Genomic DNA, 72089 nt, shown 5'->3' with positions numbered 1-72089 from the left:
GCCTGACCAAAGAGGTATGTCACCTTGTTTGGTACTGCTTTCACTCAAAAGCTTGTGAATATTTTTAAAGAACTTGCCTTCAATAAAATGAAAATGGTTGTATGATTTGAATTTTCCCAACTTTGATACCAGGACTTTGCAGATGTTTGCCGGAGGGAAGAGGTTGATGGTGAAGAGAGAGATGTGGATCGTGTCTCAGGCTTGGGAAGTTCCAGGTAATTAGTTTTTCTTAAGAACATTGTAAACTTTGGGATATAACAACCTATATTACAAAGCAACCACAAAACATGCGTTCATTTCCACATGAGAATATGTGGAAATCAACATGTAAAAGGCCCCTTCATGGAAAGTGTTCTCTCCTACATAATGTCAGAAGGAAGAACATCCGTCACGTTTTAGGGTTTCAGTTTATTAAGGTCCTGGTTTTGAACATTTGTACGGTTAGCTTGTTTGTTTTCGAGCAAACAACATATTGGTAGGACAAACGATTCTTCCTTTCACTATGTTCTATTTTCGTTCTGGTAAAACTCATTACATTGTTCCTCTTGACATTCAAGTGTGTGCAAGAGCGGCTTTCATCTTAATTGCACTGTGATTGTAAAGTGTTCTTCAATAAACAAGTGTTTCCATCTACAGCGCAGGGTCAAGGAAAATGGTGCTCTCCCAAAAGGAAAAGGAGGCAGCTAAACTAGGCTTGCCTGTTTTTACGGTAAGTTCTTCTCACTGACAAAGGTCACTGAACATTTTAAGACTCAGTAAGATACAGATGTTTATAATGTAAGTGCAAAGCAGTTCGATGGATGGAAACGCAGTCCTTTTGAATATCTTTTGCGAGTAGTGAAGAAGAACTTTAATAGTTGAGAGTTTAAGGAGAGAGAGAATATTTCATTGGATCTACAACTTGATGCAGAGATTTAAGAAATGCTTTCTTTACAGCACTGCAAAACAGAAGGTCGTCCAGAAACCTCAACAACAAAGACATCTCAGAGTGTAGAAAAAGAGGATGTGGAACAACGGTGAGCATGCATTATATTAGTTGGCACCTTTTTATATAACTTACTGAAAACCTATATATTTCAAAACACAAAATGTGACCCCGTTTGGCTCCGTAGGCACGAGAGCAAAAAGAAAAAGAAAGAGAAAAAGAGCAAAAAGGAGAAAAAGAAAAAGGAAAAAAAGAAGAAAAGGCAAAGAAGAGACTCGTCTTCGTCGGAGTCAGATGATGACAAAAAGAGGTCGGTTCATTTCTCCATACAGATCTGTTGGGTATTAGCCGTCACCTGTAGCCTGAGTGTGGACACGATAACAAACTCTACAAAGTGTGGCTTGAAACATGTTTCTATTATCGTGTATTTGGAAGAACTTTCTCTATTTCCAAACTTTTAATGAGGAACAATGTGTTTTATTTTGTTAAGTTTTACAGCACATTTTACTGTGTCCTGTATAGCAGCCAAATATGCAAACGTAGACTTGCTATGAAACAAAAGCTTTCGTCTGCCAGCACTAGAGGGCACTAAGGCACTGTCCTGCACACATCATCTTGACGCTTTACCTTTTACATTTGGGGTGCATGTCTCACAAGACATTCATCCTGTAAATCAGGTATGGAGGACGAGGTGGTACATACCAGATTGATTAATGTAATTTATGTGCTGGTGAGAGAGGAATTGTAACATAACATTAACATAAATTGTAACATTAACACATGATGGTAAGAGTAGAGAATTAATGATCCAAGTTTATAATACATGATGGCTAGTTATATTCACATACAGCTGTCATTGGGTGTTTTCTGTAGATTCCACTATAAAGCCCATCTCTTCCCCCCCCCCCCCCAGGCTCACATTTTACCCGGTTCACTACAAACCAATCATTGATTGTTTGTTTCCTTTTACTCTTCAGGCACAGAAAGGACCACCATCATCATAATCCATCATACCACAGTCAGAGTGGAGCCATACCCCATGACAGCCATTCAAGGGGGGGAGCAAAGGCCGAGCGACAGCCCTCCTACCCCCATCATCGACAGCAGCGGCATGACACAGACTCCTCTGATGGGGGGTCTCCTGTCCCCCGTAACCCTGTCAGCCACAAGAAGGCCCCTGCTGGTGTCACACAAAGCCACAGGCGGCGCCACGACACAGACTCGGACGACTAATGTCCCCCCCCCCCCCCCAATCCAAAGATGCAGAACGCGGACAGAATGCTCTACAGCAGCTTGACTGTCCCTGAAGACCTCATTTACCCTGAGCAGCCAAACGGACTGTGGATGGAGACAGGTCCATGTGTCTTACTCACAGGCTTTGACCTCGTGTTTTAACTTCTTCACCCAATCAGTTGGTCATCGTGGGACACTGGTGTGTTCTGGGTTGTATTTGACAACAATTTTTTATTTTCTTTCTTTTTTAACCCATTTTATGTGATTAAACCACCAAATATTACATTTTCTATAGGTTGTGATTTTTCTTTTCATCTCATTAATGCAAAATACAATGCAAGATAAAGACGATCTTGTACCATGTCTGGCCCTGGTAGCTGTAACTGCTTTGGAAATCTTAGAGATTGAATTGAGAACATTGTGGCTGCAAACAGAACAATATATATATTCCATCTTTTCTTGTGTGCCGTAAGGTTTTTTCCTGAAAATCACTTTCCTGACATGTGTTTACGACAGCTTAAGTAAAAGATGTAAATAACGGATACAGATTCAATTATCATTCATGATAGACATTTCTATTTTTAGGGATCATACATCTGACAGCTTTTTCTGCATAGCTGAAACTTTTGAAGGTTGTGGCATCAGCACATTAATGTTTGTATCATTAACATTAGCGTTACAGAGAAAATATTTAGGCTTTTTAAATGTACATTACAGCCTCTTGCAAATGTAAACCTACATTTGAAAAGAGTCAAACAAGTGTGTTTCTTTCACTGTTTTTACTTGATGCTCCTTGACGCCTCTTTCGTCCTTGCACGTCACCCATCCCACTGTGCCTCTTGCACTACTCAGCAGCTCCGGGCCTTTTCTTTTCTCAATCATGCTAGCGCTCCTTAATCCCTCACCGTTCTAGGTTCAGCTCCCTGACTGGCGCGATACCATTGGAATGCTCTCCACTGGTCATAATAGAGTGTAGTGTTTGCATTTGCCTTGAATTGGTCTGAAAGAGGGTATTCTGCTGACTGGCACCTGGGGGGGTGCACTAAAAAAGAGCAAGGCATTCATAAAGAAGAGTGCAAAAAACCAGGCTGGTCCTTTTATATGGCAGAGTACCGTTAGACTGCCACACACAAACCAAGCTGACGGAGCAGCAGGAGAGGAGGCCACACAAAGCAGCCCGACTCCAACTCCCTCCCCTTCCACCACCACCATACTTTCCTGCCATGTTTTATAGGCTTGGCTGCATTAACCATAGCAGCCTAATCAACCTGCAAGAATGCTGTCCTAGATTGCCACCCCTACACAATGTGCTCTCCACATTACTGCTTTAACCCAAACATTGGGTGGTTTACATCACCCTAGGGCATCACATTTCTCCCAGGGTCAAAGGGTGACGGCCCCATCAGGTTGCTATGACTCCAGATTCTTGGATTTGTTGTTAAACTTTTAGTATTACTGTTCTGTTAGGACTGAAACTAAATTTGTTTTATTTACCAATTTTTTAAGATTAACTGTCAATAAAATGTCACATAATTCTGAAAGCTGCGCATCAAAAGTTACTTCTTCAAATGTAATTCCTTTTTTCAAAATGTCATTAACATAAAAGTAGCACACACACACACTGACAATAGGCCTTAATCACAGAAGACATTTTGACTTGGCACAGGTGTAAATAATTAAATTAATAATTTCTGAATTCCATTTAGCTGCTTTGATTCCAGGTTCCTGGTATTGTGCATGCTTGCTCACTTAGAGCGGCGCCATCATTAGTCTCATTAGTAACACCTGTGCTTTTCCTACTATGACAGGTCAAAAATGTCTGCTGTGAGACCTATTGAGAAGCTGGAGACAGAATATTTGGCAACTTCCAAACAAAACACCAGAAGGTCGTGAGTTTAATACCAGGCTGCCACCATTGTACCCCTGAGCAAGAAACTTAACCCCGAGTTGCTCCAGGGGGACTTGTCCCTGTACTTAGTTCACTGCAAGTCGCTCTAGATAAGAGCGTCTGCTAAATGACCTGTAATGTAGTTTAATGAGAAAAGCTACATTACGCACCTTAACATTCAGCTGTTTTATTGCATAGTGTGAGAATGAAAATCAGATGCAGAAACCTGTTTTATCACTTTAATTACAGTGCTTTTTTCCTCACAAAACAAAAGATTTACATAAAAAACAGAAACTTAAGTAAGAGATTAACATAGTTTTCAAATATTTAGGCAGTTATAAATCAAAAAAAAAAAGTTTGATGCACCCTCAAGACAAAGTAACACCCACACCTTTTTAGAAAAGAAGCTTGAAAATAAAAGGCAACATGTGTCTTGGACAAGAAGGCATATGTATGGCTTCCGGTTTATCCCAAGCACAATGTGCTGCAAAGAAAAGAAATACTGGCACTACGTTAAACATGTAGCTGAAACTGATTTTGTATTGCCATCAAAACGCCATTTCCCGGATTTGATAACTCTGGAAAAAAAAGGCATGACTTGCTAGAGCCTTTAGTGAAGACAGTAGGGCCATTGTGTGCAACTCCTTTAGTTATAATTACCTATCACACTGCACACGAGTTACAGTATAGGGCTGTTGAAATAAGTACTCAGTAGGGTAATAGATCCTGTGCAGCCTAATGATGTAAACACCCAGTGAATATGCATGTCCCGTAAGACCAACAGACCACATCATGCAGTTTTGCTGACAAGTATATTGCAAAGGCAGCACATGATAAACCTGAGACTCAGAAATACAAAAACCCAATGCTGACTCAACAGACTGCCTTTTAAACAACCATGAAGCAGGTAGATGTGAGACCGCTGCCGCATTTCTCAATTCAAGCCAACATACTGTATAACAAAGGCTGGTAAGTGTTCACAGACAGGAGTTATCAACTTGGACAAAGTGATGTCCGCACAGAGTACAAATAGTAAATGCCAGTGTTTACTAAATGGTCATTTGGGGGCTGGTGCATGTAGTTACTGTTTGACGTAACCACAGTAGCTGCAAGTAGTGCATCAGTGTTTAATTCAGTTTTTTAAAAATTAAAAGCCCCTCATGGATCCCTCACTACAGTACATGTGACCACCATAACAAGTCATCAGATTGCATTGAGGTCCCGGGCCAACGTGCTGGTAAATTCTTATTCCTCGCCTCCCTTTTTCTTATTCAATGCACACACGGCTGCCCAACAGCCAGAAAGAGAAATAACCACGGTAGGATTTGTAAGAGTGCAATAAGCTGCCCCATTACCAAATATATTTACAGTTACATAAAATAAAATAATAAAACCTGACAGCTTTACAAGAATAGATGTCCCCAACCTGAGGTGAGGGCAGCTTCCAGTACTTTTTTTGGAGAGGGTAACTCAGTTTTGCAACACCTTAAGAGTAGAGAGAAAGGTCAGAGATTGGGTGGAGTAGATTAGTTGTGGATAGCAGATCATTATTAATGGTTCTTGAGCTGACTAGACAACCAATCCAGTCCTTCGTAGAGGCCATCCCCAGAGGTGGCACAGGTCGCCTGGATGTACCAGTTTCTGTTGCGTAGGCTGTGAAGACCCAACTTGTCTGTGAGTTCTGCTGCATTCATAGCATTTGGAAGGTCCTACAAACAATAAACAGTGAGAAAACATTAGAAGCCAACCCTGTGAATACAACAGGAAAAACTTCCAGGAAACTGGTTATGATATACACCTGCTTATATCAAAGATTTTTGCAAGTATAACTTACTTGTTTGTTGGCAAACACTAATAGCACGGCATCACGCAGCTCGTCCTCTGTCAACATTCTCGTGAGCTCTTCTTGAGCCTCCTGACTTCGCTCTCTGTCGTTGCTGTCCACAACAAAGATGAGACCTTGAACAAGAGCAAATGGGGAACAAATTAATGTTTGTGTGTGTTTGTATCTATTAAATACAAAGAGGTGGAAATTGAGTGAGGAACTATTACAAAAGTGACTGATTTAAAGTGAACAGATGTCATTAAGGTTTTGACATAACTAAACGTACCCTGTGTGTTCTGGAAGTAATGACGCCACAGCGGTCGAATTTTGTCTTGACCACCGACATCCCATACTGTGAAACTGATGTTCTTGTACTCTACGGTCTCTACATTAAAACCTGAATGGAAAACACACAACAAATAATCACATTAAAAACAAACATGGAAGTTCTCATTTAAGAGTAATACAGGCACACAACACATGTTAACATCACTATTTTACAATGTCTGACTTGCCTATTGTGGGAATAGTAGTCACAATCTCTCCAAGTTTCAGCTTGTACAAAATAGTTGTCTTTCCAGCAGCATCCAGACCCACCATGAGTATCCTCATCTCTTTCTTCCCGAAAAAAGAAAAGAGGTTTGTAAACATATTCCCCATGGTGACTGGCGATGGGAACCTACTTTGGCAAAAAAAAACAACCTGAAGAAAAAAACAGAACAATTGTTGAAATTAGGGCAGCATGAAAGACTATAGTTAATCAAACAGGAATGGCAGAGAGCATAAACGATTAGTCAATTAATCAATTAGTTGTTGGATTTTTTTTAATTTTTAACTACAACAATTTTGATATTTGTTTATGTAATTATCTCAAGCAAATTGCCAAACATTAGTTCCAGCTTCACAAATACGAGGAGTCAGTTCTTATATTTGTCTTGTGTGATTTAAATCAAATCTCTCAGGGTTGGTGGTTGACCAAAACAAGCGTTTTGAAGACATCATCTTGGCTTGGCCATTTTATAGACCAAATAATTAATGATGGGCAGATGAGTCGTAATTGTAATCATGAAAGGCCTGGATCCACAGAGGTTAAAGTAAGCAAATGCTCGCAGTCCCACATGCTGCATATTTTTTTCTCCCGACATTCAAACTGCAGTTAATATATCCTACTGAAGATAAGATTAACATCTGCCGTCATCGGGAATTCAATATCTCCTTGCTCAATTGGGGCTGTTTTCAACATTTATTTTTTTGCGTTTAACAAAAAAATGGGTCCCAGATATCCGAACCATATAATATTTCAGAAGAATCACGAAAATAAATGTGATTATGACATAATCAGGCTGTAACGTAACGGAGTGCTGAGATCACAAATGGGGGTAGCCCTTAGTAGCAACTAGCCATGATCCTGTACCAGTAAATGTGTTTTCTTCACGATTTAGACTATGCTAGGAACCCAGTATTTCTGCAAATGAAGACCCAAGGCGGCTAAGTGGAGTACTTTGAACTGTAACGTTAGCTTGCCGGGATGTAATGCTAAAAGTTGCCCAACCGACCTACGTAAACAAACAACGTTATCTAGCTACGGTCCGATGCTAATACTCGTCCGACTAGTTTATTGACTACTATTCAGCATGCTACGATTCTTGTTTCATTTTTGTCATTCCAACTTAATACAGAAGATATGTGGACAAGAACATAAGAACAAAACAGGGGAAAGTCAGATTAGTTTATTAAGATAAGTTAGCTAGCAAAATCGGTAAGTTAGCTCTTAGCAACTAGTCACATTTTTCCTCTCGGCGTCCTGAATCATTTATTGTAACCACGGTCACAAAGACGATTTAGCTCAAAAAACGCATGGCTTTTGGTATGATTAACGTTACATTCTGCGAAAACAGCAATACATTGGCTTCATTAAAGTCTCTCACACACTTACACAGTTGATATGTTTCCTTCCTTCTTCAAGGCGTTTCCTTCCTCAGGAAAATGGCGACACTTTGACACGTCAGAGGTTCCGTTCCAGCAAGACTTCCGTGATCATCGGGCCACGAGACGTCGCCCCTTGTGGCGGAGGGTAGCATTACACGCTCTGCTGATATTGTTTGTTTGTGTGTTTTATTCAACAACTTGTACATGTCACACATTTTGACAATAAGAAACACAGCAAAATCTATACATTCAAACTAGCTAGGGGGGGTAAACTGATATTGTTTAATGACATTGTTTAATATCAGTTTAAGATAAGAAAGACTTGTCATCCATCTACAATGGAGGATTTAAGAATCTAATGATGATTTAGTTTATTGTGCATAAGGTGGCTTTCCTGCTGTATACAGGGCATCAATTGTACTCTGTTGTTTACATGTTATTTTGTCTGCTGTACAATGTATGGGGCTAATTGTCAAATCAAGTCAAGTTTGTTTATTGAGCACATTTAAAAACAACAAACATTGACCAAAGTACTTTACAAAAGACATAAAAAATATTTTATGTACATATTAAATGAGTAAAGCATAGAATATCTTGATACAATTATATTTGAAGATCCAATTATTAGTGGCAAACTATTCCACAATTTAAGGCCAACAACTGAAAATGCTCGGTCACTTTGGTTTTTAACTTGCGTGAGAGAAGGGAGAGCAGTGATTGGTCATCAGATCTAGAGATGTAACCAGGTGCCAGTGCTTTTAAATCAAGTCAAATAATCTTAAAATCTATTTTGTACTTCACTGCTGGGTTTTACTTTAATCCCAAAAAATAAATACTTCATTAATACATAGAATACAAATGTTTATTCATATACAATTGGAATCTAAAGGCCCTGTCACACATATCCGTATGACAGAAACGTATGCCGGCGCATACGAAATATCGGCAATAGGTTGATATAAATTAAGGGTAAATTGATCGTTTGAAGGACGCAGACGACACGCCGACCACGCCAGACATACGACCCTGTCACACAGTTCCATGTATGGCAGAAACATGCCGCCGTATATGAAAAGTAGCTCAAAATGTGTCAGAGTCCAAATACGTCCAACTTTTCCACAGCGGTGTTGTAGCTGACGTATACATAACGTAATACATAACAAATTATTATACGCATGTCAAACATTGATAGCGTATCACTTACTTATTTAAAACTGTATCAGAGCCTCTGGCCAACGGAGCTGGAAAAGTGCCATCCTGGTTCACGTCATGCTGATGCTGGAGAACGGCTAACATGCTGAACGCTAGCTGTACTGTAGAAACACGTTTAATAAGTTACTCCGTCGTCAGGCATCATCTTAACATAGGGTAGGAATAGGGTATCCACTCGTTATCAATACATTGGCTGTAGGGTTCACCGTCAGCCGACGTACCCTATATCTAACGTTCCTCTAACGTAGTCACGTAGGTATTTACGTACTATATTTACGTAGGTAAGTATTCACGTACGTATTCCGTATTCACGTATGTCTAACGTAACTTATGTGTAACGTCTGCATATCTTATGAAGCACACGTCGGGTACGTCCAGTAATTTTGAACATGCTCAAAACATCAGCGTTCAACAACGCACCCCAGCGTAACACAGGGAGCTCTTAACGAACACTACTTATACCTTATATCAACGTAAACCAGCGTGTTGCCCATATTTTGTTTACGCCATATTTTTGTATATCTTATGCATTCGTTAGCTATTCGTCTGATACATTTTGTATAAGTAAGTGATGCACTATCAATAGTTTAGACATGCATATCTGTATATGTTCACTTTTCCAATCCGATGAAAAGTTGGACGTATTTGGACTCTGACAAATTTTCATATACGCCGGCGTATGTTTCTGCCATACGGATGTGTGTGACAGGGCTTTTACATTGTCAGTCACTAATTATCTGTTTATCGGTCAGTTACAGATGCTTGACAGGAGTCTATGTTATAGACCCTAGTTGATTCTCTTACAAGTATAATACGATGTGTTATAGTGTGTATTAAACCTAATTAAACCTATTTAAATAAAGAGTTACTGATAAGGGGTAAAGTGTAATATTATTGAACTTTTTGAGCAAATTTCGTAAACCCTAATACGCAATATTGTCATTTTAATTATAAACAATATATCATAGTAATATTTTGTAATTCAAGAAGTACATCTAGTTTATGTTTACACATAAAAATAACAGTATAATGCCACATATGATAACATTTATAGTCCAAGCTCCTTTGCAACACTTGCAATTAAACAACAAACAAATAAATACATTTAAATTTAAATAAGTATATGGAGAGATATTATGTACACAGCCACATCTAAAATCTAAAACTTCTAAAATGTGGTTGGCGCACAATTAAATCGGATTATATGCATCTGAGGTCTAATGTGGCCGGGTATGAAACCGCATGGAAACTTTTCATTGTGTGAAATGATCATTATGTCTTGAGTATTAATTTTGCGAGACTCAAGAGGATGCTTATAGAGACAAAATCTTTTAGTGCCAAAAGAGCATCCTGGTGATGACCTTTGGTCTGTCATACTGTACTGTTCAAATTACTCTAAATCTAAAGAGGTATTTGTTTTCAAACTCTGCTACTTCCAACTGCTTTTGATCTACGACCAGGTCATTAAGGAACAGTCTAACCATGTTATTGTTAGGATGGTTGAATTTTAACCAGGGTCAACTATGCCTGCTACCCCCAGCAGAGGGGGCAGCAGGAGGGTAGAAGGGCAGAAGAGAGCAGCAGGAGGGGAGAAGGGTCTATAGTTGGTGATGGACCACACAGTGAAGGCTCATAATGCTGTCTCACTCTGCCTCCATAATTTGTGGTTTTGCTCTGCCAAGTGCCTCAGAGATCGCTCTCAGCATATTTTCACAGCAACTGCTGTCTTTCTTTATGTGTGTGTGGAAGGTGTTTACTGAGTAGCAATTGTTTAGATTCTTGTAGGTTCTCACATTTAACTCAGTTTTCAATATCAGTGTTACTGTCAAACAGAAAAGTTTCAAATCCTGATTTACTATCACAAATACGTCAGCGTTCATAAAACTTTCTCTCTCCCTTTATTTTTTGTTTTCTTCTGCAGATATAGTTTGAACCCAAATAACTTGTTTTTTATAATTTTTCAACATTTAGGCAAGTAGTTCTTAGAGCTCAACAGTCATACAACAAATTGTTTCAATTTTAGAAAATTCAGAGCACAATTTCATGTACGTTATCAGCTAACGTACATGAAATTGTGCTCTGGATCTCAATTATAGATAATAATTGGGTTTAATCGAAGTTAAATCTGTTAATTTCTCATTCTTCAAAGTTGTGGTGTGTCACAGCCTTCCATTTCAACATAGACAGCACTCCTCTAAACCTATAGGCAATACAACTGTGAAAAACTGGCAACAAATTAGACATCAGGACTTCTCTGCCCCCAGCTACACTTATTTGTAACAACCAATTCTTTCAACCAGCCAAGGTTGATTTGCAGATATGCATTGTATGCAGTAAAGTCAGGTTTAGCCTCATTTAGTCCAAGGTACTTCAATTCTCAAAGTACTAATTTATCCAAAACTCTCTGATATTTGTGACTGATGCTCTCATCCACTGGACTCACATGTTCTGGTCATACCTGAGCTTGGAGGTCTTCTTCTGATTTTGTATCAGAGATATTGGAACTCACTCTGGACCCATCACCTCAGATTTCTTTCTTTGCTACGTTGGTATCTCTGAGTGCGGTGTTAGAATGACTGCTAAACAAAGTAATGTAATCTCCTTTGCCCTTGAATTGGTCGTTTTCCTTTTAAGGAAAAATCACTCACCCCCCTCAAACACGCCCTGGCGCCGGGACTTTCTGTCGTTTCTGAAATGGAAAGATGCAATTTGCTCTGTGTCTCAAATGAAATGTTTTAGAAACAATGGTAGCCTCTCATCTCTCACTTCGAGACAATGCAATCTATCCCCGTGGACTACAGAAGTATTTCTAAAATGGGGGTACTTCTACCCCTAGAGGTACTTTGGAGTACTCCAGAGGTTACTTTAGATTTATGTTTTAAATATTAATTAAAAAAATATTACTTATGCATAATTCCTATAATATTAGTTTCTAATAAGCAAAAAATGAATCTATATAATATGTGCAGATTGTTAAAAAACGATATTATATATTAATTATCTTTAGCAAATACATTTTCTAAAATTGTGAAATCTAATGCCATGTCAAGATGCTCCTATTTATCGTATTAGAAAAAAGGTTGTTCACCTGTTGCATAGCTGTTTCGCATCTTTCCTTTAAGGTGATTGACTTTCCTTTTAGGTTGTAACAGTATCAATTGGACCAATAACCACCATACTGCATAAATGACAACATAAACATAAACAGCACAGAACAAGGGCTTCAATTCTGCACTGTTCTCTGATTCCTCAACGCAAAATACAACTCAGACTACAAAAAATTACTTTAAAAAATACAGTTAAACTAGACAAGAAGTAAACTGTGGCTATGAACTGTTGTTTGATTTAGTGATCCTCCATACAGCAACACAAGTCAAACCCCCCCCCATGCTCCTCTTTGCACAGAGTCAGCGCACAGGTGCAGGTGTTGAGGTGTGACAACAGAGATCAAGGCAAACACGTGCAATGAAAGTTGTTAAAAAAAAAATCTTATAACACCTGTAATTTCTGCTGTAGCCAATTCACATATCTGGACTCTGAGGTAATCCGTTTGCTGAAATATTATACCCGAGGGCTGAAAACCTCCTCAGACGAGTTGTCATTGTTGTCTTTTAACGCATACATTTTGAATTCAAAGAGATGTATGAGGTACAAGATGTACGAATATCTCCAATAGCAGCTAACCTTTCTTTTAATTTTACGAGATTTTTAACTAAAATTCAAAGAAAGCAGAATTTATTGGGTTGACATGATGATAATATGCATTTATAACGTACCATGTAGTGAGCCGAAAGTACAGTTAAGATCCTAGGGTCGTGTTTAATCCGCCTTTCCATGCTCCACAGGCACAAACACAGCGGAAATATCCATTTGAAGGGCTCTCCTCCTTTCTCCTTTTCGCCTTCATATCAGACTAGTTACTGACAGTTGTGATGTGTGGACAGAGGACTAGAAATAGGTCAGTAGGGGGTGTATATATTACCCCCCCACAGCACACACACAAACACACAAACAAATTCTGATGGCCCTGCTTGTGAAAACGCTTTGACAACTTACTTCCGCCAATGCACGCGTGCACTCGCTCTCTCTCTTTTCTAATTCCCTTCTTTATTTGTGTCAAATGTGCCCCCAGAACACCTATCCCGACCTGGGGGCCACAACTGCAGAGGGGACATCTACAGTAGGACTCTGGAGAGTTCAAAGTAGCTCCTTTTTAACAAGAAAATTATGTTTTTGGTGAATTTCTTGGCATTGTTGTCTTTTAACGCATACATTTTGAATTCAAAGAGATGTATGAGGTACAAGATGTACGAATATCTCCAATAGCAGCTAACCTTTCTTTTAATTTCAAGAGATTTTTAACTAAAATTCAAAGAAAGCAGAATTTATTGGGTTGACATGATGCGCTACATCATCACCTGAAAGGAGTTATCCAAGTCGCTGAGTCAGTCATGCCCAAATCAATGTACATTTATGGTTGATCTGGCAGAGAGTGGCTTCCAGTCAGTTTATGAATGGAAAAGGGCTGCCAAGGAGCCAAACAGGCTTCCCAGTAGGAAGTGGGTAAGGATCTCTGTTGGGGCCTTACTCCCCTCTGAGATGAAGCTTTGCAAGGATAAAAACGCTCAGTAAGGGGCTTGGGAACGCTGATCTAGTGTGTGTGCATGCATGTGTGTGTGTGTGTGTGTGTGTGTGTGTGTGTGTGTGTGTGTGTGTGTGTGTGTGTGTGTGTGTGTGTGTGTGTGTGTGTGACAGAGACAGAGACAGAGACAGAGACAGAGACAGAGAATGTGTGTGTAAGCATAAGAGAACAGTTTTATCTGCAGTTTTGTGAGCCTTCACATTCTTAAATACAAAATGAATTTTGATCTGGATTTTGTGTATGGTGTGGGGTTTCAATAATCATAATCATGACAATAGAAGCACATTATGAAACGGCCCACAGGCAACCAATAGACTGCTGTGTGAATTGTACAAAGGAGCTGGTTTGGGCTGGAACTCGGATGGACAGGCATGGGATGCCTCCCTCTGCGTCTCATGTCCTGGATTATAGGTCGGGCAAAATCCCAAAGGAGGTGTGAAGCAGGAAACAAACCAAACATTATTACAACGACCAGCATCGTTGCCATGAGAGGATCCATGCTGGCTTCATCCATTGGCAACAAGTGCCACTGGGCACCCTACCCCACGCCTCTCACAGTAGGGGGCGCTACAGAGAGAGACAGGCTAGGGCAAAAGGATAAATGTGCAGCAGTGTCGGCTGCCAATCACCTTTGTATGGTGATTGTCGGCAGCCTGAAAAGGTCGTTAAGGGGATTTACATAACATTTTGCACTCCGCCCCGGGTACATGCGGAAATATTCGATTCCATATTGAGTCATTACCGCATGAAAATGGCTCTCATGTATTTTGACAGCACAGTTTATGGAAACAAAGGCAATGAGGTGATCTAGTGGAATGGCAATGAAGAGAAATACAATGTATATCCGACCATACGTTTCGGTAAGACATTCACAATTGAAGATGGTGGTAAACCGCGGCATGCCACAAATGATTTTTGACTGTGTTTTGATTGAAATTTGATAATTGTTCTAATGTATATAATAAGTCATCCAAATGTTGGTTTTCAGTTCCATTGTGACCCTTTAACTCCTTGAATGACCTCTGGTCTAGTATATGTGGGAGCCATTGGTATCGATGGGAGATGTCCTGGGACATCCGTGACAGATGGTTGAGACAAGCGCTTCAAGGACGCACTTCCTCAGAAAGGACATGGGGGCCTCTTGCGTGGGTGTGGGGGGTGTATTAAGAATGGGAATCGCTGGCTTGCAGGAAGTGGGTGTACTGGCAAGGTGTAAGGGTACACGTTGAACGCGACATCCATGCCAGGGAACTGGATTTCCTTCTAAAGGATGACTTGGTTCGACGTGAGGTTACCATGGTCCATTTCTTCAAAGTCTCAGCACCCTTTAAATGACCCACATTTAAGGACATTTCACCACCTTCTATGAACTCAAAGGACATTTTGACTGGTGTAATATTTGAGGCTACGTCTACTCTTTGAAACTTGCTTCAAGCATCCACAAGGGCTATGACGAGCCATTGCAAGATGAAACAACAGTGAGGATAAAGATATTTCTTTGAAAGACTTTTTTGTTTCCCTCAGTGGGTTGGTTTGAAGTTGATTCATGTTTGCTATGTAAACAGGTTTTTAAGGGTTGTCCCACCCCTGTTCCCTGTTTTAAATCCAGCTATATCCCATTGGAGGAGGCATCAAAGATTTAAGTGTGAACCTGTTGCACCCTGGGGTAGATAATTGGTTGGAATGTACAGCATGTTGAAGCAGGGCCTTGAGGACCAACCAGCACCAACCAAAACCTGTGGCATCAAAACCAGGTAGGTGTCCAGATTTGGCGTATGGGACTTTTCACTTGTCATGTTGATGCAAAATGATTTGTAACACGGTCTCATCTTATTATCCAACATTCAGGCATCCGTGACATTGACAGGTGGATTGTAAGTGGCCCTTTGGGCCCTTTAGAGAGGCCTCATGGTGACAGGCCTAACATGCTCCCAAGGTGGTCCAGGTATGGTGTTTTGTATTGCTACTGACAACTGATCTCTTTTGGTTATGTAAGCCCCTGAAATATAATCTGTAAGTGATTGAATAATGAATTCTGATGCATTTTGAACATTGCATACAAGTGTGTGCACCAAGGGCCAAAACATATAATGATAATTAAAACAATTGATAGTTCCTCATTAATATTGTGATGTTTGGTTTACTCCAAATATGTCAATATAGATATTCAACATGTAAGCAGTGTTGTCAACCTATCATTTTGCTGGTCATTGTTTTGATAGGGAGGGTCCTATTTGTGTGTGTGTGTGTGTGTGTGTGTGTGTGTGTGTGTGTGTGTGTGTGTGTGTGTGTGTGTGTGTGTGTGTGTGTTTGGTGTGTGTGTGTTGCTCGATGGCGCACCTGTCTGCCTTGAGGCTGGAAAAGCTACAGCCTCTCATTTCTGGCTGGAACTCGTGTGGTAATGCATTAAAGGGCTTGTCATTGTACTTTATTGAAGGCCTCTGACAAGCTATTTGACACCCCTGACAGGGTCAGAGGTGTCAACCTGCTCAGACTGACAGGGAGATGGACACATAAGGGCACAGGCAAATTAGGTTGCTACCCGAGTCAATTGCAGGTTGTAGCCCTAGGGCACTTTGCTGCTGAGCCAATAAAGCTTGGATGTAGTCACGTTTGATGCATAGGCTGAAAACACAAGACATGTAAATCTCTTTTCAACATTTAGACCGCTCTTAACTCATCTTTGCATTCTGTACTTTTCTTTGTTGTGATATTGTCCTTATGATATCTTTGTGTTTGGTTTTTTATTGAAGGCAGAAAAAACCTCTGGAGAGCTATTTTACATTACTACTACTAGGTGAAGGGAAATGGTCAGTTGCATGTGATGTTGTATGGAAACGTACATGTGGGAAACAAACTGGAACTGGTTATACATCTGAATAAAGGGACTATAGGCACATTATGTCACAATAATTAAATAATATTGGGAGTACACTTGCATGTAAAGATGTTTAGAACTATAGGCTTGTAAGGGCCACAAAACGGCAAACAATTTAGCTGAAACTGCACAGGATGGAAATAATGGCACAATGAATTCTAAAGTCTCAAATCCTTGTTAAGACCCTCCATCTTTCAAACTAAACTGGATCACACCAAGAATCTCCTATCCCTTTATCCTGTTTAGATCCTCTAATCCCTCAGCCATTTTCCATTCTTTCTCTTTTTCTCATTTCAAATGGCAACTGTTTGGTTGTCCGGCATTGGAACGTGGAGAATTTGTCCTCTGAGTGAAAGGAGAGAAACTATATTGAAGAAAGGAAGAACAGCTTGACAGAGCCGAGAATGCTACGGATCTCTTTAAGTCCCATAATGAGATGTTTTCTCTGCTCGGAGCTTGTATTGACATGGAGACTAATGATTTCCACAAAGTAATAGATTGAGAGAGTAATGCGCAGGGGTGGGAAAGACAACACAAAGTGATTTAAGTCGTAGAGTAGCCAAGATGCTCAGTGCCTCTCTTTGTATGGGATGTGAAGAGCCTAAATTACATCACTTTTCTGGAGCAGACACACACAGAAGCAGTTGTGCAGAGTTTGCATGTACCTTTATAACAAATGTGGAACTAATGAAGTATACATTTCAAAGAAAACACGTATCTCTTGATGACTGGAAAATAGATTTAATACAGAAACATAGTTTTATTCAATAAAGATCTGCACACAAGAGGAAAAGATGACCGGACTTGTATGAAACTTTCCTGCGGTCTGAGACCTTCCAATTAGGTACTAATGTTATCTATATTAACCCTTCGCCCCTTCCCTGACTTAGCTTTATTGAGGGAAGGGCAAGGGGGTTGGGGTTGCCTCAATAAAAACAGCACTAAAAAGCAATTACAGTGCTGTGAAGAATGGGACTTGTCAGTAATTTGCTGTCTAAAACCGAGGAGATTGCAGGTCTGGGGCCGATTGGAATTCTGAGCCTGGAGTGCAGTGTGGGAAAAGCAGTGGGAAGGCAAGCACCACCCTTTGTGAGGTAATTACTGGAACTACCAGAGGCCAGCGCCAGTCCCTGCTAATGATAACCCCGCTCCTCTCCACTGCTAGTCACCTTGTAATTGACACACCCAATCTCACTCACTCAGTACATGTCCACAATAATGCGGATCAATTTGGACGTCCATCTTTTTTTTTTTCCCCTCCTCCTTTTTCGCTTTCCAATTACACTAAGCTGATGTTTTTTGATCACAAATAGAACTTTAAAAAAGGTGGATTCATTTGAAAATAAAAACAAGTCTGTGAGTATGTAGATTAAGGTAATATTTTATTCAAGCATTTAGCAATGTGGTTTATATTAAACCAAATTCTTCCAAATTCACAAAGTTCCAAAGTTGTTTTGCCGGTGGAGCTGCTGTATGTAAAGATGTGTGGAACCAAATAGGAATGGGGTAGGAAAATAGAGAGGGCGTTTGAGGGTGTTTTGCATTAATTAATTTACATTCAGGTTATGTTACTTGCAGAGTTGTTTTCATTTTTCCACCACTGCTAGCTATGACATGTCTTTCTGAAACTAAATCATTAAAAAATCAGATCTGTTAATCAAGAGATGCCTCAACCAAATTACATTTTTAACAAAATAAACTAATAAAGCTTATATGATAATCGCAAGAATAAGTTACTTTACTTTGGTTATTATGAATCGTTCACACATAGTTCCTCGTAAATTACGATGCACATATTAGAAGATGTGTCAAGGCCGGACATCTTATGATTTTCAGTGAGGAGTTGTCAAGTGCCGGTGTTCTTGTAATGTAGTTCAAATTCAACACGTTTGCGAGACAAGTAAAGCATTGGCGTTAATGCTAAGTCGTAAAACAAGTTGCAGATTCAAATATGCCATCAAGGAGTGATCAGTTCGCTCGCTCCATGTGAAAGTGCCTTTTGTCGGACGAACAAAGACATATCACTATTTTATACTTCATGACAATACCTACAGTATATTTTGGCTATGCTGACACACACAAAAAAACACTCTCTGAGAAGATTGAGGGATTCTTTTCATTGCTGCTAAACATAAACACTTCGACCCTGTTTAGGGTTACATGATGACAAAATAGCCGACACTCTCCTCAATCAAACAAAACATCTACCTTTTTATTTTATTCTATCCACTCTGGGAATCTGTACTTCTGGGTGTAATATAAATATTTAGTGGTGATTTTCAGCCTGGTTCTTATAGTCCCTTATTCTGCAAAGACATTTTTAAAATGTTTTATTGATTTCTTAACTGCAGAGCTTTATTAGCCATACTTTTCACATGCGCAATTCCAAAAGTGTTCAGTTTTCAGCTTTGGCTGTACTGAAAACTGAAGATGTGGAGAGGCCCACATGCACTAAATCCCAGCTAGGGCCCTAAAAAGTCTCAGACAGGCCCTGTCTACAGGTAAACCTACTCTAAGTTACTCTACCTTAGACCCCCACCAGAGAGATGAGAGAAAGAACAAATGAATATTACTGAAACTGCTTTTAGAAATGCATACATGCTCATCCTACCTGCTAAACCGCTTTGAGCTACAGAGAGGTGAAAAGGTGACTAATGAGTGATCATGTCTGCCACCTCCTCCCGACTACAACCTAGGCCTGCATTGATCTGGAGGATGACCCCTTGTCAACCTCCAGGCTCTGCACCCCACCACCACCACCACCACTTCTAGACCACATCTTACAGCAGCATACCCGAACACAGTGGGCTCCCCTGAAAAACTCTTCCTCAAACTGAATAGTCAGAGCATGACCGGGGGTAATCTAATGCACACGCATGCATGCGCAAACACACACCTGTAGACTGTGTAGTGCATTAGTATGTCTCCCATATCACCCCCCGCCCGATCCTCGCCTTGTTATCTCCCCCAGTTTGACTAATGTTCTCTTCTAAGTACAGAGGTGGCAAAAGTCCTTTGTTGGCTTCAACAATACAAACAGGCACTTCAAACGGGAATAAGGCTGCTTTACAGGTGGCACATCTCTTCTGATGATGGCTGTCCTCTTTAGAAATCTTGCAGATAACCCATCATCCTCATTCATGGCAGGTGACATACTTCACACGTTCCCCTCCCTTGTCGTAAAAGAGAAAATGTAATGCCATGATTGCTACAGATGTTAAGATGTTTCAACACAGCCATTGGAGAATGGTTTGAGTGGATAGAGTTATCTGTAGAATATTATTTTGTCTACTGTGTCTAATGTTTATCTAAAAGTGGGCAAGAAAGCGATTAGTATTGTGTGATAAACAACACATTGGTGGATCTTAAGTTAGAATTTAATGGCTGAAGTGTTGGATAAAGGTGTGAGTGCTGTCAGGATCTATTTATTTAGAAAAGAGAAGTGAGGATTATTACTTAGAGGACCATCTAAAACCAGGATACATAAAGTCATTTAGAGGGGGATTAGCTTGTATTATTTTTATTTGGGAGTTAAATACAGTAATAACATGTGTCAGCTTCTCAAATTAGACTGTGGCAGTATACCAGACTGTTTTATTCACACAAGAAAAAGAATTGTACTTTTAATAATCCTCCGATCTGAATGGTCTGATGTGTTAAATGTGTTAAAGATGAACTGGATCCAAGGGAGTGATCTAATTTTGCACAGAAGAACACATAGACATCAAGAGACTGGCTTCAAAGTCAGTTACATAATGAAATGCCCACTCACTGTACTTCTCTGTAGTTCAGTTTTGGCCCATCACCTTTGGTGTGTTTGACCTAAAAACAAGAAAAGCTTTGAGAATGACATTCTTTAAAGCTGAAGTCTATGCTGTAGTGTTGAGCATTTGAGCAGCTCTCTGATACACCATCTTTTGATGAAACTCTGCTTTTGGCGTGCAAATAAACCTCAAATTGAACATATTTGGTATTAATCCCAGTTTGCATGTTTGTTATGAGAGATTGTAATGTTCACAACATCAAAAGGCCTCAGGCAGAGTGAAGCAGAGAGCTGGCTGTAACCAAAGTGTGACTTCCGTGGGAGTATTTGCATCGTGTCATCTGAGTGTGGGCCTTTCACCACTCCACTGTATGACGCTCCGGTCTGCCCCTCAACAACATGGCTTTATTTAAATGCATGCAGTGGTCTCTTGTGAATGTCAGGGTGAAACTCAGGACATAAAGTGAAAAGAGGACACTGATTGCAATTGGGTCCATTGTCTCCAATTTATATGGTTATTGGGTGGTGCCTCTTGCAGCGTCGTCGCGTCAAAGTTCTCACAGTCAGGATGCCTTCTCTCTCACTGGAGCCACCGTGGTCTATTCTGGCAACTATCTGCTAACAATGTTCATCTCACTTGGGTGACAAAGCTGCTAGGTGGGTCTGGTCTGAAGGGAAGGGCCCATTTCCTTCAGCCAAAAGACAGCGTTGCTGTAGGGCTGGAGTTTCTGTCCATCCTGTGATCTGTTTCATGTTTTGTACTTGTTTTCTCCCATTCAGATGGTGTGAAAAGTGTCAAAGGTCGAGGTGTGGAATGAGCCGCTGACAGCCTCCCAGTCACTAAACCAAACCTGAACCTGGCTGGCTCCCAGGAGTTCATACACAACAGAGTCTTCAACAAGTCTTTATTCATTTCCCATCATGAGGCAGGATTTTAATGCCATAGCATTTTTATGAATGTCTGGGAAAATAAGTATACCCAAGTAATGAGTTTCAGTCGTAGGACAAACTATGAAAGACGGCTTAAAATATAGTTTGATGTGGGGGTGGGCGGACTAATGAATCCACATGAATGAGAACGGAAGGGTATCACTTTTTGTGGTGCTTCCACTCCGTAGGGGGTGTGTATCAATCTTTCTTTGAGATAATGGGGTTAGATAGCAGTGAGACCTGGCCTCTGGTGGTGACATTGTTGCAGGGCTCAGACTATCAGGGGTCCAGCGGCTGAGCCGGAGCAGTGGTGGGCTCTATTCACATCCAACCCCTAATCTATCTTGAGATCAGGTCTTTCTCTTCAACAAAGCTCCATCTATTTCTTAACTCTCATCACTGAAATTTTTCTGGTATTATTGTTTCCCCAAAAAGCACAGTTGGCTTCTGCAGTCTCTCAAAGGAATCAAATTATTAGTCCTGCTCTATTTTCTTCTTCTTTCGTCCTATGACGACGAATCCATGGCCCATGTTTGGGCATTATGGCCTAAATCTATTAGTCTTCATGACTGACAGCTCGTCCATATTCTAAGTGTGGGTCTGTGATCTGATTTCTCACTCACTCAGGCATCAGTATTGTCCGTGGTAGGTTGCAATAGTGCCTTCATAATGTAGCACCTGCAGACAGGCAGCCTTGGAGCTAATTCAGCGGCCTTTAGGTATTCAACATGGTAACTATATGGCTGTGTCTTCTGTGCCAGCTATAGGCTTACCTGCATGTCACTGAACAGGGTTCAGAGTTTGTTGACCTGTCAGTAGAGCGGTCTTAATGCTTCTGTTTATTGTGACGGAGATATTTGTGTTGAGGATTGCCACCTGTTTGAGTCAGCTGAATCTGGATTCACCACTACATGTGCCCTTAATTCAACATCATTTAAATCAGTAAAAGGTAAAAAAAAAGGAAAGTATTCTGTTGTTTAAAGTAAAGATTCAATAAAAGCTCATTTTTAATCTCTCACACCTGAGATCTGCAAGAATTCATGAAAATGCTTGATGCACATGAGTTCACAGAACATTGCCTGACTTGTTAACGTCAAAGCAATTATGTTCTATCACTACTGCCATTAACAAATCATATTTGGGAGCTTCCTACCATCACCACAACCTGTTACCATTACTTTACACCATTACAAAGCTGAAGTTGACCAATGGAACATAAATCGCTTGTTTTTATTGTCTAAGGCATCTAGTGGCTGAATAATGCTACCTATGTATTTTACATTGTGCTATCGTCTTCAGATTCATGTGCTAAGTTTATACACACACTCTTCACAAGAAAGGGCAGAGTCGTCTGTACTTCCTGAGAAGGCTAGGGTCTGCAAAAAGAACTGCTGTTGATGTTCTACCAGTCTGTGGCTGGCCAGTGCTCTCTTCTATGCTGTGGTGTGTTGGGGAGGAAGCAGCAAGAAGAGGGACGCTGGGCGGCTGGACAGACTGGTGAGGAGGGCTGGATCTGAAGTGAGCACAGAGCTGGACTCCCTGGTGACAGTGGCAGAGAGAAGGACCTTGGATAAACTGTCATCCATCCTGGACAACGCCCAGCACCCTCTGCACAGCACATTCACCAGGCAGAGGAGCGTGTTCAGCGGCAGACTGCTGTCCCTGTCCTGCTCCAAAGGCTCAAGAACTCTTTTGTCCCCCTGGACATAAGACTGTACAACACCCCCTCGGTGATGGCCGGGGGATTCAAACATTTCAAACATTAAAACCATAAAACCAAAAAACAGTGGTCAATGTTGCGGTGTATTTTTGTAATTATTTATATATGCCTGTATTTTTACTTTTGTATTTACAATGTAAAGCCTTTATCTCTTATTTTTATTTGTAATTACTTTTTAATGGAAGGAGGGGTGGGCAGATGTGTAATGTCATATGTATTTTAAGCTACTGGATGCCTAAATTAATTAAATGAATTAATATAATATGTATAATATTTGTGTTCAGGAGCCTTCCCCCAGACCAGCCGCCACAGGTTAGAGGTCAATTGATCCATCTTTGGCGAATTTCACAATTCACAAAAATCAACAAAACATTTTTATCACAGATTATAGAACAAGTTTGGTTGTTTATGTTGCTTTATTTTGGTGTTACAGAGTTAACTTTAGAAATCTACTACAGGCAGTAAGACAAACAATACCTGTGTGCAGTCAGTGAAAAAACAGAGATGAGGTAAAAAGGCTACAGCGTTACAAGTCACAACACTGTTTCAAAAAAATGTATTTCTGCAAATATATACTTTTACTTACTAATATGTACATAGCATGAAATAAATAATTATAAAAAAACATCAAATTTTAGAAATCCATAAAAACGCAAAAACTAGTTTGTACAAAACTTTGGATTTAAAGACTTGACAAGAAATTAGAACATAAGCAAATTGTCCACACAAGCAATCAATCACATGTAAAGTGTACAGTAATAAATGCAAGATAACAGATCTTGTACTGATAATAGTTGCTGTGTACTTTATTAAAGATGACTTAAAATGTGAAACTGGCTGCTCATTAATATTTTCAGTCAGGATGAAAAGTCATGGCTGGGCGACGATACTATACATGCCTGAGACGTAGCATTACATTGGCTGTAAACAATAATTCATCAGTGACTTTACACATCTCTTTATAGTCGAGGATATCAGTGAAATGGCACGCACACTTTTTCATAAACATTATGTTACTTGTCTCATCTTTCAGTAGTTTTATACTTTCCAAATAAATAAATATTTTTTTGTATTTCTTCTCAAATTAATGGAGAGCAACATGAATCATTTTTGCCCTGATGTTTAGCATGACTACAAAACCATAGGCAACTAAAATAACATAAACTCTATTTTGGTCTATTTGGTTAAAATGGGAATTACTATATGCAAGAATTAGTCAAAACTTCACATTTCTTTTCTCCAAACTACATATAATAGATTTCTTTCACAGAAAGAATCAAATACATGCAAGAATATACATATAACAAAAATAGACAATAACACACTGTATGTAAGGACCTAAACACACACACATACACAAACACACGCACACACTCACACACAAAATATTATCTTTACTTAGCAGCATTAAAATAAGGGAAGTATTGATAGTTTCAGTGATGCTGCTTGTTGTTTAGTTTGGGGAACAATAAGCCACAGCTGAGAATCATCTCATGCACAGGTTTTGGTCATCATTTTTTTTTTTTACCACAATTGCAAACTCTACTGCATTATACAGAGCTTATATATACAGCTCAGTTTGTGGTATGTTTGCTATATGTGTTTTATTTTACCAGGGAGTACAGAATTGACCTCTATTTCATCAAATATCAGAATAAAAGAATATTATATGTGTGTAAATAAAACAAAAATATAGTGGGAATATCCCTTTTATAAATAACAGTTTTCCCCACACCCAGTCCCATGAGACATTGCTAATACTGATAAAAACAAGGAGAACATGCTTCATATTTCTCAACAAGTGCTGACCTTTCAGATTCATTTACAGCTCTCTGACCACCGCAGACTTACAGGTTTTTTTATTATTGTCTTTGGTCATAACTATGGATGTTGTTCAAAGCATTGTTACTCTTAAGAAAAAGCTTCCAGTGTTTTCAGGTGTTTCAGGAAATGTGCAGACTGTGTATATTCTTGTTTTGCCAATGTTCAGTTGATGTGGCTCATGTCTACTGTCGAGATAAAATTAGTCGTTTAAAGCAAATATTAACTCGTTAGCTTAAGAATTTGAGAATATGTAAACACATTGCAGCATAATAACTACATTCACTCAGGTGCAAGTGCATTCTTACCCACACGTCAGTAACATATTAACACTATTAAAAAAATTCATTCACACAACGATAATGTTAGTTTTCAAATATACACATACATACTTATAATATTGAGGAGGAGAATGCATGCTGTTGCGTGTCAGATCATGTAAATTGCCCATAAATGTTGTCAATCTTTGTCACAAAAACAAGTTATGATTAAACATTGAAGGAAATGTGACACTTTCAATGTATGCCCCGTAGACTTGAAAGTATTGGCAGTGCTGTACTATTCTCAACTAAAGTAACTACTTGGAACAGAAAAGGAAAAAGAATTCACCAATATGGTGTTTGTCATTTAGCCGACAGTTCTCCTACATCAGTACATGAAAAGTCTTTCGTCATCACTAGAGATATCAACATTGTTGTCATCATCGCCATCATCACGGTTCATATGGACAATGCTTTGTGATGTCAACATCTACTCAACACTTTTAGTTGATCAAGGCAGGGACCGGCTCTTTTTTAGCACAAAATGCAAGGCCGTTATGTCTTGCCACTGGAGTCCATGGAGAGGTCAGACAGCGTTACAGTCTCTCATGTCTTGTAGATAAGTTGCTGTATTTGTTCTTCTGCCTACTGAAGTTTTTCCATTTTGGTGAGAAAAGGCAAAAACCACACGTCCTTATTTGCAGGTGTGCACGTCGTAGACTCTCACACACTCCTGACAGATGACGTAGCAGCACCAGTGGAAAATACAGTGACACTTCTCCTTTCTCTTTTCAGTCCTTGTGTTATGACCTCGGCCGCAGCAGAGGAGGTCACACCCGTCTATGCCGTGGGACGTCAGGTTGCAGATGCGATCGCGGGTGCCAAAGGAGCCGGTCTCGGGATTGGGGTCACAGAAATTGGGTGAGCTTTCATAATAAACCAGGTCACGCTCTGTGGGGGGTTTGAAGTAGTTGTACTTGGGTCTCAGGGTCTCCACCCAGCCGCGAGACTCCTTATGTTTCTCCACCACCATCTCTGATGCGCTGTCATACTTATCCTTCATGTAGTCGCCAATAACTCGGAAGTCAGGCTGAGACCACCAGCACGTCTTGACCTCACAGCTGCCCGACAGCCCATGGCACTTACACTTCAGGAACATGTTGTCGTTGAGGGACTAAGATTAAAATAAAATAAAAGAATGTGTTAAACAAATATCTGAAAGTAGAAAAACTGCTACAACACATTCAGAAAACAGAGCTTTTTAGAAAACTCACCATTCTTCCTGCCTCATTGTTATGGCGGTTCATGGCCGAGCGTGCATCGGGGCGATTCTCCCTCGCATCAGCAAACTCTCGGGACACCATGCTCCCAAAGTCCACATCCTCGCTGCATCCACCCCACTTCCATCCCTCACCAGGGGGGCCCTTGTGGCGTGTGTCACATCCGCAGATGGTGGCTGAACCATCAGCGCAGGCACGGGTCACTGCAAATGCCACTCCCGCTGAGGCAATAGCATGAACAAACGCTGACTCTCGAGTGGCTGGAAAGAGAAGTTCATTTATCTGTAAGTCATAGAGCATTGGAAAAATACTCGGAGGCAACATCCTGCAAAGTGACGTCACGTGAGTAATGAGTCCCTAATGCTAAGGTTTATTTTCAGGACTCAATTTATAGAAAAGTTGTCCTATAATTGCCAGAGAATGTAGGTCACCACATGTTTATACGAATATAACATCTACTTGTGTTTGACCTTGTGTAATTGCATAAGCAAGACAATATCAAACAAACTATACATACTGTAGAGTCTATTTCTATTGTTGCCTTCATGTGTTCAGGTTGTATCTACCAAGATGTAAGGAAGTAATGTAATGTATTGTGTGTTCATTCAGCCCAGACATCAATCGTCCTGTCTCTGAATAAGGCCAGCAAGGCCTCTCTGCCTCTGTCTGACATAGCTAACTGATGACTCAGAGGGATCAGGATCTTCCAGAGAGATGAGAGGAAGAGACGGGGCTGACAGGCCTATAATTAAGAGACTCAATTAGGCTTTTGAAAGGTTAGGAAACTGCCTCACACTGTGGGGACAAATCATAGACACAACATGGGGATGGCACTGTAGCGTCCAGATATGCAATCCCAATCAACATTTCACAGTTATAGAAGAGGAGACATTGTTTGCTTCAGCACTCCCGGCTTTAACAGAATTCATTATGACAGTGATTTTGCCTTCAATATATGTACTTGTATGGTCTTGCTCAATCACAAGAAAGAGACAGAGAGAACATGATAAAGAATGTGGAAACACCAGGTGTAAATATGAAATGAACAGAGAGTAAAGCAATGGACAGAGAGGGTTAACGATCAATAGTGAAATTTTAGATTGTGTATCTGCATGTGTGTGTGTGTGTGCGTGTGTTTGTTTGTGCGATAAAGACATAAAGAGATAAAGAGGCAGTACATGCTTCTGTCTAAAGAACACAAATGACAGAGGGAAAGAAAGAAAAGAAAGGAGGAGTATAAAGCTAAATGGAGTAGGAGCTCCTCCCTTACAGCAGGTTCCAACCAGTTTGAGGACTAAAGGGCATTAGGAACAATGATGCAAGAGAAAAGGTCTTCTGGCATCCTCCACCACCCACTTCATACTGCTATTGTATACCCACAAGGTTACTAATGTTCACAATACATCTGAACCTCTGCTCTCCTTCCTGGAGTCCCACTTACTGCATCCACCACAGATCACTTCACTTGGCTATTGTATTATTTTATTCTGCAATAAAGGTAGCTCAGGGCAGAAAGATGTCTACAGTGATTAATTACACATCACCAAGCATCATCTAAAACCGACAAAGTATGTGCTTCATATTTTTTATTTTGGAGCTGTGAGTTAGTGTCCTACATTAATCTAAATTGTCATAGTTAGGAAAAAGCCTCTCTCAGCATATACAACTACATTTGTGTCAATTTAATTAGATTATTCTCTGCTATATAAGACTGTATTCTCAGCATAGAAATATAGTTGAACTCAGGGTGTCACAAAACATTAGTCAGTATTTATGAAAAAAGAAATGTGGACCTAAAATGGGACCCTGTGGAACTCCTTTGGAAACGTGAACTTATGGATGACTGGTAATGATGGTGTGGAGCATAAGGCGTGCAAGAGTTCAAATGGGAGAGGAAAAGAGGATTATCTTGGGATAAAATGAGCAAAGGAGAAGAATGGGGGCAAATTAAATACGTCCCGATGTCTCTGTGTGTGAGTGGACGAGCTAACCTGGAAAAGAAAATAAATATTTTGTTTTTATTGTAACCACTGACTAAAAGTGTTTCACATCTGCAAATATAGAACACACATGCTTTATGAGGAGAGTATTAGTCTATATATACACCTCAACACCACATTGTCAAACTGGTGCCAATTCCAAGGCACATTCTGTATTGTTGAAAGAAATTCACTTTGTATCAAAAAGCCAGCAAAAGTTATACAAATGATCACATTTTAAAATATTTTTGTGAACTTCTAGGTTAGAAGAACTACTGCTTGGTGTTTCATGCAACATATATAGGGGCTATCTACACCAGTAATAGAATTTACTTGACCTGGAAATACCAGCACTTACATTAATTGCTCGCCCATTCTTGATTTTACGACCAATTTATGGTATTTCAGGACACTCTTACTCCGACAATGCTCCTCCGCCAAACTTTGCCAGACCCTGGCAGGCCAAGTGGTCCCTACAACCTGCTGGGGGGTTGAATCCCCTATTGTGCTGCCACTGTCACGCTGTGTTAGTCCCACAATGGCCACAGATATTTTATATGAAATTTGCCCTGGCCGGTGATTAGTGGGGACCAAGTTAAGTCATAGCAACAGAGAACTATGCATTGGCTGGACCCCGCTTGTCGGCAGACGGGGAAATCCCTATTCAAATGGTTTAATAAAACAATCTAAAGGGCGTGTGAATGGGGAAAAGCACTTTTTCTCCTGCTTAATCTCATGGTTGCGAAGATATTGTGCTCTGAGCAGTGCCCAGCAGGGAGTGGGGCTAAGGTCCCCCCATCAACTCCATTTACCACACCCCTTCTTTCTTTCTTGCCCAGAGTTAATGATATACTGGTGTGCTAGTTTCCCTCCCCCAGAATGGAGAGACATACGTCTCATGAGAAGCACAGACCTCTTAGCTCATCCTAAATAGTTACACTTTCTCATCCTCAGGTCATAGGTCGTAACCCACATCCCCTGACCTTTTCCTAGTTAGTTTAGTTGGGACTTAATAATGTAGGCTCATTTATTATGTAGATTTCCAGGTAAACAGCGCTGGCAAGGCAGAGGTACCTAAGGAATTAAGGTTAGATAAGTCAGAGCTACAACAGTATGAAACTTTGCAATCCATTCCACATGCTTTATATATTACGTAATAGGAGTTTCCTGTAAACCTCATTTAAATTTAATGGTTTCAAGTAGAATAGTGACGGTGCATGTCTATACCTGTGTGGGTGGTAACACCTGCAAAATTGTGGCTGTCCACTTTTTGTAGCAAAGTTACCCTCACTAATTCTATCATATGACTCATAAACTGGAGCCTGATTATACCCATATAGTAGGTAGGTGTTCTGTAAATACAAAGAATGCAGAAACAGCTCTTGGATCGGCTCCACGGACTAAGAACACCTGCACAGCTTTCTATTACCTTTCATCACAGGCAGATTCCAGCAGTGCATGTTTTGACACTTTAGTTAATGTAAATTAATGAGTGCTGACGCAGACATAGCCTGGAGGTGGGGTTCGTGATTTGGGGTGTGGAGTGAGAGAGAGAAACATAGAGAGAGGATCAGGCCATGTGCAAGGGAGAGAGAACATGCACATAGAAGAAGTATGTGTCAATTTTAACGGCAGGAGGAACATAACTCTTTTATGTTTTGATGCATGTGGTTGGGTATGAGTATGCGTGACAGTGTGCGTTTAGATGGATGAGTGTTTGTGTATGATCACATTTGGCATGAGCATGTTTATGCATATGCATTTGAAAGGAGGTCGTGTTGGTGATCAAAGCGTTTTTTTCCTCAAGCAGAAACTCAAAAATCTTTTTCCATTCTGTTCTTTTTAAACTAGTCTCAACTAAATTCACAGAATGGCCTTCTTTTCTTAATAATCCATGTTTCTCATTCTTCTCGTACTTATCCAGTGCTTAATCCACCTCTGTAAAACAAACTTCTAATGTCCTCGGTGAAGGTGAAGAGGACATGGGCAGTGATGGGCTAACTGATAGGAACTAAGCCCCTGAAGCCTATAAAGGCGCCTACTCTTCCTTTCAGCTTTGGCCCCTAAAAAGGCAGGAGGAAACCGACACACAACAGTCTGAATCGCAGACAAACAGACACCAGTGAGGACAATGGCCCTGTTGCACAGACAAACACCAGCATCAATCAAATCCAGTGAAATGGAAGCCCTCTCCTACTAAGCCCTATCAAAGGCCTGTGAGCCCCTGAGTCACTCTCATTGGCCTCTGACAAAGGCACTTAATCCAGCCACTTTGACCTCTCACATTATTAAGGGCCTCAGTGACCTTAATCCAATCAAAATGATTTACTAAAGCCCAGTAGCTGCCTCCTCTTTCCACTCAGTACCCCTGCAATTTAGGCCTGGGAGGGGAGGCAATGGGAGAGATGTGGTGGCATTTTGCACCACAATAGGACTCGGATTGAGAACCCCTATCGTTAGGCACCTACTTGAGCTCAAGCCTCTTCTATCAACTGGCTCAGGAGTTTATTAAAAGCAATTGCCCTAAGTAACCTCCAACCCCCTGTGTTTGCATCAATCTTCTGTAAACTACGTGACAGGTTTAGATCTCCGACCCTCAACCCCTATATTTAGCACTCATTCTCAATTTTGGAGCTTGTAACTCATTTTAGAGTTAGCAAGAAGAGACATAGAAGAAAAAAACAAAAGACAAAAAAAGAGCGTCATGGAAGAGTATATTACAAAAAGCACCTGCTCTACTCACTGAAGACATTAAATACTTAAAGGTTTTTGAAAATACCCTCATTTGCTTTCTTGCTGAGAGCTAGAGGCGAAGATCGATACCATACACTCACATCTGTCCGTTAAATATGCCAGCAGACGGTTAGCTTAGCACAAATACTGGAAATAGGTGGAAACAACTTGGCTGGCTCTGTCTGAAGGTAACATAATCCGCCCACCACCACAGTGGGGATTTCTGCAGCCTGAGCCCATAAGTAGACCAGACTTGACATTCACTTAAAAGTATAATACATCATCACAGAATCTAATGGGAAAAATGTATTTTGAAAAACTCCAGTTTACAGCCTTGTGTAAGACACTTCAGAGGATTGCACAGCAGAACATTCACAGGGGATTCCCTCCTAAAGAAAACTCCAACAAGACAGAACTCACTCGTCTTAATTGTGTACATTATTTCATGCATACAGGCTGCTCAGAGCTTGTTCAGTCCAAAGTCTATTTAAACAAGGATTTGAAAGAGCAAAATGAATGATGCACGCAGGGAGGGCAGCTTTTCTTATGCAAATATAAGACGGAGAGAATATAGAATCGTTAATGGAAGAGTTAATCAGCATAGAGATACAATAAGACGCTTTCTTTTTTCAGTTCCAGTCTATTTGCAGGTGCTTTGAAGAACTAACTTCTAAGAAAGTACCAGAAACATAGTTTGGGGGCAGTAGGGTCAGACAGCGTCACCAAAGTAAAAGTATTGTAGGTGTAATGTTACGTGCAGTAACTAAAAGCTTTATACTTTCTTACCAATTCTTTAATTAAAAACTAGTTTTTTTTCTCAGGGGAATATGTTGCTGTTGTGTTTGTCATATATTTTCATGCATATGTTGATTCTTGAGACTTGACAGCCTCTTACTTTGATAATTGTACTCTGTTTATGGGCAAGTAGCACTTTTGCAAAAGCTGGTTTTGTCTGACCTTTCAAAAGCTGGTTTGGAAAAGGGGAATATGGTTGATCACTTTGATGTCTGTTAATCACAGATAATAAACCACAGTGATGGTGCCAAACTAAAACGCCAGGAATCTTTTGGGGGAGTTGAAACACGTATATATTGGCGGAATCTGCATGAAGCACACTGACTTGCATATGTGCACTATGATGACAATAAAGAGAGCACACTGCACATCTTATTACAATCCCCCATGCATGTGTTTGCTGTGTAACATTACCTTTATCTAACACTGGCCCAAAAATGGCCAGATTGTCATTGACTGTGGTGCAGTTCCAACGTCGACCTCGGAACTGGTGCTGGCACTCCTGGATGCCAATCTTTACCCCCTCTGCAACACTGGGCATGATTTCCACGTAGTTCCGGCAGAAGCGCAGCTGCTTGGGCACCAGACCCGGGATGCTGCCACAGAGGATGGGTTGAGTGCCCAGGGATGAGTACTGGTGGCCCACTGCTAGTGACCTACAAGGAGAGGGGAAGTCACATTGTCATGATTGCATCTTATCTGTCTATCTTAATCTATTGATTTAACTGCACTGAAGGGGAAGGCTAATTTCCCTCTCCAGGTGCAGGGTAATTTTACGTCTGAGTTTGATTGTGTGTGTTTATTAACTGTATCAGATGCTACCATTAGGCATCCATCCTTTATCCCTTCAACTACCCTCTCTGCAGACACCTGGCCTTTGTGTGTATTGAAATTGCAGCCCTCCTGCCACAGAAGCAGGCAGTGTTTCTGTCTAAGATGAAAGTCCACAATGCATCTAGAGGTCTTCATAGACCTTAAGCTGACAACTTGGAAAACTACACCTTGTTATTAACTGTCCGCACACTTAACAGGCCTTTGGCTTAGGGTAATAAGAGTGCAAACCCTACATTGAAACTTCAGAGAGTGTATTAAGTGTAACACAGAACCCAGCCCCCCCTTTTTTCCTTTGAGGAAGGTATTCTGGGATACAACAAGTGCAAACTTGGTTCACTGATTACATATCTCTGTCTCGTTCCCTTTATTGCTTTCTCTCTATCTTTCTGTCTTTATTTTCTGTGTCCTCTCAATTAGGACTTTTAGTAACTAGTAATCATAGAAATAGGATATCCATTGCATCATTGAATAGTGTGTAACTTATCCCAATTTTAAGAAACATTAGACTCTTCTGTGCTTGTACATTCCCACATCACAGAAAGCCTTATTGGCTCATACTAAAGGTGGGTAATTGGTTGGACTTGCATGTCAGCTCTTTATTAAAGCATGCATATAATGTTGTGTAAGCATTATTGTAATTTATATAAACAAATACATTTTCTATAAATGCATGACCCGCTGACCTGAGCTATTACATTTGTATTGATATGCCACCAAAAGCAATATTTTGAATTGATTATTTAATAGAGTTCCTATTATCTTTGGCAAGAGTATCAACAGAGTAGCTTGTTGGCAATCGAGACGAGTCTACATTTCACCTCAACTGTCTAATAAAGAGCGAACACTGGCAACAGTAATCTGCTGATCCTCCCCTGAGTGATATGGGCTCGATAATAGTTACTGTAGCTGTTACACAAAGGCTGAGCCAGAGCAGGTGTGCAGTCTTTTGCCGCTCAGTTAGCTCACTCTCTGTTGACCCGTTCACTGTTGTTCAAGGACTAATCGCTGATCACAACAAGATTACTAAAACTCCTGACACTGGCCTCAGGCTGCTTTCTTTAAAGGCTCACAGCCCAAGAAAAGATCTCCTCAGCCAACTGACCCCTGGCTGACCACTTCTGATGGCAGCAAAACACGTTGACCTTGAATGCCTCATGTATGACGGGGAAAATTTAAAGGCTGATTTAATTACATTTTTAATATTGCACTTTAATGATGTCTGTGGTCAAGGTGTGTGTAAGTCATCCGCAAGAGTGAACCAGTTAGCAAATGTCAGAGTTGTGTGTCACACTGGTTTTAACAGAATTGCTCGCCTTATTTCTACAGACAAGACCGCTCTAGTTAATCATAAATGAGACATCTAGTAAGCGAGCAATGGCAAGTTGAAAATGACTCCTGAGGAAATCGCATTTGTCTGCAGTTTGTCTGCAACATCCATCAGTAAACAAGGGCACTCCTATTACATACTGGCCTCTCTTTGGCCCTTGTCAGTCCATACACCCTGAAGCGCATATTTCCCGGCAGAAACCTGAGTCCACATCCCAAACTGGTGCAGACTTTTGGTTTGCCTCCAACAGGCACAACAGAGATGAAATGCAAAACAAAGTGTACAACAATTCATCAGAGGTTCATCATCGTGAGATGTTTACTGGGACTGAAGGGAGGTAAAAACAATTGCTGCAGGCCTGCATTCTTTACAAGTATTAGTCCTACAAGTAGTTGTCCTACTGTCAGTATGGTCTTGAACCGCCTCTGCTTTCTTTTCCTCTACGAGGAATAAATGTGACACCTCTGAGGTTGGGATTTACATCAACTCCATCATTGAGAAAGACTTTTGCATTAGTGAACGTTCACCAAATGTATCCCATCAGCAGAAAACAATGCATAATAAATGTCATATCGGTGTTTCCTCTTGGCCAGAGTCTGTAATGAGCCTTACTACTCATCAAGACTACACCTGGGAGGGTCTTTTTGAATCAGTTTCTGCCAGGTCATCTTGCTGAACTGTGCCACACAAAACCATCATGAGTCAATGTGCTTCATTAGCTCCACTCACGCACGTGTCTGTGTCTGTCTCAGAGGGTCTGAGTAATGCATGCCACCTCTTCCTGTGTTAGGAAATGGCCTAAGAGAGGAGGCCGGGCATGTTCCACCAGGGATGATTTATGATTGTTTTTAAGGAGCTGTTGAATAAAGAACAGCGATGTTGGACACCAGCTCTAACAACTATTTAAACTTAAATGCTGGATTAAGCATCTATTGAGTGCTTTTGCTTTCATTTTTTCCACTTCTTGAGAAATGTATTCATCCTCCTCACACCAGCTGCCCTCCTAAGAGACTCATATTCAGTGTAAGTGTTCAAAAAAGAAGATTAACTAATGTTGTGAAGGTTCAAGGTGTCAAATGAACACTTTAATGAAAACGGTCATAAATAAATACTTAAGTAAAGCATATATCATATTAAATTTTTGTCTCAGTATGACTTTCCCCCTCTCATCTAAGTGTATCCAGGGCAGGTTTAATGCATATTTCAGCAAGCCCAAGCAGGGTACCTTAGAATTACCACTTTACTCGTGGGCCCTGGGGCCCTGGGGCCTTGGAGCCGACTTTGACATCAAGAGAATATGTTTGGGAAAAGGAATGTGCGGCAAGCTTTCACCTCCAGGTATTTATCTTCTAAGGTGGGGTGGACTAGGGAAGGGGGTGGGGGGGTGGCGGGTTGCAGCCAGGCTATGTCATGGCAGGTCGAGTAGAGACAGACATGAACCTGTCTTAGTACATATCCCTATCCCCAGAGACTACTGTGGCACATCGGTTGAGTGTGATGCAGTTCCGATGGCCACTTGAAGCGAAGTTCAGCAGATTCTGTCAGCGAAACATCACAGGTTGCTTTTCACAGAAGCGAAAGCTCTTAAATAGCTGACATGCTGTTTGAAAACGGGAGAGACAATGCAGCCGTATTGAGCTCAATCCAAAAGGAACCACGTTATTTGACTTTGGATGAGTTGCTATGAAACAAAAAACACACCAGTAGTCTTGCAAGAAAAAAAAAGAACTACAGTATTAGGTCAAGAACGTTCAACTCAAGGTGACTTCATGTGTTACTTCTGCAGTCAAAGATTGTTTGTACTGGTAGGAGTGATACAGCAAACTTATTCCCGTTATGTTTACCTGCCACTCTTTTGCTTCTGTAGTTACACTCTTCAATCAAAGAGCTCACCCACACTCCAAAATCAAACCATCAACACATAAGTTAGTTCTCGACTTGCTGCAGTTTTGTTATGACAGAATGGAAACCTGCTTTCCATTGTGTCATTCAAAACTGGCTCCACAAAAAAAGAAATGAAAAAAAAAAAAGCTCTTTTGGAGATTGAAATTCAAAGCTTTTCTTTTTTTCTGTTTGCCAGTGTGCACGAGTGTGTTAAAACATGACACTGTACACACTGGCATCAAACAAACAAAAGTGCAAAAGATTCTCAAAGCAGGTGATAAAACACAACAAATATACTGTTGGTAGAGCATCCAGTGTGACTATATGCACTAACTTTTAGAACCAGGACTTTGGACTGGTTTGGGTCAGTTTTTTTCCACCCACTGTTATATCAGGATTTCCTTCCAGCTGTGAGTGTAATTAGTTTCTCATCAGTATTACCACCAGGAGCCCCATTAAGGGAAGTAGTACGGTACACCCAAAATCTAAGCAAAACCACATATTTAAAGATTTTATTCAAAATAAAACACGTATTAGTTGTTTGTTTAGCGGTAACAAGACATTTGGGATTGATGTGTGTAGCTGATGGATCAGGCTTTAACATTGTGAAACCAGACAAGAGGTTCTAAAGAAGATGAGACAGGATATTTATACAAAAAACAAAACGTTCCCAAAAATAGTGCTAAGTAGTAATGTTTGTCCGTTTCTTAAATACGAGGAATAGTTAGGACATTCATTTACAACCTCATTAGTGCATGCTCTGCAGTGACTGCGTTTATTGTATGATTTAAAGGGAAAAAAAAATGCAAGAAAGTGTTGCTATCACACTTCAAATTAATGAATTTGTTTGTTAAGCCTTCAGTTAAACTTACTTAACAGTGAGAACAGACTGTCCCAAGTCTGATAAGAAACAATAAATGCTTCTATTTCAAATGTTGTGATAGTTATCCTCATAATATTACCATAAATATTTTAAATTGCATAAAGAATAGACTACGCATATACAGTATGTTTTACATTATCAGTTTGTCCCAAGCATTAAGGTTAAACTCTGGGCAACATTTCATATTTATTCTGTGCCACTTTGACCCCATACACACATGAGTGGACGCGAGCGAGCGCGCGCGCACACACACACACACACACACACACACACACACACACACACACACACTAACACACACACACACACACACACACACACACACACACACACTTACAAGCACACAAACTTTGCACCTGCTGCAAATTGGTCTTAGTAAAATTGCATCGTTCATGCTGTAACTGTCGGTGTCCATAGCATTAAAAAATAAACATAACATTTAGTTAGAAACATGTTTTTTCGTCAGTTGTTTTGGTTTCTACAGGTCTGTTCTCTGATATAAATTTCAAATTAAAAGCGTGTTTTTCTCCTTAAATGACTATCCTTATCCTTTGCGCCTCAACACACATGATAATCGTCTCAAAACAACTTCCAGTGCACCTCAATGTTCCGCTGCTGTCAGAAACGAAATAACCACTCAAACTGACACACAAACGGATCAGCAGATACTTCTCAACATTTAAAAAAACATGTCACCATTCGTTCGAGGATATAATGAAAATATAACTTACCACCAGATGGGATAACTTGCCATGACATGCGTAAGCCCACAGAGCAACAGGAAACATCCAAGGTATATCATCCTTAAAGTTGAGCTAAAACTTCTCCAGCAGAAAGTCTACATGCGCGCTCATACGCGCACTGAGATTTTAACTAAAGATTGAAAAAAAAACGAATCTGCACTGATGGATTTTTATTATCCAAAAACACTGAGGGAGAATCTATCTTTCGCGACTACTCGTGGCAGAACTCGGGAGCCAAATATTAAAAGTTAAAAGCTGCTTGCTTTTTTTTAAGACCCAATCAGCAGGTATTGCCAAAGGGGGAATTCTGATGATATGTTCCCTCTGTTGCCTTGTCAGGCAGTTTGAACTCAGACAACAGAATGAGCTAATTTTAAGATGTGTTTTAGTGCTCATTGAGAATTGGTCGCATTAGCATGCAGTGTGTGTGATATATAATGTTGTTTAAAGGAGAGAGGGAGGGTCTGAGGGGTTTTAAATAGACATCGGAACCCCTGTGGATTGGTAGCTATAACAACCTGTCCGGATTTCACTCCCTGGCTTGAAGCTTCTAAAATGCAGAAATAAATATGTGTGAATTGCTTGAGACCATTATTAAGGTCTGAAGTCCTTTATTTGTGCCTGTTTGTCATGAATGTAAAATTAGAAGTTGAGAAGTTTTTCCTACGGTCTGGTGAATTCACCATGAACTGGATAAAACTAGATAATATGCTAAATTGAATTTTTTCCAAAGAAATCCTTAATGGTTTTGGCATATATTTAATTAATTTATTCTTTAAAGTGTAAAATAAAAATAAAATTATTTTTGCTTTCTGTCACTACACTGTTTGTTCTTTTAAATAATACTCTGAGATTGTAAAATGGCACAAAAAACCCCCCCCAGTGTCGTTAAGGTTCTTGTCATCGTAAATTAGACGCTTACTGAGGTGTAGGTCAAAAAGGCATATTTTGAGTATGAAACGTTTGTTCTTACATGGTATTACTTCCTGCACTGTTTTAACTGTGCTGTTAACAGCTTGAAGAGCCTAACTTTAAAGCTGCCTGCATGGTGAGCTGCCAAACAGTTTGTTCTAACGAAATATTCTATAAAAGTGGCCGCACCACTGAGTTTAAAAGGCAGTCTGTCTGTTTCCTTTTCTCAATGTCAAGTGGCTGTTGATAGCTGATCTAATAGGAGGTGTCTCCATTTATAGGCACTGATGCTTACTTGCAGATAAAAAAGTTGTGCAACATCAGACTAATGGGCTGTGTAGAGGAAAAACATTTCTAAAATGTATCACAAGAAATCAGTTGTCACCCCTTTTTTTTTTTAAACGGAACATTTTCACTGTTCATTGTTTTTAAGTCAAAATGTGTGGTTGTCTGTAGCATCGAGTAATGATACTAATACTACTAGTAAATTATAATATAAAAGTATATCAAATCAGTTTTTCAGTAATACTTCAGAGTACATTTGTGGATTGGAGGGACTGAAAAATAAAGTATGTTCACCCAAGGGTGATCATTTGACCAATGGCAGCATAAACTATTAATGTGCAGTTAAATTAAATCTGCATATTAATGAAGCTGCAGGCACCGTTTTTTTATATCGCTGTATAAGACAGCCAGCAGAAGCATTTAGCAGCAAAGCATGGATTCGTTTAATAGTTAATAACAGACAACTCTGTTGGTAGATTGGTAGACTGTGTATTTGTATAACAACTGTATCCAATTTTGTGTAGTTAATATCAAAACAGAAACGAATTATATTCCACATTTTTAATTGTAGCCTACTGTTTTGTTTTATTTGCTCTCTGATTCAACTTTTCTGTAAAATATTGAATTTAAGTTTACTTCACCTGTTGAAGCTAATTTGGAAATAGATGTTCAAACAACATGTATTCAGTCAAACCTGTCATTGTTCTCTAATTTCCCAAAAGTGTTCACATGCTAAACTTTAATGACTCGCCTGGAGGAGGCAACACATGGCGCACACGCCCTGAAAATTAAATATGTTAGCGCCATCTAGTGGACATTATTGTGCACTGCACCCCTGGCAAAAACACAACAAAATGATTAAACCTCAGATTACAATGAGGCTGAGGCATGCTATCTATATTTCTGCTTTTCATACAGTACAATACAGTAGAATGTTACACTTGAAAACATTTATTCAAGTACTGTACGTAGGTGCAATTTTGAGGTATTTGTACTTTGAGTATTTCCATTTTACTTCATACTATCATTAAATTTCAAAGGGAAACATTTTACTTTATTTGACAGCTATAGTTACTAGTTACTTTGCAGATGTTATATATACAACCTTTGATCTTTATAAAATATGATGGATTGCTGCAGATTATATAAATTAGTTCAAATGCGACCTCCCAGATCTGTTTGCAGGTTTAAGCATTAATAATAATATCTCCATATGCAGTAATATCTAATAATGACAGGATATGCATGATGAGTATTTTTGATTTTGATACTTTATATACATTTAGTTGATACCACTTTTAATTTTGTATCCAAGACTTTTACTTGTAATGTATTTTTATATTAAATTATTGCTACTTTTACTTAATCGTAAGGTCTGAACAATGTCATCAGGAATGTCTTTTGATTAATATTACTTTGATTTATTCCACCAAAATTACAATCAAAAGTACAGTTATAGTAAAATTGATTGTAGTAGTGATAATAATTGTATTATTATTATTATTATTATTATTATTATTATTATTATTATTATTATTATTATTATTATTATTATTATTATTATTATAAATTAGACTTACTACAATGACTCATATACCGACAACTGCTGCTGCTACTACTTTATACTAATAATAAAAATGTAACTACTACTAATAATCATCATCGAGTAAATATTTATTCTATAATGTTGTCTTTTTCAGACATTGCCACTAAATGACCATACACAGAGTGACTAACTGGAGCACTGCACAGAGGAGCCGGAGGGTTTGGGCAGCTGCAGATGGATACATCTGAAACTTGGCCTTTTTTCCTCCCCACTAGCTGTCAGCACTGGCACAGAGGCCAACTCAGCGAGGGTGTTAAATGCATGTGAAAAATGAGATGCCTGTTCAGTTTATAACTACTAACTGTAGATCATTTAATTCAATAAGAGATTTAATAAGTGCTAACACGTGTGTAAAACACGTTTAATGTTTGCATACCATAAAAATCAATCAAGTTTTATATAAAGTGATCACATAGTGCATACACTTTTCCAAAGACTGGATTATGTTGATTTCTTCTCCATCAACATGTTTCCCACCATGTTGTCTCTGCAGTCCATCCTATTCAGGTTTCACCCCTGAAACATGGACATCATGGCACCTCTGTGTGCCCATGTTGACCTCACTGTGACGATGATGTCATTTAGCAAAGTGCCGTTAGCAGCGAGTCATGTCCGACAAGTGACTCTTGTCATTGCTCTGCATCACAGGCCTCATTCAGACTCCCTCTGTTTGACAGAACGCAGCTTCACTAACATCATGCATTACACAAATATTGAACTAATCACATTTTCATTACTTCACTGACTTTTCCATGAATATTTTCCTAATGTGCCATGAAGCTGTTAATGTTAATTTGTGCATTCAAGTGTCTTAATGGGATGCAACTGGCAAATACAATTTAGTTTTAACCGCAGCTTCTACGCATAACAATTGAAAATCTTTGTTGTGTACAAATGTGACAGCACCACTAGATGTCAGCATTGTAATGGAATTACAATATCTATTGTCACTGTTGAACTTTTAATAGAAAGAAAATCTAAATTTGAAGCACATGTGGTCTATATATATATATATATATATATATATATATATAGTATATATATTATATAATACATTTATATACTTCTTTACAACGTTAAGGCAAAAGCATGTTTATTTGTATAGCACCTTTCAAGTACTTGTTTAAAGCGATGCATTAGAACAGCATTTAAAAACAATACAAATTAAATAAATCCAAATAGAATTAAATGACATAAATACATAAAATGAAAACACAATGAGTAAATACATATACGTGAAATTAAATAAAAATACAAAAAGTAATAGACCGGATATACACATACAATTTAATCCAATTCTTATTATTCCCCGGGAAAATGTGCTTGTGTCAAATATCAATCCAACAAATTTATATTGTAAAATAGTTTTGAGTGGCCAGTTTAGTAAATCACAGACATTAGTGGCACAACATGGAAGAATAGGAAATACAGTCTCAGCAAGTAGCTATCTCTAAGAATTTATTATCCAATCTCATCTGCTGAAAAGATGACAAAAAGCAGAGCAACTTGTAAACGACTCTTGATTCTGTTTGAATTTCAACCCTTCCAAGGGAAAGGGAGGACAGCTGTGCCTCAAAAAGCTGTGACACACCCCAAGAGCTCATACCTGGAAACAACTTATCACTTTCCCTTGTACTCCTCTGTTAGTCTCCAGACATGGGAACAAAGCAAAGGGTCTGCCTCGGCTTTGACGTTATCTGCAGGATGGGCATTACCACAGGCGTTGACGTCCCTATCTCGCCTGCTCGCCTTCTGGTAATAAAGGGTGTAAAAAGGTTTCTGATAAGACAAATCATGGGAGACAACTTCTAAATCTTAATGTAAACGGTCTTCGTAGCCTCTGAGGTCAGATTAGTTAGTAGCTTTGAGATACACACGTCATATTGTACTGTATGTTAGTGAAGCATGAGGATAGAGAGATGTTCAGTTCAGCCGGTTCAGATGATTTGGGCAAATTAAATGAAAAATCAGAATAAACAAGTGGCGAAACATAACGAATGCCGATGCTTCCATACAGCGTCCGAAAGTCAACAGATCTCAACCCAGTAGAGATTTTAGACTGACATGTTCCTCCTCACCATCATCAAAAACCCCCAGGTGATTCTACTGATGAATAGAGAATGAAACTAATCTAATCGGGGAGAGATTTGGACAACAGACTTTGCAAAATGATCAAAAACAAACCCTGAGATTTCTACAACTTTTGCTAATAACTCCTGATTTAGCACAGTTCAATTAAAAAATATATAAGATACTTCAAATCAAAATAAATGTAGAAATGAGAATTATCAGACTAAAAATAGATATGATATAAAAGCAAGTAGAACGAGAATAGCAAAGGGCCAAGGACGGATCCCTGTGGTATTCCATGAGTGTAATTGAGGATTAATAGTCACGCTAAAATGTCCTTTCAGAGATACAGTATCTTCATATATACCTGGTCAACTGTATCAAAAGCTGAAGCAAGATTTAAAAGCAATAAAACAGATGTATGGTTTGGTTTTAATCCTTTAATTTAAAGCGGTCCCAACTAACATTTGCGGCCAAGAGAAGCAAATAGGTGCACCTGAAGACCTACAATCATTTAGTCTGTCAGCATGTGTAGCCTGTTGAGTCTCATGTTGTCTAAAACTGAAGTCTTGGACTGTTATGGGAGCCTTTGGTCACAAGGTTTTTCCTCAGAGGGACTTTGATAGTTGTGTTAGAGCTGAGGTCACACATTTAGCAAGCGGGATGAAGCTCCGGAGGCCAGAATACAAGAAGAGACAGCACAGCTTTAATTACAGGAACAGCCCTGTGTGTCATATCAGGGTGCAGTGTTTTCTATCAACTGCTGAGAGAGAGAGAGAGAGCGTGAGGCTCCATATCTCCACCTTCTTTTTCTCTGGTCTTTTCCACACAATGACACTTTCCTCTGGGTCAGCCGAGGTCGCAATCAGCTGAGAGGGAGGCTGCACAGACTGCAGCTGCTCTGCTGAACTCTGTCTTGTTTCATTAACGCTAAGCAAAGCAGATCATACCATTCCATCAACACCACCTGCTGGTCAAGAGCACGACCCATTCACTATATGTCTACCATATCGTCTGTCTTCGCACAGCAACCTGTACTTTCCTGGCTCCAACTCTCCACATGTCACTACTTTTACTGTTGAGACTGTGTTGTGTCATTGTAGATGCTTTCTCCAGTGAGACGAAGTGAACCTGGATGAATGGCCGTGTTTGTTCAAGGGCAAATAGAAAATTGCGATTCTGTAAACACCATTCAAGCAGGGTGTTTCACAGGTTGCTAGGAAACCAAAGAGTGGATTGAATCATGCGGCTTTGGCAATAAAAAAAACCCAGTCGACTGTGGTTTGATATTAATGTCAGATAATAATGTCATTGTTTGCAAGACAGGAAATGTAATTGATGCTTGAATGAGCAAAGCTGTTCGCCGCCAACAGATGAAAAATGTTAATAAAATAAACCCAAAGATGCCTTCGGAAAGATCATTTCTTTAATGTCAGACCAAACTAAAGTTAAGGGATCACTTTTGGAATATCATGTTTAATACAACCAACCATTTCACCTTGTATTAAAGGTATTTCATGTTCCCTCCCACAGCAACACAACAGCAGCAGCTTAGCTTAGATGTGCCTACTTAAACACTTTCAAGAATGGACAAGCCGCCACATGCTCACATACAATTTGGCTCAAGTGTGTCATAACATGTCACTAGAAAATGTGCATGGACCATAGGTTACATGCCACAAATGAAGCACCGGGATTAAGTTCCACTATGGTGTTTTTTTTATAGCAAGGTGCTCCTTCTTTAAACTGCTACTACTGTTTTGGATTCTGCACAGAAAGTAAATCCCAGAGACAGTAAGTCTGTAATGTTCTAAACTCTGAGAACACCTTTTAGTGGTATCTTTTCCTCATTTAGTTACTTTTTTTGTTGGGGATTGTGATTTCCCCCCCCCCCCCTCCTTGCTCTCCTCCTTTAAAATGTATTCATTAGCAATATCTGATCTGTTTTGTCTCCGGGATGGGATCAAACCAACACAAGAGGATGACAGCGCTTTCACTGAGTTCACATAAACAACAGCTACCTCTCCAGCCCCTGAGTACAGACTTTTCAAGAATCCTGAATCCTGAGAACTGCTGCACATGGTGCACCCAACGCCTGAAACAGCAGAGTGGCGCAGACGCACCGTCAGCCTCCAAACCTAAGCCACAAATTATGTCTGGTACATGGAAAAGATCATGTGGCCCTGCAGCGGAGTAGGGGTGGTGAGAACGAGGAGTTTGGTGGTAACTGGGTTGGGATTGGACGGATACGATTTACATTCCTCTCCAGGGATGTGATATCAAGACAAGGTCAGACCAAGGCTAATACATAAGACTCTGAGGAGAGGGAGGGGAATCTAATCTTTGCACTTTACTAAAAAAAATTTTTTTTACATGTAGAATACAATACCATATTTTATGTTAACTCTGCATGTTGCACAACTTTCTACGAGACACAATCTGTCTTGCATTATATTTATTAACTTCATCTTTCTCGATCTCTTTATTTGACTCATTTATATGGACATGCAGCAGATGCCCTTCACACACTATGTGTCAAACACATGTACTGTAGGCTACATTGAAATGTTTTGAATGCATTTTAGGAGACTTTTTTTTTTTTTCCGGAATTCCTTTCAAGGAAATACCTCAAACTCCATCAACGTCCCAAAGCACATTCCAGCTCATTTAAATAGCCGATGCACAGACTAACCTCAATGCACAGAGGAGCCTCATTATAATTGCAAAAGAAATACAATACTGCAGGCTAACACTGAAAGTGTGAGTATTCTAGTCACACTTGGAGCTGAAACAAAGTTGATTTCTCCTACATTGTTACCTAAGGGTGACTTTCTCATGGACATCTGATACGACTATTTCCAGAAGAATCATTGTTACATTGGTTGTTATTGAAAATGCATTTTGATGATTTATATATGCATGTTAGCTTCTGATGGTAGAAGAGGGTAAGGGAGTATCTCCACCAGGAGGGAGCGAAAAATATCCCGACAGCCTAAAGAGATTAGTGTCCATTACCAAACAAATTTCTGCTACCACCTACAACACTTATGACAGGCCTCAGTTCAACCCTCATAGGAGCCCTGGTTAAAAAAAAAAAAAAACACACGCTTTTGTCCTCATGGCCATGTTCCCTCGACACCAGAATGAAACAAGCTCTGTTTTCCCGGTTGCCGGGTCTGAGAAGAGGGGGCGAATGTGTTTTAAGAAGGGTGTGGGAATCAATTATCCCACTCAAGAGACATGCAGGACCAGTGGGTATAGCTTGGGATTAGTGTCCATTCTTGTCATGTACCGACAAACCCTCCCGCTGATCTCCTTAAAACCAGGTGTTATTAAGAAGCATGGTCCTTACTGGGGGCCTACAGGTTTTTGAAGAACTGCCCTTTAGGAATGACTGACAAGCTTATAATGTTAAAAGAAAAATGCATTCCTGTGCTTTCATGTGCTCACCTGTGTGAATTGTGTGAATGATATTTAGCATGAGTTGAAAGGGAAATCATGCAAACAGCAAATTCACAAGACTTACAACCTTAGCTGTGAGTAATACTGTTATACAAGTACTTATCTATCATCTTGTGGAAAGAAAGTTAAGCAACATTTTGTTTACATTTTAAATGATCAAGCATTAGTTTGGCATTTTGGAAAATATTCAATTTGAAGCTACAGCTAGCAGTCAATTAGCTTAGCTTAGCTCAAAGACTGCAGACAGAGGGTAATAGCCAGGCTCTGAGCAAAACTAAATCTGCCTAGCAGCACCTTAAAAGCCGATCAGCCGGTTAGCTTAGCATAGCATAGCATAGCATAGCATAGCATAGCATAAAGAGGTCTCTGTCCGATGGCAACAATATTTGCCTCGCTATCGTTCAAAAAACCTCACTGTGATACAATACTTCAGGAAGTCTCTGCACATGCCCAAGAAATAGTCGCAACATGCAGTAGCCTATAACCCACTATCAAAAACCCAAGTTTAAGATTTACACTTTGGTTTTGAACAGACTAAATAAATGAGAAACAATTAGTTAATTAGTGAGTTTAAAAGCAGCTTGTAGGTGGATTTTGTTACAGGTTCACAGAACTAGGCTAGGCTAGCTGTTTCAACCTGTTTCCAGTCTCTATGCTAAGCAAAGCTAACAGGAAAAATGTACTAAAAAGTCAAACCTTTGCTTTGAAATAACATTCTTCAATGCAGCAAGTCTGCATGTCATGTTCACTCATAATCAGATACCACACACACCCACACACACACACACACACACACACACACACACACACACACTGAATAACTGGCAATCTGTTGACGGGAACGATCATAAGAGATCCAGTATTATGTGAAGCACGCAACCCTGAATTGTCAAGCTTGCTCACTTTAATCTCTAATTTGAGGTGCCATTTTGTTTACACACAGTAAGTAGAAACTTGGCTCTGTCTAGCCACTTGGCCCATCTGTGGCTGTGTGTGTTTGCGGTGTACGGGCTGGATATTGTTTGAGATTGGGAATGAATAGACTTCATCCCGAATCCTGGCAGGAGCGCTCCCCAGGTGTAGCTGAGAAAACCTGGACCCTTCCCAAGTTCAGATACCTCTTTCTCTCTCTTTACGTGTCAGAAATCAAGGTGTGTGCGGACACAAAAGATGTCAGGTGGTAGCTGAGCCACTGAAAGGTGTTTACACAGGAGTTAAGTACGGTTGTCCCACTAAAGACATTCTCAGCTGGCAAAGTCAGTAGATATTGTTTACAAATCAAGACGTCAATTTAGTCAACACATCTGTAATACTGCTTCTCACTTATTACGGCTGTCGTGCTTGAGAATAAATCTGTAAATATTATTGTCATGTGAGTAAAAATGTTCCTGGGAATTACTGTCATGAAATAATCTTAAAATAGTAATATTAACGTTAGATTTAGTTAACTTTATTTGTTTCAAGCTTTGAAACATTACACTGTATGTCTATGTATGAATTTTACAATACTTTTTAATACAAGTGATTCGATAGTGTTTGCATGTTAGAGAATCTTTTCTGTGACAATAAATAAATGTTTTGGTAATCTCAAAATCTTATGCAATCAAATGCGTAGGAAGAGTAAATATTTTTCAAGAGCAGGCCTGCCAAAGGATTCAGATTAATTTGCCAGAATGATTGATAGTTTGCCAATTGATTTATGGTGCTCAATATGATATTTTTCAAAGTGATTAAAGGTTTCGTCTTCAGCTCTTGCGAAATCGCCTACAGTTATATTTGCGGATGAATTTGCTTTTTTCATTGTGAACTGCGGATGAACTCATGGTTTAGGAGAAGTGATCACTGTGCCTCACAAAAGGCAAGACCAGACTGATATTTAACTTCAACAAACAATCTTTAATCAAAAATCTACTAAACAGGGAGATTTTTCTGCAATATACAATGCCTTTATGACTGATAAAATCAACACAGGCATGACAACATAGGCTGAATATTAGTTTGTAATGCCACAGTTTTGGACTATAAACCTTTATACATTAAGATAATTTACCTAGCAATGCTACAATGTAAAAAATACTCAATTACAAGTAAAAATCCTGCATTTAAAACCTTACTTACGCACACTAATTATAAAAGTAGCTATTTGAGCAAAACGCACTTTAAGTATCAAAAGCAAAAGCACTTTCTATGCAGCACAATGGCCCCTGTAAGTGAATACAAGTTTACTGTTGCAGCTGGAGCTAATTTTACCTTAATACAGTTGGACAGTTTAATGTATAACAAAATGCATCATATTTTACACAATCCCATCATATGTTTTCTGTGTAAATCTGAAAAGTAACTCCAGCTGTCAGATAAATGTAGAGGACTATAAAGTACAATAATTGCCTCAGAAAGTTTGTAAAGTAGAAGTTTTAAGCAAAATCTTGAAAAAGTTCACTAAGTAACCTACTAAATATGTCAAACTTCAAATTAAAACCTAATTGCCGACCTTGGAACAACACAACTATCTCGACATAAGGTCTACATGTGTTCAAATTGCTTCGGTGTCTGATCTGGAGCTTTCATCATTTTCCTCAGTATTTTGTCATATATGCCAAAACTGTACTTAAGTGCAATACTTGAGTACTTAAGTACAATAGTAGAGTAAACGTACTTAGTTACTTTCAACTCCTGCACAAAAATGAACTATTTTAAAAATCTAAAAGGTCTAGCTACAACTTCTTTTAAGCCATAATGGTCTACAGTTCCAGGCTAGTACTACTGTATTATCCTGCTTGTGCTGGATTATACAAATTCAGGGTTTGCCATTCTGGAAATAAACTGTCACTGACTGATGGTAAACAAGTATTTGATCATATACAGGCCAGCTCAGACTGACCTCAGTCTGCACAAACACTGACGGTATGGTGCTTAAAACGCCCGCAGAGGATAAATTGTCATGCCAATCATAAACGAAGGCTACTGGGAAGACTTATCTGTCTGAAACCTGAGAGTGATTTGTGAATCAACTCAGCTCTCTCTATGTATTGCCATATTACTCTCTCTCTCTCTCTCTCTCTCTCTCTCTCTCTCTCTCTCTCTCTCTCTCTCTCTCTCTCTCTCTCTCTCTCTCTGCGGATGGGAGGAGCGCAGTGCAGCTCCTCTCTGTATAAGAAGTGTTGAACGTACGACAAGGGATTTTACACAGCTACTCAGGAGAAACGAAATGATCTGCCCTGGAGCCGCAGCAAAATGCTGGATGGACACCTACTCCTGGGATGGTTATCGTTCACAGTTATAGTGTATCTTCTCAACTTGCCTGGACCAACCGCAGCATATTTCGGGTAAGGACTGACAGACACTACAGTATGTCCATGATGCTGCTTTCATTGATTTGATTGGTTCCTGAAAGCAGGTAACAACTTTTTGTTTCCCCCCTCTCCTTTAAACTCACTGAAAAGTTTCTTTAAGTTTCTTTAGCGAGTCTGCAACAAAAACAATTGAATCAACTTTGACTCGTTTTATAAGTTGTTTTGATTGCATTAATATGTGCGGGTCAGCGAGGTGTCATTTGGACGCGGTTGCGCAGCGCTCAGCGGCCTCGCAGCTGGTGGCTGCAGCAGGTTGTCTGCACGTGATTTGGCTTCACTGAAGTTGCTGACAATTACATTTTTTTTGAGACAAGCAGGGTCAGCGAGTATCTTAGAAAGCCCATTAACACCGCATCTATTATAGGTTAGCTACACGCCGCCTCTGAGTAATTTTGGCCAAGGAGAGTTCACCCCATTCTTTCCCTGACAATTGAGCCAGCGCCCAGTGTAAAGTAACCCCTGGCACGTTTGAATGGCAGGTAGCGGTCGAGTGATTATTTTGCTGAAACACTTGTAAAATCATATCCTTAGTCGACTCTGAAAACAGCCGCGGAGCGAAAGGTGAGTGTATATGCCTCAGACTCCACAGCTGGTAACAATAAAGCAATCTGACTGAACTGGTGGCCGAAACGTCTGCTCAGCTTGCATAGAAAATTCCCCCATCCAGCATAAACATCACCCAACTCTGGCAGGGGTTTTCTTAAAAAAAAAAAAAGTGTTTTAAACTTCTGCTGCTTCCATCAACTTTAAAGAACACTTGGAACACGTGTTAGGAAATTAATTTGAAACATTTAGCGTTTCATGAATCATGTCATAAACACAATAATGTTTAATTTAGGAAGAGCACAGGGGTGTATATTTCAAAGTAAGTCATTCCCAGGGAACGCCTTGGATTTTAGGTGTAGCCCACTATGACCTCCACTTCAGAGTGCCTACTAATGCATTGAACTGTACTTTTAGTTTTTTTTCTCCTGCTTTAGTTATAGAAGAGCATTTACCCTGCAGGGAAGCCAAGGTCATTCAAATGAGGTCAGCATGTCAGGTGGGAGAGCAGCCATGTTTCACCTGTCTTTCTCTTAAGAATCCCCCAAATAACACCTAATCTTTGGAAACTGACGGAACAAAATGTACTAAGGTGGCATTCATACTAAACAGGAGAAATATCTTGGTGCTTCGCCGTATTATCTACAAATATCCGTGTTGATGGGTGTTGTTAGTGCTCCCCTTGGCTGCAAACAGTGCTGACGTGCTCAGAGACAAATGCTATAGACTGTGGAGTGATGACACTCTAAGCCTTTCCAGCAGAGTCAAATTTATGGTTGGTATGGGTGTTGTGCAGGATCCAGGAGTGTTAGTTGATCTGGGAACTGTTGTGAATCTGCAAGAGAGCACATGAAGTGTCCCCTAAGGGCCCGTCAAACTTGTGTGTTAGACCTGTTGGCCCTTACCTTCTTGTAGATGTATAGGCTTTCCTTAATGTTGGCGTAAGAATCTTATAAAAAGTTAAAAAACTGAAGAAAAAGTAGAAAAGGAACAGACATTTTGGGAGTACTCATCCAATTCTAGATATCAAACTGTCTGAATTAACCAGATTGTTGGGGTTGTGACACAGTTTTTAACACGTCTGGGTAAATGTTCTCTTGGGTGTTGCACCGAAGTCTTTGGCACGCATCTGCGTGATGTAAACATGCTGCACGGCACCTGTAATAGCTCTGTATGATGGAAATATCTCAGCCCTTCACAGTAAAACGTCATCATCTATAATGCTCACGCACATATCAAGTACTTTCTCTGTCTCCGTCTTTGGTTTCAGCTCCCAAGTTGCATTAGAAGGACACATGTAACTCGTCTCTCTGTTTCTGCCTTCCTCCCTGTAGCAGTGTCGCCCTTGGAAGGCAATGTGTATTAAGGTTGTCGTGCCAAATTGGCACCCACATCAGCCTTAATGGTCCTAATGGTAATGCATATTTACTTATTCAGTTAGCACTTGTTTTCAATTCCCTCTGTCAGTCTGTTCTCTATCTGTAGCCTGTGTAGTGCAGCAAGACATGTGGTATTACGATACTCCAGATTTATTATTCCATGGCTCGGTGAGGAGGGAATATGAATGAGTGTCAGTGAATGATTTAGCCCTGCAGCTGAGGGACATGAAACATACTGAAAGAGCCTGCACAGGTGACACAGATACAAAATGTGACTGCCCCGTGGCCAACTTCCCAGAAACTCGACACCGGTGACACTACAGTGCAGTCCTGCTCGACTTTGGGACACACTAACACAAACCTGTTCAAATAAATATTCCAAGAGCATGAGGCATCCTAGGGCCTCTTGAGTACTGATTTACTCAAAATAGAGGGTCAATGTTGCATACCCAATTTCCAGAGTGCGGTGGAGCGTAAGTGTAACATAAACACAATCTCTCCTGCCCATAGTCTGCGCAGTCGAGGGTGGGGTGGGATTCCTGGCGTAGTCAGGCACCCGCTTAAATTGTCATCTTTTGCCACAAGAATGTGAGCACTCATTTTCTTTCCCTCAGCCTGTTGTGGCAGGTGCTGGTTCTGCTAAATCCGTTATCATTAGCGTTTGAATCGGAGATGTTCGCCGAGCTTTCGTTACTTGACTTAATAGGTTACAGCACCTTGATGAGGTATTGTGTAAGCTGTCGGAGGAGGAAGTCATTTGTTTTCTCAGTTGACCCTATCGGGGAGCAGAGGGCTCTCTGAGACGACTGTGTTGGTTTAAATTTGAGTTTTGGTAAATGGCATGTCATTCTGTGGCCTTGTAAACCGTGCTGAATGCGAGTCCTAAATCTGAGTCAAGAGTTTGTTTTTATTTAGTTCATGTGCGACATATACAGGAAGGCTGCCCACAGTCATGCAACTGGGATTTACCAATCACTGAGGCACCGCAGGATCCGGAAGAAGCAAATATAGTAGTTGCTATTTAATTACTGCGATATCCTTAAACTCTCTTATCATCAGTTTGTTCCTCAAGCAGAGCTGATGCTCTTTCAGATGGTATTATTGTTTTCAGTGCTCCATTAAGTGAGGCAGAATGCCAAAAACAACAGGGTAACAAATGGGATGTGTGTAAATTTACTGAGGAGTGATTTTTCAGTTTGCAGCTGTAAAAGGTTTTTTTTTTTTATCACAGTGCTGAATTAGTTCCTGGTGTGTATCAAACAGCTGTGTGTTTTTAAAGTTTAAAGGAGCCACATTTCTTGAACAAAGCACAGAAATGTTACAAGTTGTTTTTTAAGCGACTCCGTGTAAACATTTCCTCTTTCTCCCCTCCCGTCTTCTGGCTTGCCTGCCTCATGTGCGTGCCGGCATCCCTGCAGTGGTTTGTGGGGAGCTGCTGGGTGATTACCACTCATTAGGGGCAGCAGAGTCAGTGTGGGCTCAGGCTGGCGATGCCTGGCAGACAGTGGTGGCGGGCGTCTCATTACCAGGCCTTAAGGACTGATTAGCCCTGACGTGCAGCAAGGGCGGGGAGCACCGTTGATAGAGGGATTTCCCAACTTCATAGGATATCCTGTGGCTACAGCCACACCTCAAAGGGTATCACTTTACTGTGAGCCAAGAAGATAGGATTCTCTCAGCTCTAGCACTGTGACCATGTAGCGTGGTGAGATCACGCAAACCTGGAGGCTTAGATAACAGACCGCATGGCCTCTGAAAAGAGAGAGCTTTGTTTTCTTTATATTTCTGTTTGATACATCCGGATTTGAGCTAAGCCATGCTTTGCTTTGAGTGTTCTGCTCTATCACATCCCTGCGGAAAGTCCTGCTATGCCCGTGGATGCCACAGGGTGGTGCGGCGCCTTCTGAGAGTGCAGGATGGGCCTCAATCAGCACTTTGTAACCTTTTTGTGTAACAGAAGGAGAGTGGGAAATTAAATGTGAAAACATCAGATGGAAAGGCAGCCAAGTCTGTGTAAAAATAATTCAGGAAGAGAAAAAAGTTCTAAGTATGCTCAGTTGTGGTCAACCTGCATGACGTGTTCAAAGTGTCTTTCAACTTCAGCATACAAAGCAAAGCGAAAATTCCCCTCTCTGCACAGAATATCATGTCTTCTCTGTGTGGTACACACCTTTTTGTTATGGAGGTTTCAGTGGTGCCTGTAGTGGGTTGTTATGGGGCTCATATTGTATAATACCGTGGTTCTTCTGAATGTTTTTGAAGATTACATGGTTTGGTAAGGCTTTTTAAATGTGTTTGGCCAGTTCTGGTGTCATAAACATACAGAGAAAAACCGCAGCCAAGCCATATTTAATTTTTAAAGGACTGCCCCACCAATCAGCTGTGCACGTCGTTGGTGGATAGTCAGAAGATATGGTAAGGAAACTCCCGTTGAAGGAAACTCTTGTTGGTAACATATGATGGCTTTTGCAGATGGAGCTGGAGACGTGGGCAATTTGCAAAAGAGAAAAACTAATATAGACTCAAGATACTTTTAGTGGTCAGGGATTGATGAGATGATGCTAGTTAGTGCGACCGCTATGTCCTGTGTTTTCCATCCTTGACCACAGGCGTTTTCTCTTCCTGGTTTGTGGGGATAGAAGAGACATGACACTTTGTGCCAACATTAGCAGATTGACAAACCCTCACTTAAAGTCTTCGGTCTTATAGAGAATATCTGTGCATTTCTCATGTCTAACGTTTTGGGTGTCAGTTTTCACAATTCACAACATTTAATCTTTGTTTTTAATCTCACGCACCTGTTTTCAAAGATTAATAATTTCATAAAGGATGAAAGAAAGTTGACCATACCTTTTCAAAACCACAGGCTTAGACTTTCACTGCCCTTTATCAGGACGTTCATCTTGCATAAACACAATGATATAGAAGCCTGACCTGACATGCACTTAGATACTCCACTCAAATATGTGTGTTTGCCAAATGGGTGTTATTGCACAGACTAAGGTTTGCTCCAAAAGGCATATTTATCCATAAAGCCTGAGCATTAGTTTGAGAATGAACACAGCCAGACGTACACTGACATTAATGGGCCTAGGCATGGCAGACAATCTGTGAACCCTGAAGTAGTTTTGTTTCACGTTTTATAAATGGCCAATTTGCATGACTCTCTACTGGTTGCTGCTGCTTTACTCATCAGTCAGTTGTCAAGAGTCAAACTTTTTCACTCCAGGCTATAGATGAGATGTGTGTACATGCACAGAATGTCATGCTACTGGGGTATATTTGTCAGGTGAGGCAAACTAACAACAATTTCCATCTTTAGCTTGGAAATGACTGTCAGTGTTTTGAGCCTCAATAATTCAGATTAAAAACAATGACACGATGCACTTTTGTTTTGCATTTGGGTTCTGTTGGTCCTTCAGAAAAAAAAACTAATCTTTCAGTAGTAAGAGTAAATAACTGCTCAGCCACTTGTACTTACTGAGGCATAACTGATTCAAAACACCGACTGTTTTTGTTTTGGATTTCGTGGTTTGACTTTGCATGCTCAGTTTATTCACAGAAGTGCTTTTGCCCAGTGTAACAGGAATGGAGAAACCTGTCATTTCCAGTCTCTGCACACTTTATAGTGCTGCTTTATAGTTTTTTAGTCAAACTGCTTTGCTCTCTCACCAAATTACCAAAGTCTGGGTCTTGTGTCTGCATGTGCGAACCAGTGAGAGCTGAGTACAGTATGTGTGCCTGAACGTGTTTGGTGCGTCGGTGCGCTGGTACAGGGCTGCTCTGTGCCATGGTGTAGGCTAGAACAGGGGAGTCATGCGGACACTGCTGCACGCCCAATCTGTGCCAGTCACACAGTGACTATAACTGAGCTGCTGACCTTAGAAGCCTTGAGTTCTCACATAGCAGTTAAACCTCTTACCATGCCCCACACTTCCAAACCCAGGTCCCGTAGTCCTACTGCTCAGCTACCAGCGCTGCGGATTAAAAAATTAGGCTGAACAGTAACATTTCCCCCTTTTTTTTTTTTTTTAAGAATTGAAAAAGAAAGCTATTTTTCTGGTGCAACATCATATGTGGAAAAACGGAGTGAGAATACATTGACTTAAAAGAAAATATGCCTAATGCATTGTGTCATTCACATCTAGAATATCAAGAGAGCTCATGCACAGCAACTCGACCCAATCAGTCAATTAGTGGGAGTAGTCTGACACTGCCTATGTGGGTTGTAAATGAGCAGAAGGGACAGCAGATGATACAACATTGGATCATATCCTGTTAAGTCATACAAGATAGTGGACTTTCCCTCCTCACATTGTGAATAGCAGAGCTTCTAGATACTGCATGACTTCCCCACTATGCAGAAAGGCTCATTACTCAACTAATAATGACTTACTAAGTCCCAGGCCAGTCCCACTTTGTTTTCAAAGTCTTTTTTTTTTATCATGTTACTGTACTGTGTCAGCCACAGCTTGTTAGGAGTAGTCACAACACTCAGTGCTTTCAACTGGTGACTAATCTTATCTTAGCCTCATACATAACCGTTTACTCTTTCCCCTATTTCTGGTTTTAATGACTTGGAGAATGAACGGTGTCACTATGGCTGTTGGGGAGAAAATATCTGAGTTCAGTGCAGGATTTTGTCTCTTTTAAACCTCTTGGAGGTGGACAATAGCCCGGAGACTCCCTGTACCAGAGAGTCATTCGACACTGATTCATGGTTTCTTCAATTATTCAAGTTTAAGCTGTGGAGCACATTGTCAGCTATAGTTAGAGTGGGCCAGAGGGAAAACACCACACACACTCACATTCCTACAACCTCTGGCATAGCCTGTGCTGTGATACACCAGATGGGACTTGGGCAGGGTGGTCTGAAGTTCATCCAACATTTCTGAGAAAAGTACACACTTTCCCCCCACCCCCCCCCCCAAAAAAAGGAGCATTTTAAACACTGTAAAGGCAGGAGGAAAAAGTGAAAGAGAGAGAAAAGGAGATCGGCACTGGTGGGTTTAATTTCCTACAAAAACTCAATGTTTCATTTTTAAAAAGTATGTGCAGATTAATGTCAGGTGAGCACGGTAGTTTGTCTTCATGACAGCTGAACTGTTCCAGGACACATGTTCATGTCTGTCAGTGTCTTGCGGAGGTTACGTCCGTAGACGGCCGTGGTTTTGTCTACAGGGGGTTTTGTTTTGAGCCAACAGCTGGACGGAATGATTGGCATTCGTTTAGAGTAATTGACCAGTGGGAAGAGGGGAAGTTTGGAAAAGAGGGAAAGAGGGAAAAAGGAGGAGGAGGGTAAATTGTGATCTAGGAGACACCAGACCACACAACCTGCATGTTCAGGCTGATGGAGAAGCTGTGGCTTTTGTGCTTTTTCTGCCTGGGCGCGTTCAGCCACGGCTGACTCTTGTAGGTGTTGACTTAAGGTAGTAAGTGCCCGTATGCATGTGCACGCATGCACACGCATACACATATAATGTAACTACATACACAAACGTAGCCAGCAACTTTTAGCCTTGTCGAGTGAAGATGATAAACAGACACGGGCTGAAAATCGGCAAAAACACGTTTCTGTTTTCTTATCTCTAAATATGAAAAATAACATTGTGCCAGAAATATGTTTGCTTTGGTAACTTGTTGTGGTATTTTCAAAAAAATTAAATTACTTAGTTCAACAATTGAAACACCAAAGAGAGCCTTTCTTTTAGGAAAATATCGGTCTTGACATTATTGTAAGTATTCGCAATGTCTGCAGAAGTTTAAAAAATATATCTAAGTGAAAAGAAACTCTAAATAGGGCAGCAACGAGAACCTTTGAGAGTTGAAAGTCAAAAAATAATCAATATTTTACAGCCAGTAATAATTTTTTTAGGCATAACTGAAACAGCTTTGATAAGGAATGTACATTTATACATTCCTTTAAACATTTTTACAGTTAAATAAAGTCCATACTCTCTGTTGAAACAAATGTTGTAACGGTGACACCGCTTCTAATTCAATTTCTTCTTGTGCTAATAAATTTGTGATATAACTAAAACATGCTGGTATATCCTGTTCGATGCTCCAACTGGGATTTTTTTAATTAAGTTAGGTGATAATGATAAAATGTCAGAAAATGATGACCCTCACAATTTCCCAGAGCCAAAGGTGACATCTTCAAATAGAGTCCAAAGCCCCAGGTTACTTGCTGGGCCACCTTTTGTTTATATATGGTCGTGTCAGTATATGAATAACAGCAGCAGACAAAGCTATGCGTGTTCGTACCCTATACACAGAGCAGGTACTTCATTAAGGCCTAAAAAGTAAGAGAGATAATATGTTTGTCATTATCTAAGAGTTTAGGTATTATACCTTCTTAACTATTCGCATACCAAACCAGTGAAGAACAAGCTGATTTACCAGCTGAGGGTCACTTCCAGGCCTGTAATGTAAAGCCAGAGAGGGGGTGATGATGGCAAATTTAGTGCTAGTCAATGATTTCCTCGAGGGACCGACTCTTGAGGCTCCGCGGTGTGAAACGAGCCATTCTCACTGCATTGCTAAATGTATATAAAGTAAATGTCACGGGGCAATGGGAGGTGCTGAAAGGGAAAGAGAAAGGACTAAACAAACTCCCGTATTACTAAGTGAAAGACAGTGGAGGAGGCGCAGCGTGAGAGTGGGTCAGTGATGTCTGCAAGGAGTGTGTAGAGGCAAGTGTGTAAATGGAAAAAGCAAAGCTGAGCAAACATCAGCAAGAATTCCACCTCACGTAGGATAATAATGAGTTTTATATGTTGGTGTTGTATTCCACGTGTAATTGGTGTTGCTGTGCCAACACCTCAAACAAAAACACCTACAGAAAATGGAGCATGATGTGAAAACACAGTTACATGTTCTTACTTTCTAATTCAGTGTGGCGGTGATGCTGTGTAGGTCATTGAGCTTCACTTGATCTTTAAATAGTGTGTACGTTTTGTGATAAGCAACTGGATTATACATTTGAGACATTCTAATTAGGCACCCTTTATAAAGGGTACATTTTGGGTTGCCAGGTTGTGAGAAATGTTTTCTATTTGGTATTTATGTTGTCATAAATGTACAGCTGAAAAGGTTAGCGGAGTCGTTGAATAATCGATCAACAGAATGTTTAATGAGCAATCATTTGAAAAACTGATTAATTATTTAAACAATTTTTAAAACAATAACGACTCAAATTTGCTGTTATATTCTTTGTCCTATATGTTAGTAAATTGTTTGGGTCGGGCTCTTTGGACAGAACGAGCTGATTGGAGACGTCACCATGAGCTCTTCTACTGTATTCTTTCTTTTCAAAAGCCAAACAATCGATTAATTCATATACTAATCATTTGATGCAGCCCTATAATGCTGGCAATTTATATATTAATGCCTAATAACTTCTTAACAAATGGATTTTTCAATGCATCCGATTTGTTGGAAGGAAAGTGATATGGTTTATTCAGTCAAAGGGATTTTTCACAGTTTGGCAACTGAAAAAGTTGTTCTTATAACTGATCTATTAAGCTTTAGTAAATGATTTACTAACCCTTATTAAAGCCATTTGTTACAATGTGTAAAGCCTTTTTATAGATGATCCATAATCAGAAGGTGGTACCCCATATGTTATAGAGTAACTTGAGTTGAGATATTTCCTCCTAAAAGTGGAAATCGCTACGGGAAAACTCACAAATGATTTCCGTAACCAACAAAGAGGTTAAACGCACTTCAGCCACCTCACAAGGAACTGCAGGCCTGTCTGATGCTTTCAGAGTAAGGTCATAATACATATCTGAAGTCTCTCCTGACACAACTGATTTCCTTTAGACCGATGATTTCAAGTTCAGATTTGTAATGATTTTTGTGATTCAACCACTGCGCTGTTTTCCAATTCTCTTTCCCTCTCAGTGAGTTGAATGAGTTCATTCTTCAGCAAACAGCAGAGTGATATTTTATTTTTTTTGCAGATCACCATATTGGAATGTGTGACCCTTTTTGTGTGACAGCAGGGGTCACAGTCCTGCATCCAGGGAAAATATTATCTTTAATTTCCAGTAAAGTTGAATTAAAGAGGAATGATTGACATCAAATCTAATCTTGTATCAAACAAGTGCATCCAGTAATAGATAACAGATAGACAGAAGAGGTGAAATAATTATAATAATACATTTAATTTATACAGCACTTTTCTACATACACAAAGACGCTTATCAGTGTACATCTGTGATACTATTTGACTATTTTCTGGTCTGCCAGGGAGTGGAAATGCGCACAACAGCGAGCTCCGGCCAGCGAGCTCCGGCCAGCAGTTTCTCCTCTGGAGACATGAAGTGTTTCTCCGATCTCAAATCTCTCCCCTCCACGCTTTGCCTCGAGGCTGTCTTTGTAACTAGCTAGAAATATGCCCTTGTGTAAGAAAAGCCGCAGAGACGGTAGCGCTGAGATCAGTGTCATGTCATCTTTGGCCTCCCTCCAGCTCTGCTCAGGCCATCTTCTTGTCTCAGATGGGCAGAAGTCACACAGACGGTTGAGGCCTGTCACTCTAATGGTCTTGTTTTGGCAGGCATGTGGGCTTTTGGAAGATCTGACGCTGATACGAGTTACTATGCATGCCTTAGCGAGGAATGTGCACGTCATGTTGATGGTATTGAGTAATTGAGAACACCATTTGTTGATGGACTCTTTGCTAAGCTCTATATATATATATATATATATATATATATATATATATATATAAAAAAATACGCATTTGTATTTGCTTGTTTAAGTTGTTGACATATGTCGTAGTGAACTGGTTCCTGGTGTGTGAATTTGAAATATATCTTGGAATTCACATGACTTTTAATTCCCCACTGGTGTTTCAAATGGATTTGGGCAGGTACCCTACATGGCGCCATCATTCAACCCCTGACTGCTTGCTTGCTATTGAAATGTTGTGGAACGGTTGTCAGTCATATGTAACATTCAGGGTCAGCTGGAATTATTTGTTTTGGCACCTTGGATATATTTCCTTGGCATTGTTAGCGCCGTGGATTTTAACAAAGCATGAGACAAATAAGAGGAAAATGTTATTCACAGCGAGACAACCTCGTGCATTGTGTATGCCTCGCTCCGTACGCCTCAAACCATACATTTTTCAACTCTCTAAGTGTGTTGGGAGAGAAATCTCTGTCAAGACGCAGCTTGCCAGGTTTCCATTTGAAAATTCATAGCTGTCAGACAAGTTAAGGAAAGGCAAACACACTTTGTAAAAAGGAAACCATTTGACCCAATCTGAAAGCAATACCTGATGCCTCCTTTTTGATTTGACTGCTCGGATTTTCAACCAGCCTGTGAATGCGTCGTAAAGACAATATCGTATGGCATATGTGAGCTATTAAGTCCATTTGTATGAATCTGAGGACTCGAGGGGAAACATTTCAGTCAGTTATTGGACTTATTAAAACAAATTGCCTGTTGAAGATCTCCTGTTACCTTCTGCTGGAGGCTGAAGTGAATATGATTGGTGTCAGAATCTTCACTGAAAAACAGAAATGAAGTCAAAAATGTAAGTATTATAGATCACCGATCAACACTTCTGCTCCATTAACTAAACTGGTGTGGACATCCAGCAGGTGCTCTGCACCTTTACAAACGTATTGTGAAATATATTGAAATCCAACCATATGGCAGGTTTCCCGTGTACTGTGGTTATTGGACTTCTTTTAAAGCTATTTGGCTGTATGTACACTTTTTACATGCAACACATTATTTACAATTCATTATTGTTGATTCAATAATGCTATGATTTATATGGCCTGTATCTGTCCCTCACTTTTACAAAGATGAAAATTGATACTCTTCATTCAGCAAAAGCCGAAAGTAGGAGTCCTGCACTTTATTAGTGCAGCATTAGGCGAGGTGTCAATCCATGTGCAAAAGTGTCCTTTAAATGTCCCAAGTCCGTCTGCAAGGGCACGTTGGCTAGAAGACTTACGCTTTTGTGAGTTCTGTAAATCCATTTATTCTTCAGTTTCACTTTAAGGGTGTAAAGGAGGCCAGAAATTCCACATAATGAACAACTACGGTGCCAATCCTGTCAGTTGGTGTGACCAAAATGGTCACAGGCTGACAGTCATGTCCCCTGTGTGTGTTTATGAAAGTAATGCTCTGCTCTCCCCATCACAACCTCAGAACGCTGGTCGTCGGTTTTGCCAGCTATGTGGCAGTCCTCGCTTTGTGTGTTTTTATATAAGCTTCCCTTAAATAAACTGACGAAAAGGAGTGCAAGTCTACCACATGTTCTCCATACCGTGTTTAGAACTGAAACTCCTGCTTGTTATATTTCAAATGGATCGCAGCTTTAAGGTCCTGAATACTGGACTTTTGTTATGTGGCTTCTATAATGAGAGTGTAAATCCTGCTGTGTGATCATGTTTAAATCTATACAATGCTGCTGTGAGTGACATTACCCCCCCCCCCCCCCCCCCCCTCAGGACATGATATAAATATTAAACCAAGTATTCGCTGGCTACTGTTTCACATGCATGCGGTATGACTGTCACGTTCACTGCATGCCATTGTTTAAATATGTCCCCATACCAGCTGAGTGCTTTCTTACTCACACAAATTATAATCTCAATAGAAAAATTCTCAATGCTGTAGGCAGTGAGCTGCCTTTGCTGTGACTTAGTGTGTGGGGTCTAAAACAGTGTCAGGAACTGCTTATGAAAAGAAAGAACTCTTCTACCTCTGCGGAGAGTTTGCTCTATACACAGACACGCCTGTGCTGGAGGTTGATCTCAATCTCCAGCAAATGTTGAATTCCCCTGAACATTAACCACTGAACAGCTGAATTCATTTGAACATTAACCAAACTTTTGAGCATTATATGCCCCAGCTGCGCTTCCTGTGCTGTTTATGTAGTATATCTTTGCAACTCTTATTGTTTATCCAGGAAGGTCAGCACCCTGTGCTTTATTGGAACCTTTTATCAAGATGAATCTGTGCAGTGTTTTAACTGACCTGAGTGTGTCTGTGATCTTTCCCTCTAGGTTGACAGGTAATGAACCGTTGTCTATCCTGCCACTGAACTCTCTACCAGAGGAGAACGTGGGCAGGGCCCACTACAAGCTGTGCGACCGGCTGAAACTGGAAAAGAAGCAGCGCAGGATGTGCAGACGAGACCCGGGCGTGGCAGAGACCCTGAGAGAGGCGATCACCATGAGCGCCCTAGAATGCCATTATCAATTCCGCTTTGAGAGGTGGAACTGCACCTTAGAGGGGCGCCACCGAGCCAACATACTAAAGAGGGGTATGTATGGGATTTCTTTTAAATATTATATTATACACTGAGGAAGGCTACTGAAGTGCATTTTACTCCCCTGTGCTTAAAATGTAGTAAATAGATCAGACTCTTTTCCTCTTTTCCTGCCTCTCATTTGTACAATGTGCTTTTCCAGGATTTAAAGAGACAGCCTTCTTGTACGCCATCTCCTCGGCCGGCCTAACCCATGCGATGGCCAAAGCTTGCAGCGCAGGACGCATGGAGCGCTGCACGTGTGACGAGGCCCCGGACCTGGAGAATCGCAAGGCGTGGCAGTGGGGAGGCTGCGGAGACAACCTCAAATACGCAAACAAGTTTGTCAAGGACTTCCTGGGCAAACGCTCCAACAAGGACCTGCGTGCACGCGTGGACATGCACAACACAAATGTGGGCATGAAGGTAAGAATGAGAAGATGGTGATGGGGAGTACTCAGCCTTTGAACACAGTTGTATAATGTCATCTGTGGCCAAGATTTTTTTAAAGTAATATCACTTTCAATTAAAGCTGCTGGAATAGATATTTTTATATCATCAATGGGTGAAATTTCTATATGTAATCTCAAAGAGGTCAAAACCAGCGACGAAAAGTCTTAATATCTCATCGATTTGAACCGTAATTGCTTTAAACTATCTCAAGTGAGTCCCAAAACTTCATGGAAGTTGTTGGAATGACCCTTTTAAGGACAATTATTTTCTCTATTTACTCTATTGATAATCAAAGCCTGTCTGTGACTTTGACAGCAACAGCATTTTATTACAAAATATTAATAATTAGTTTAAAACATTAAACTGTGATTAGTGACTCGTTGCTACATTCAAAGGAAAGAAAAAAGCAAATGACACAATAATTTTACGGCAGTATCTTTACACTAATTGTCATCTTAATTTGCCTTTTTAATAAAGTGATACTTTGAAGGAGTTACACATGAGGCCAACCAGGACACATTAAATGTCACAGACAGTATTCAAACAGAAATGTTGACTGCTCAAACTAATCAGTTAAACGCTGGGAAAACTGTGATAATGTAATGCAGGCTGTGCAATTATGTAGACAAACAGCAACATGAAGTGCCAAGTCATTGTGCACCTTATCCCGGATATACTGTAGTACCATATCTTTGGTTTTTCTTTTGTAATGCTGGAGTTTAAACATTACAGCGCTAAATGACCGCCGTCCAAGACCAAACACACTGTCCAAATATACGGTTAGAAGGAGCAAAGAGGAATTTAATATGACCACAAGAGAACGACATTGATAGAGTTGTACATGGGGAATCTTTGGAGAGGGGAATTACTGAAAAAATAGTTTAGAGTTTCAAAAACCTAAACTGATTAAAGTAATTGCCACTGTAAATCTGGTGAAATCTCAAAGTGCTCATTCGTCAATATTTGGTTTTCTCTCCCAGATTAGATAGGCAACCACTCACATTTCGGCTTTGGCACATTTCAGCAATTGTTTGTGGTGAACAAATATGGGGTTTTTCATCTTGGAAGTGTTTTTAATAGTAAAATATAAAAGAGGGAATGGACTTAATCCGTCAAGCCAAAGCAAACTAAAGGCCTGGAATCTGTTGCTTTTACTCGGCTTTTCTCATATTGTAGCCATTTTCATTTTGGTTTCAAAATGAATTATAGCAGAGGCACACTTCCCAAATGTTAGCAGACACGGAACTCTCCCAAAAGACCAATGCAGGCTCTTCCTTTTCAGCGTGGCTCTCCAAAAGCCATTCTCTGAGGAGATTTCATTTGTGATAAAAGATTTACAACATTGCTTTTGCTCTTTTTTTTTTTTTTTTTTGAGATTTGCACATGCAGTGAGGTACACCGCAGTCGTACGGGATGAATTCCCACACGGAGGACAGAGCTGGAATGTGCTTGCCTCTGCATCCCCCCGACATTTAAAAGCTGACCTATCAAATTTTCTTGACCTGCTGGTGTGATGAATATGCGCTTCCTGTTCCCCGATCTCTTTCACAGTCTGAGAAAAGAAATGTAGATGCTATCCAAACTCCATCTAAGACAATGTGTTATTGTCATTGATTTTCGCACACACACTGTTTTTACTTTGTGGTTGATGCTGAAGTGAACTTTGGCTGACCGTAGAGAGGTCAAGTAGCGTTAAAATAACGTGTTTGTGGTTACTTCGGCTGACAAGGTCCATGTTTCACTTGCAATTATGTATAATTTTATATAGACAGGACTTGCTTTACTTTTATTTCTCTTCCAACAGTTTGCATGGGTAATGTCATAATTACCACACGAGAAGATTGGGTTGATGAACTCTGGGTTTAGAAAACAGATTGAGATTAAAATGACAAGAGTAGTGTATATCTATATCTCCACTTTCCCATGGTTGCCTCAATGGATTGTCTATTTGAGAGTGCTTCTCTTAGCAATACCCTCCCCTCACTTATCATAACAGTTATTGAGTTTGATCAAAATGTCATCCGTTTTTATCATAACAAAAATCAATCTTCCCACCAGCTAATATTCTTTTGCTCTTTAAGGCTTAGAATAAGTGTAATATTGTTCTCCTTCTGAATTATGTTAATTATAGTTCACATGCAATATGTGAAGCCTCTGTTTTCCCCTTTTATCATGATATCAAAAAGAGCAGTGACTGTAATAATTTTCCATGGTTTCTTTACATTCCTCCCAAACCACCGCACTCCACCCTCATCGTCTAAATGTGGGCATTTCTGGGTAATTTGGCTCTTTGAAATTCTGCTTACTAAACAAAGGCTCATTAAATCCAATAGCTTTCATCACATTCCTTTAAAGTTTCGTGGCAGTTAACAATATTTCATTGTCTCTGAACCAGGTAATCAAGGCAGGAGTGGAGACCACTTGCAAATGCCACGGCGTCTCCGGCTCCTGCACCGTGCAGACCTGCTGGAGGCAGCTCCTGCCCTTCCATGAGATCGGCAAGCAGCTGAAGCAACGCTACGAGACCTCCATTAAGGTCGGCAGCTCCACCAACGAGGCCACGGGGGAGGGAGAGATCTCCACAGGCCGGAGTCAGCAGCAACAACAGCAGCAACAACAGCAGCAACAGCAGCAGCAGCAACAGCAGCAACAGCAGCAGCAACAGCAGCAACAGCAGCAGCAGCAGCAGCCACAGCAGCCACAGCAGCCACAGCAGCAGCAGCAGCAGCAGCCACAGCAGCCACAGCAGCCCGTGCCTGCCCTGAACGATCAGATCCCTCGCACTATGGACTTGCTCCACATCGAGGACTCACCCAGTTTCTGTAGACCCAGCAAGTACTCGTCGGGCACGGCAGCCCGTAAGTGCTACAAGGACAAGAACTGCGACGCCATCTGCTGCGGTCGAGGCCATAACACTCAAAGTAGGGAGGTGACCCGTCCCTGCCAGTGCCAGGTGCGCTGGTGCTGCTATGTCGAATGCAAGCAATGCACACAGAGAGAAGAGGTTTATACCTGCAAAGGGTAAACCTGTCAGCCCCTACGATCAGTGGAGCAAGTGAAAGATGGTGGTTTTGAAGAGGAGTGGTTGTTTTGTTCTCAAACAAGGTTTTGCTTACACTGTCGGAACAATGTTCTGCAAACAAAAGAGGAGCGAGCCGATGGAGAAGCAATAAGCACTTTGAGGGATTTTCAGAGGCCCTGTGACCCCCGTGTCTGGGGTTTGCAGATCAAAAACCCCATCTCAGACAACTGGGTCAACATCTCAAGCTTTTTTTTTTTTTATCACGACATTGCCTTGAAGAGAGAAGCTTTTATTTTCCTATTAAAAAATCTAATTGCATCTTTTCACACAAAAACAGATTAGAGTCCAGTTAATGAGGATCCAACACAAGCACAGTAACACCAACAGACTGGTTTCTGGGGTCTTGCCCAAAGAAGAATGGTGTGTGTGTGTTTTCAATCTTTACATGTGTGTGTTTGTACGTGAGCACGAGATAGATAGTGAGGGGGGAGGGGGTTTCGAATGACGACTTTTATGGCAATGAAAACCATATTCAGAGACTGCTAAAAAGAAAAAAAAGACAGGGTGTAAGATTTACTCTACACGCACATATTTACACTCACACACATTGTGTGTTTGCATATGTATGTACATAAATTCAGTTATATTGTAATGATATTATACAAGCCACTTATCTAACTATGTTAAAACAAACCACTAACCACACAAATGTTTTGTTGTTTGTGTGCTCTCGCTCGTTTTTCTTCTTGATTCATGTTGACAAGGCCCTTTGGAAAGCAGCACACTTGTGTCCGTCGTCTTGCTGTGGATAATTTATAGATCCTTTGGGACTACTCCTTCACAGGGAGAAAAAAGATCTAATTTTTTCTTCTTTTTTTTTGTAATAATATAATATGAAGCTGTTAGTAAATGCATTAACAGAAAAATAACTAAACCAGTCAGTTTAGGCTATTCTCGGCCTTGAGCGAACCAGTGTTCAGGGAATAACTTAAACCACTATAACTATTTGGATAAATAGGAGAGAAATCGTGCAAATGCAAATAATATCCAAGTTGCAGATGACAGTGGCCTCGTTATTACAGCCAAAAACATTGCAACAGGTGATCACTTGACCAGCAAACGGTCCACTTGTGGAGCTCTGCAGAGCTTAAATCTATATATTTTTTTCTTTAACTTTTTATACTTTGAAGTTGTAAAGAAAACTGGAGAACTGGAGGAATGTAGCCCCCTACCATTTCACATCCTTCTTTCTTCTTCAGCTGCCACGATTTGATTGAGCCATATTCAACACATGTAGCACGTACAGTGGGAGCTGCATCGGTCAGTCCAAACGGTGCGAGGCAACTGAGACGGAAATCTAACTGGACGTGTCTGCGGAGTTGCTCAAGTGAAGATGAACGCGTTAGTCTCATAGCTAATATAAATATATTTTATTAGACTAATATTTGTGTACTGTTCGACAGATTGATGTCTAAATGCAACATTTAGCAACTCAGCTCTCTTCATTCAGAAGTCAGTAAGGTTGTTATAATATACCAGTTAATTTGCTTTTTCATATTGTTGCTTGGCACAAAGTGACACAGTTGATGCATCAAACTAAACTCTGCCATGCAACTAAAGTGACTAGACATTTTGGGAAATACTCTTATTCACTTTCCTTGAGAGTTAGAAGACTGATACAGCTCTCATGTTTAAGGCTACAGCTAGCCAGTTAGCTTAGTTTAGCATGAAGACTGGAAACACGACATATTACATGCTAATCAGTGAGCTTTAGAGATGCTGTTTGACAGATTTTGTTTCCTGCGCACACAGTCAAGCTAGCTGTTTCCCCCTGTTTCCAGTCTTTATGCTAAGCTAACGGCTGCTGCCTTTTAGTTTCATATTTACCGACAGATATGAGGGTGGTATTGATCTTACCATCTAACTCTCAGCAACAAGGCGAATAAAAGTATCCCAAATTATCAAACTATTAATTTAAGACATCACCAAAACAATAAAATATTTAATTTTATGAGAAACGCCTCTGAACACACAAACAATGCAGACTTATTTCATTGTATTCTCAGCATTTAGCTTTTGGGAACATCATGTTATATTCTATAATAAATGCCTTGTTTTAGATGGGTGTGAATTAACTACTGAGTGAGGGACCCAGCTTTGTATTATAGCGCCATTAACGCACTGAAGCCCAAAAGCCCTTTAAAGTATTTTTAAGATCTGTATTTATGGATACAGATGCAGTGCAGATATTTTCTTTTTTTTAATTGTAAATAGCAAAGGTTTCTTCTCCTGTGGTATAGAGACAAAAGTGAGGCACATGTTCAACTCTCACAAGCAACTGAAACAGAAATTGGTAGCAGTAAGAAACATTACGGTGAGACTTTTGTGGAAACAGCACAAATGCCTGAAAGTGGCTTTTACCTTTTAACAGATGGTTTAGTCTCTAAAGATGATTATCACAATAATTGAAATTAAAGCACCGTCCTCGACAGCAGTATCATGCTTTAGGAAGGGAGCCCTGCATAGGTTATTTGTCCTGAGAAGATGAATTCCAAGCATTTTGATATGAGAAGGCATGCCAAATAAAGACTGGTCAAAACATATACATAGAACTTTGCACGCTACATGGAAACCATAATAGCTATGCTGAAACCTGAAGCATAAATGCCTGCTTCCCACAGCTTTCGGTGTGTGCACTCCTCGGCCCAAACACTGAGGTTCTCTACTATTGAGGGGATTCAAAACAGGCATGACAGGAATACCAAATGCACACAGAGTGCATTTTTGTTTGTTTATAGATTGTACATAGGCCTAAAAATTTCTCCCGGAAAAAGAGGAGTATGACGCAGCAGCCAGTCGGTTTTTAGATTTCACAGTCGTCCATATTCTCAAATACTCTGCACTGTTTAGCCGTCAGTGGATCATGTACAAAATTCTGTTTTGTAGAAGAAAAAAAAAAGATAAATTATTTTTAAATATATTATGAGCATGTGTTTAGTGTAAATAACGTCAAAGTCTAAATTGATTTTATATCCTGTATTTTTTACTCTGTTTTTCTTCTGGGTGTTTGTTCCTTCTTTGGGGTGGAGGCTTCAAGAAGCAGTGTATACTTTAAACATATTTCATTTCATATCTCATCATTCGCTGTTATCGAAGCACTAACAAATCCTAACAAATTTAGAATCAACTCACCTTTTAGCTGTCTTTTATTCATGCGCACGATCATGACACACTTTTGAGAGTATTCAAACAAAATCACAGTCATCAACAATATTTTCTTTTTATAGTATTTGATCTGTTTGTATAATCGACTATTTTTGTGAAAAGACTTTGTAATGTTGGCTATCACCATACGATGCGTTATAAACTCAAGATTGCATCAGCGTGGACTTGTTTATACTCACCTTTGGATCACTTTACATGTACATGTACTTTTTGTTAGGATTTGTGCTGTGCTTGTAAAACACATCAACCATGTATTGTCCTTTTGTGATGATACTACACCAGCAAAGCTTTGTCCTTGTTCACTTATTCATGTCTTATGGGAACCCTAAATTATTTTCCTCTACCTCATGTGTATAGCTTGTAGGTATAAACAGATCACAAATGACTGGTAAGAATGTATTTAAGTTATTTAACATCTTTGTATAACAAAGGCGAAAAAAATCTGAAATAATAAATGAATTTTTAAATTACTTCATGTGTGGTTTCATTCTTTGAGCATTTAGTTCAATCAGTCAATGACCCTGATCTATATATGATATAATAGTCTTTTATTAGTGATTTTAATATAGTTTTGATTGAGATGTACTTAACCAAGTTGAATAATCGATTAGTTGATTAACAAAAATGTATTGACAACATTTAAATAGTTGTTTAAATCATTTATCAAACAGCACCTGCTTCTTAAAACTAAGGTTTTGCTACTTTTGTTAGTTTTGTATCTTTATAAATGTAATACTATTAGACTTTGGACTGTTAATAAGACAATAAAATAATAAAAATACATACATTTGAGTGTCTTCGTTGGCTCTGGGAAATGCGTTAGTCCTCCCTTTTTTAGTTTATAGACTAAATGATCAATTATTCTCTAGGTGAAGCCCTACTGATGCATACATCATGCACATTTCTGCAAAAATGAGCAGACTTCCACAAATACATTTACAGTATCACACTGGAGGATCATCAATCTCAACTCAAGGTCCACTTGCTGACTTGTTTTGGAGCTTCCGATTGTCTCACAGGGTTTAGTTTGCAACGTTGTCATGGAAGCACACATATTCTTTCAATGATTCATGTTGACTAAAAAGTTATGTCGTCGAAATCTCCTGGACAAGCAAGTAAGTGGACCTTGAGTTGAGATTGTTTTCGTCTAAAGCTTAAAATGAATTGAACAGATTAACACACTTTGTGGACTGGTTATCGTTCATAAATCTTCTGCAGGTAAAAACAAGGAAAGGAAACTCCCGAAAACCCACGGGCACAGAGGGATTTTCCCCTTTGCTACAGCAGCAAATATGATGGGAAGTGACCAAACAGCCTCCTGTTCAAATCCCTGGACTGGCTGGGAAAATGTCTGCGGCCCACCTTTTGATAGAAGGATAGTGACTGCAGCAAAAAAAACCCTTCCTTCTATGTAATCAGACGTCATTGTTGAGGTTAAGTGTTTATGGGAATCTGATACAGACGTTTTTGGATTTTCACAGTTTCATGCAGGATCACCCTCACTTTGCTATGACATTTTATATTGATTTAGTGTAAACTGATGATCAAGGCCTCTGTCATATTACACTGCACAGGACTATGGCACTGATGTTTTACTCCAATGTCAAACAAAGTTACAATGAAACTCATTAGTGCAAGATATAAACATTTCTGTTTTGGGTTTACAGCGTTGGGACGTACGTATGTGCCGTAGAACTACCCTGCTGAACTGATATTATTTCAACAGGCTCTGTTCCCTCAGCAGATGAGTGGAGATTTCAGGGAGTTTTCTCTCTCAACAATGTTGCAAATATCTTGTGGCCTGATCATACAAACCTTGAAGCTCCACTAATCCAGGAGAAAAGGGGCTTTGTGATCCGAGGCTTTGAATAGGAACTTCATGTACCGTTGCGAAAACAACACACAATTACGGGGTGTATCTGTTTTAATACCTAAAGCATCAGAGCAAAAGCCCTTGATATCCCTGACACGTGTACCTAAATTAGCAGTGCTGAAGTAGCACCCTCTTGGTGTTAGCTATTTCTCCCCTGGGTCCTGGTTGCTTTGCTCTGAGAACTTGAGAGGCTTTAATGTATCCCGCTTGCTGGACTCCTCCTAACTTCCTGCCATGTACCAGGCTCTAATATGAGCTGTAACTTTGCGGTGCGCTGTAATCCGACAACGTTTTGACAGCTGTTACCATGGAGGAAGTGGGTGCTAAAGCACATACTGAAAAAAAAGGTAAAAAACCACCCAGTTTATCCAATTCTTTTGATTGGCCCTTCCTTTTTCGTACTTGAGAGCCATTATTTTTACCGTGCCCAAATTTACATACATTTTCCACGCACAAACACACACATACACACACACACACACACACACACACACACACACACACACACACACACACACACACACACACACACACACACACACACACACACACACACACAGACAGAGAGGTGGGATGGAGCAGAGGAACAGAAATGCTTGTTGACTGGTGTGGAATATTTTATAAAAAATAAATAAATAAAGAATGAGCAAGAGAGGGACACGGAGCCATAAGATCCCTCCTAAGAGACGTAAGTCCCATCAAGGTAAAAAGGTAACATTATAAACTAGTATTTGGCACTATCTTTTCCCTTACATAGTTACATAGTCTCACTTTAATTCAGTGCTGAGGACTTGAAAGAAACAATGACATTTCAGCAAACAAATGTAAAAGTTGAGGATAATTAATGAAAATCCTCCTGAAAGACAGACTCACAGGGTAAAACATATGTGCCGAGCACTATGAAAACACCTTAGCTCATGCAGCAGGTCTGTGGAACTCACAGATTTATGATTTTCTTTTCAGCATGTTGGGAAAAAGCGAGTTCCTCTCTGGAAAGTGTGATAGGGGTCTGAAGGGTATGTGCCTTCCTCGCCTCCTTCCTGCGCTCTGCCCAATAGCTTACCCTGTTTATAACTGTTTTTGATTGTTGTTAAGTACCTGTCAAAACTCCTGCTTGTCCCTCCAGCCTGGAAAAACATGTGAG

General features: G+C 40.1%; 4 protein-coding genes across 4 annotated transcripts in view; 2 read left to right on the top strand and 2 right to left on the bottom strand.

The window, feature by feature from the left end:
* c17h1orf35 (chromosome 17 C1orf35 homolog) overlaps positions 1-2448 on the top strand; it is a 4210-nt gene extending 1762 nt beyond the window's left edge. Inside the window, exons 3-8 of the mRNA XM_029453501.1 lie at positions 1-14; positions 133-215; positions 637-709; positions 937-1016; positions 1113-1235; positions 1903-2448. The exon at positions 1-14 is cut by the window's left edge and continues 32 nt beyond it. Of these exons, the coding sequence (XP_029309361.1) occupies positions 1-14; positions 133-215; positions 637-709; positions 937-1016; positions 1113-1235; positions 1903-2158 (629 nt within the window). The 3' untranslated portion in view covers positions 2159-2448. The remainder of the gene's footprint in view (positions 15-132; positions 216-636; positions 710-936; positions 1017-1112; positions 1236-1902) is intronic.
* A 1823-nt stretch (positions 2449-4271) lies between these two features.
* Positions 4272-7933, bottom strand: arf1 (ADP-ribosylation factor 1). The gene is made up of 5 exons (XM_029453547.1): positions 7808-7933; positions 6387-6573; positions 6158-6268; positions 5881-6005; positions 4272-5755 (listed from the first exon to the last, which is right to left on the bottom strand). Exons 2-5 carry the CDS (start codon positions 6529-6531, stop codon positions 5597-5599), a joined length of 540 nt encoding a protein of 179 aa, XP_029309407.1. The 5' UTR covers positions 6532-6573; positions 7808-7933; the 3' UTR covers positions 4272-5596.
* Positions 7934-25658: 17725 nt separating this feature from the next.
* wnt3a (wingless-type MMTV integration site family, member 3A) lies at positions 25659-37595 on the bottom strand. Its single transcript, XM_029453702.1, is given in 5 exon segments — positions 25659-26200; positions 26301-26566; positions 32228-32469; positions 37473-37561; positions 37563-37595. Coding segments are annotated over 5 exon segments (1110 nt in total). The 3' UTR covers positions 25659-25720.
* An 11431-nt stretch (positions 37596-49026) lies between these two features.
* On the top strand, positions 49027-66053 carry wnt9a (wingless-type MMTV integration site family, member 9A). The gene is made up of 4 exons (XM_029453971.1): positions 49027-49145; positions 62128-62387; positions 62536-62798; positions 65221-66053. Exons 1-4 carry the CDS (start codon positions 49054-49056, stop codon positions 65848-65850), a joined length of 1245 nt encoding a protein of 414 aa, XP_029309831.1. The 5' UTR covers positions 49027-49053; the 3' UTR covers positions 65851-66053.
* Positions 66054-72089: the final 6036 nt, after the last annotated feature.

Source organism: Cottoperca gobio, chromosome 17, assembly GCF_900634415.1.
Source record: "Cottoperca gobio chromosome 17, fCotGob3.1, whole genome shotgun sequence".
Classification (NCBI taxonomy): Eukaryota; Metazoa; Chordata; class Actinopteri; order Perciformes; family Bovichtidae; genus Cottoperca; species Cottoperca gobio.
The sequence above is the reverse complement of the archived record's forward strand: the minus strand, read 5'-3'. Positions and strand labels throughout refer to the sequence as shown.

What these genes read in the sequence shown, in the direction of transcription:
- wnt9a (XM_029453971.1), top strand. Translation starts at nt 49,054, where the DNA reads ATGCTGGATGGACACCTACTCCTGGGATGGTTATCGTTCACAGTTATA. An exon ending in CCAACCGCAGCATATTTCGG is followed by an intron (nt 49,146 to 62,127) that starts GTAAGGACTGAC and finishes CTTTCCCTCTAG; the next exon opens with GTTGACAGGTAATGAACCGT. An exon ending in AGCCAACATACTAAAGAGGG is followed by an intron (nt 62,388 to 62,535) that starts GTATGTATGGGA and finishes GTGCTTTTCCAG; the next exon opens with GATTTAAAGAGACAGCCTTC.
- arf1 (XM_029453547.1), bottom strand. Translation starts at nt 6,531, where the DNA reads ATGGGGAATATGTTTACAAACCTCTTTTCTTTTTTCGGGAAGAAAGAG. An exon ending in GACTACTATTCCCACAATAG is followed by an intron (nt 6,269 to 6,386) that starts GCAAGTCAGACA and finishes TTTTCCATTCAG; the next exon opens with GTTTTAATGTAGAGACCGTA. An exon ending in TTACTTCCAGAACACACAGG is followed by an intron (nt 6,006 to 6,157) that starts GTACGTTTAGTT and finishes CTCTTGTTCAAG; the next exon opens with GTCTCATCTTTGTTGTGGAC.